Source organism: Polyodon spathula, chromosome 5 (assembly GCF_017654505.1).
Source record: "Polyodon spathula isolate WHYD16114869_AA chromosome 5, ASM1765450v1, whole genome shotgun sequence".
NCBI lineage: Eukaryota > Metazoa > Chordata > Actinopteri > Acipenseriformes > Polyodontidae > Polyodon > Polyodon spathula.
The window spans coordinates 76940221-77012309 of NC_054538.1; the positions used below are offsets into that span (position 1 = coordinate 76940221).

At 38.7% G+C, this 72089-nt stretch overlaps 3 protein-coding genes and 1 pseudogene across 4 annotated transcripts; 2 read left to right on the forward strand and 2 right to left on the reverse strand.

Moving 5' to 3' along the window:
• Positions 1-8077: 8077 nt before the first annotated feature.
• Positions 8078-17385, forward strand: LOC121316337 (annotated as a pseudogene).
• A 6273-nt stretch (positions 17386-23658) lies between these two features.
• On the reverse strand, positions 23659-26406 carry LOC121316338 (cysteine-rich PDZ-binding protein). Its single transcript, XM_041251397.1, has 5 exons — positions 26251-26406; positions 25583-25648; positions 25236-25290; positions 24833-24936; positions 23659-24722 (listed from the first exon to the last, which is right to left on the reverse strand). Exons 1-5 carry the CDS (start codon positions 26264-26266, stop codon positions 24658-24660), a joined length of 306 nt encoding a protein of 101 aa, XP_041107331.1. The 5' UTR covers positions 26267-26406; the 3' UTR covers positions 23659-24657.
• A 229-nt stretch (positions 26407-26635) lies between these two features.
• LOC121316340 (phosphatidylinositol-glycan biosynthesis class F protein-like) lies at positions 26636-36804 on the forward strand. 2 transcript variants are annotated; one of them, XM_041251401.1, is made up of 6 exons: positions 26636-26862; positions 27868-28116; positions 28486-28577; positions 29151-29267; positions 32617-32725; positions 36288-36804. In XM_041251401.1, exons 2-6 carry the CDS (start codon positions 27889-27891, stop codon positions 36399-36401), a joined length of 660 nt encoding a protein of 219 aa, XP_041107335.1. In that variant the 5' UTR covers positions 26636-26862; positions 27868-27888; the 3' UTR covers positions 36402-36804. The 2 variants fall into 2 exon arrangements, with proteins under 2 accessions (XP_041107335.1, XP_041107334.1); XM_041251400.1 differs by having other exon boundaries at positions 27871-28116.
• Positions 36805-36896: 92 nt separating this feature from the next.
• Positions 36897-58159, reverse strand: LOC121316339 (rho-related GTP-binding protein RhoQ). Its single transcript, XM_041251398.1, has 5 exons — positions 57572-58159; positions 57043-57101; positions 40985-41149; positions 39844-39939; positions 36897-37169 (listed from the first exon to the last, which is right to left on the reverse strand). The coding sequence occupies exons 1-5, from the start codon at positions 57786-57788 to the stop codon at positions 37014-37016; spliced, it is 693 nt and encodes a 230-aa protein (XP_041107332.1). The 5' UTR covers positions 57789-58159; the 3' UTR covers positions 36897-37013.
• Positions 58160-72089: the final 13930 nt, after the last annotated feature.

A 72089-nucleotide genomic window follows, 5' to 3' on the forward strand; every position in this document is an offset into this window, starting at 1 on the left:
TTTTCTTTAAAAGTTTCAGAAAAATAACATGAAGCACTTTAGAAAACAATGAAGAAACAGAAATTCAAGAGCTTCCAAAACTCTACCAAAAAAAGACTGTATTGTAAATTCTGTGTCTTTAATTCACAATTAATCTTTTCTAAAAAAATCAAAAAATCGTTTCCACAGCTGGGTGATAGTTAACAGAGGGGGCAGCTGCCAGCCTTGTTGAAAATGAAATGACAGGGTACTCTTCTCGGTATGTAATTATTGTTCTGATTCATGCTGTTTTCCCAGCGGCTAATCACAGCGCTGACGGAAGACGATAATGGTTCTGTCATTGGGGTCAGGAGTGAAAGCAGACGAGCTTGTGTGCAGACTCCAAACCTTCAACTGACGACGCAAGTCTCCGATGGGAACTTGTCCAGGTTAACTACGACAGATGGGACTAAAAGTGTCAGTGACCTTTTTTAATATTTATTTTTTTATCTGCCTCTTGTGACCACCCCAGGCAGAGTATTGAATTAAAGGCCATTTCTAACGGGAGCCCAGAACCAGAGTACAGATTAATTCGATTAGCAGGGACTGTGCCTCTGACAAGACTCTTTGGGAGGTAGCTTTTTTCAGGTCTTTAAAGGCAATGACGTGAATCAAAGCTAAACAGATAGACTGCAGCGTTTATGTGGGTTTTTGTAGATTTATAGGATGGATGAAGATGAATAGAAGTCAACGGACTGAGGCTGCAATCCCAGGTCTGTTAATGCACAGCTGATGTAATCCACAGAAAGACATACATTAGATGTACTGTATAATACAGATGTATTTCAGAGTGTTCCCCTTTGACACAACATCATCGTCACATGTACATAACATTAGGCAGGGCTGGAATCAGGTTTTTGTGGGCCCTGGGCAATGGACCTCCAGTGGGCTCCCCCACCTTCACCCCCAAATCAAAAAGGTTTTCATAATCAGTAGGCCCTCCTTAATCTGGATATGTCTGGAGACGTGAATGGTACAATTAAAAAAAAAAAAAAAAAACATTTTGTAATCTGTACAGTAGTCCTATACAGTAGTAAAATCAAATGAATACCTGTAGCTCACATTCTTTTTACTTTAGCCAACCAGTAACACAAAATAAACTATGCTACTGCATTTTACACATTACTGTACAGTGACAGTGTGAAAATAGTAAGATTATTTTTCATTAAAACTACATGATTTTTGCACATTTTCTTGAGACAAGTAAACATATATTTGGATACCTGTATAAACAATACCTTACTATAATGATCTAGGGTTTTACCACAATATCCTTCTGTATTGCCATCAAAACTACATTCATATCGAAGTGCAATCAAAAGCTAGACTGAAACATATGAATATATATTCTACAGAAATCATGGAATTCTGGCTATGAATATGATTCATTTGGTATATGATTTAAGGTTTAAACGATATTCAAATTTGATTCAATTCAATGTTATCATATATCAGTGCTTGTTTCAATATACAAAAACAAAATGACAAATCTTGTTGAAAGAAAATACCTTATTTTATTAAAGTTACAAAAATAATATTAAAAGTAAAATGCATTAGATTGTAATGATTAGGTTTCAAATATATAATCATGTATCACACTAAGTATGTTCAAGACAAATTAACCAAATATTCAGTTGTAATTCAGATTCTAAATATATTCAGCATTCAACAATACATTCATATTCAACCTTGTAATTCAACATAGATTAATATTACTCCATACTCATTTTAAACATAATCATAGAATTGATGTATGCCTGTGGCAAAGTGGTTAATAGTGTGCAGGTGCAGGTGATTAAAGAAAAGACAGACAATTGTAATCCAGGTGCAAAGGTTTGTTTGTTTATTTCTTTTGTGTCCAGTGCCTGACGGCAAAATAAACAGCAAATAATGATGCAGGTAAGTAATACAGCGGCATGTATTGCTTACATTATAATGCCTTGGTTGGTCCCGAAATATTAGTCCTGTTATTGTATCCCCACATTAAACACAAAAAACATACACAAGTCTGTTTAGTGTGTGAATTAGTGATTAGGGACAAATGCAGTTTATAGTGATACAAGTGAAGTGCTGTTCCAGGTTTGTGCTGGCCTCTGGCAACAACTCCGGAATGTGTTAGCTGTCTAGTGAATACAAGCAAACAAATAGACAGAACAAAACAAACACTCACAATTAGTCACAAAAACAAAAGTCCTTCCGGGTTACTTGTTAATACCCAAAAATGAAGGAACAGATAACATCACTTCGACCCCTATTTATACCGTCATTCATGACCCCTTGGTAAATGATTGCTGCCACTCCGCCAATCCGCGGCTGCCACATAATTTCCTTCTGTTTATGTTAGCATACTTTTAGATTTAGTGGAACAAAGTCTTTTTATTGATCTTTTGAATTAAGATTTGTTCTTCAAGAACTCGTTTTCAGCAGCTATGTTTTAGTTTTCGTAAAGTTAGAATGTTACAGTGATGTTGTCGAGTCTTGAGCATAGGTGTATTGCTCAGATTACTGCCATTCAAGTGGTCGACTCTGCTAATCATTCCATTGGTAAACTCTTCATCGGGTAATTTTATTGGATATTTTGAATGTAAGCAGATGACATCATAACTTCATCAAAAAGACACCTCCCCATTTGCATTTGAACAAAAAGTTGGAAGTGGCAGAATATGCAGTTAAAGTTATTCATTTGTACTTAACAATCACATGTTCCTGATGTGATTCCACACAACACAGTACCAAATGAAATCATACAAGTCAAATTAATTTTATTTTAATGAATGATAAATCACTTAATTTTAGTGATTTAATTAAGGTGTTTAATACCCCACCTTTTTCTTTTTATAACAGTTAATATATGTTATCAGCGAAGCCAATGTATTTTAATTACAAACAACCATATCCATTGTCCACCAAATTGACCTGATCTCTTGTGGAGTTCACATTTCTTTAGACACAATGTATGTAAGAACTTTACATGGTCCTGTTATCAGTTTCAAGATACAATAAATGATACTTTCTACATCACACAGAGGTTCGGCAGGTTTCATTTTTGATGGGTTAAAATTCTATAATTATAATATGGTTAAGATAATAATAGATGTTATGATAGTGAGGCTCGACAAAATGCTTGTCAAATGAAAGTTTTGATTGTTGGAAAGTAAATGTGCCAATTATAGAATGCCTTTAATTGGTGCATTTATATAATTGTATGTTGAGATCAGCCAATAGCTTTCGACTTTACAAAGAACTGGAGAGAATGAAAGCCAATAGCGAGTTAGAAGAGGCGGGACTAAGGGACAGGATGCAATAAAAAAGAAAAAGGGGCAAATCTGAAAAGTTTTGTTGCATTGCACACATACAGTTTAGTTTAGTTAAAACTAAACATGTCTAGCCCTAAAGGCAGCTTGAGTAGGATAACTGGCACAGAAATTGTAAATGTACTCATATTTGCAATTTTATTTCTATAAGTGTGCGAGCCCTCCTCTGGCGTCGGGGCTCTGTGCGCTTGCCCAGGTTACTAGGGTATTGACGTCGGTCCTGACATTAGGCTGGCTCTCACCTATGACCCGGTGTCTTTCTCATTGATATTGTTTAAAAGCTTGGTACCTCCTTATTGGAGTGCTCTGGTAAAAAGGACCAGCATTTGTTGTAGTTTACACTCTCTGGATTATGTTAATGTGGCTGTTCCAAGAGTTTGAACACATTTGGGAGAAATATTTTTTTCATATCAACTCCTGAAGATGTGGAATTGGTTCCATCATAGTATGAAAATGGAATTTGATAATCTTTCTTTCTCTGGTTTTAAAGATCGAATTTGGGAATTGCTTATAACCTCCTGCCAATGCTTCTCCCCCAGTTCACATTCACAAATAGATACATGTCTTATTTACTCTCTTATTTGATCTCTGTATGTCGCAGGTTAAGTTTGAACCACACATTTTATTGTGTTGTTGGTAGGGCTTCGAAGGTTCAGAACACATTACCGAAGGAAGGTTTGAACCTTCAATGATACTAATTTGCATAATTTACTGGTAATGTTTATATTTGATTAAAAATCCTTTATTTTACAGGTAATACATATAAATGGAACACAACATTCACATGTTGTTTAAAAATATGTTATATAGAACAGTAATCATGTTTTTTAATTTAAATACAAATAAAAATACACATTGTTTATTTGCACATAATTGATGCTGCTTGTGATATATGCAGTAAGCTTGCATTGCAGCAGCCTCTTACTGTTGCCAGTAAAGACAACTGCAACTGACTTAGGCAAAACAAAGCTTTAATTAACAGTCACCGTACCAAGCAGGTTATCAGTCACAGTCACATTTTACTACTACTAAAAATATTAATAATAATATAAACTAATGCTTGTCAAGTGACCCCAGAGATTGGGTATGCCTCCATGATACGAGTCGCACAGTTTGCATTCAACTTTTTGATATAAGCTGTCGCAGAAATGTTTGGCACGTTTAAGAGAAACGGTTCTGCCTTACAGTTATCTATTTTTATAATACAGTAAATATTTTGCACTGAGTTCAAGATCTATTTCTGCAGCCTGACCAACCCCATCCAATTATTTTTAAAGCAAAAAACATATGAACATTTATCAAAAAAATCCCAAACAGCAGAGGGGTTTTGAGACATTTCTTTCAATACAGCTTACGCTATACAACGCTTTGCTGTCAAGATGGCGAATGAAGAAATTAAAGGTTTGCCTCTGGATAACACGAGCTGGAGCAGGGAGGGGCCGACAGTGCTCAGTTTTCGAAATTAAAATTATTAGTGTTCGTGTATATTTAGTATGTTCAAACATATTCTACTATAGCACTTCTCTTACACTGTCTTGTACACTAGATATTCAGTGTTTTGGATACTATACCCTGCTCCATACATGGCAGCGGCACCATATAGAGCTGCTATGTTTAACGATTTGGTAGCAGATTTTAATACAACAACTTTTACTTATGTAATATGCATTATACAAATCAAAAGACTGAATTTTGCATGTGAGTGACATTTAATTTGTGATTTATAGTATTCGCACTTTGTCAGTTTCTGTTAATTGGAAAAAAAAAAAAAACATACAGTTTGTGAATGCAACTAGACGAACCTTCAAAGGTTTAAAACTGCCTTCTAATTCCTGGCTAGCGAACGAACCTTCGAACACAGCCCTAGTTGTTTGTGCATTGTAATTGTCTTTTTATAAATTCTAATTGTCTTTTTAGTTTTCCAGGACCCCCTTGTGATCAAGGCCTCGGTCTCAAGGGTAAATCTCCTGGTTAAATAAATAAATAAATAAAAGAAGTCTGCAGTTCGATAACTTTATTAAATAGTGCTTTAACTCTTGGGCCACAGCGCTATCTTGTCATAGGTGGTGTCAGAGTGGGAGTAAATGGGGGCCTCTTTCTGAAGGCCCAGAACCACCTCAGACAAAGGAGAAGGTGAGGGGAACACCTCCACCACAATCGCAACCAACACGTCTGCTAACCCACCGATAAGAATCGGAGGGAGAAAAAAGGACAAGTTAGGAGGAGGTTGGGGTTTAGAGGGGGGAGCTGGCCGGTGGCGGCCATGTGTGCTGCACACATGGGGGAAGGCGTGTGACAGGGCACAAGCCCTGCTTATGTAAATAAGTGTAAGGTTGGCAGGGATGAGGTTAAATCTGTCCCTGCCAACAGTAACAGGTGTAACTGTGACAGGACAGTGTCATGACCAAAGCAGTTACCGGCAGGAATAAGACTAAGACAGGAAAAGCTGCAGTTTAGGGTTGTAACATTTTTAATACACAAAAAGAACAAAACACAGGAACAAAACAAACAAGCACAATGGCCAAAATAAAACGTTAAACAAAACAATAATATGTAATGTAGGGTGGGTATTCATCGTCACTATAGGTACAAAAATACACATCAAAACACTCGCCTAACTCCCTTTCAACCCCCACAAATGATTTTGCCTTGCTTATATATCACCTCCTCCTCCTCTTGACAGCCTTCAACAAGAAAGTTGTTATGGAAATCCACTCCTTCAAAAGCACACATAATATATTCTGATATTCTGGAAGACGAGACTCCCTTTTCAAAGCGCTCTGCAGCACAGCCAATAGGCAGGGATGGGACGTTGAAAGGAATTGTGGGATATGTGGATTCGCGTCACAGAAGCAAAGATATATTTCAAGATTTTAAAACGACATTTCCCACAATTCTTTTCAACGTCCCATACCTGCCTATTGGCTGAGCGCCGCACAGCAGGCAGGGGCGGCACATTCAAATTTAAAACTACACAGATAGATACGGAGCACTTTTCGCTTAAATGTGTTTAAGCTACTGACTGTCTCTGTTGAACAGAATACTGTTTTGTTTTTAGCTTTATTTTTATTTTCATCGGTAGACGCGCTCTGGATGCAAGTACAGTGCTGACATGTCATTTCCTAAAATTATATTAAGCAAGGTTTCAGGTAAATATATAAAGAAAAAAGGTGATGCATATTTTAGTACTAGTACAAGAAGACCGTGTACGGAATTAAAATGAATGAAATATAGAATAGTCTTTTTTTAAAACAAGTTAATTGGTTTAAAAGCAAACAAGATTATCCATAAACTAACGTTCACAGAAAAGAAATATAAAAAGAGAATTTTGACAAAAGCTGCCGCGAAGCCCTGTCGCTGCTGATTGGTTGTTTCTACGCGCTTTGCGAAGGGAGTCTCGTCTTCCAGAATATCAGAATATATTCTGTGTGTTTTTAAATGCATGGATTTCCATAACAACTTTCTTGTTGAAGGCTGTCAAAATAGAAGTAGCGGGTGTATATACAGGCTTCCACTCCCCAATTAGCACTCAATTACCGAACTGGGCAGTGGCCGAACTTGTTACTGTTGGCAGGGGCAGATTTAACCCCATACCTGCCAACCTTACACTTATTTGCACAGGGTCAGACACAGCAAGTACAATATGGATGATTCCCTCAGACATGCACATTCCACAGATGATTTCCACATTTTTCCTTGAAGAACTGGACAGATGATTACGTTACTTCCTTTCCAAGCAAATATTTTTCTTTTTAAAATAGAGCACCATAATTCCCGTGAGTAAATTAAGCCACACAGTCTCTCTTTATAGTTTACTGCATGAAAGGAGTGCTTACCAAGGGTTACAAACCCATTTCTGCACTTTCAGTCAGTTTTCCAGACTTCATTTTGCCGCTGGAATGCAGAGAGAGAGAGAGAGAGAGAGAGAGAGAGAGAGAGAGAGAGAGATTCAATACATGAATGTTAACAGTGTATCATTTCAATTGTGCATCATCAAAGCAGAATCCTATATAAATAAAGACAATGAGGCCATTTGCAAAGATTATATTTAACTTCATTTGACCATTTTTTATGTTTGTATTAACTTATTTGCATAGTGTGTGTATTTAAATGCATTTAGACCAATAATATTTAAAAACATGAACATATACAGTATGAGATAAAACGGGATTCAAAAGCTTCCGTTGTGTATGTTAATTTATAATCACACATTCAAATATAAAAACACAAAATTGGGATTCGAACCAGTCAGCTGCTAAATGAAACTCTTCTGAAGCTAACCCTGCATACCCTGGGGCCAGTGGAGATCGAGTGCTACAAATTATAAGCCCTTTCTTGGATTTTTATTGATACTTTTGCAAGAAAATTCAAAGTAGTTGACATTAACATTTCTAGAAATGCGTTACACATCCTACAACATGCATGTCTGCTTGTGATCAGAACCTCCAAATCTAGCAGAGAATTGCACCCCAACCCCTCGAATCTTATGCTGACTGTAGCAAGCATCACGCATAAAGCTGGAGTTCGCATTACAGTCGTGTACTTCAGCTGGCATAAATCAACAATTGATAGTTTTTTTTTTGTTTGTTTTTTTTAATTATTATTATTTGTTATCAATGTGTCAGCTGAAACGCGGTCCGCTTCTCTGAGCGTGGAATGTATTGGTTGAATGAAAGTATGTTAATTTCAAAGGATCAGCGTGGAACTCCACTGACAGAGACATCTCTGACGTCACCGACAACGTGCGCTATCATGACGGGGTTCGCCACGGTTAATACTCTGCTGTATAAATAGAGCTAACGGGATGGAGAGCTGTCTGCAGACTGATCTAGGTGATATAATAAAACCACGACAGCTGTTGTAGCTAGCTAGCAACTACTACTACTACTGTTCCAGCTATATCAGGGATACATAAATACATAAAAAAAAAAAAAAGATAATTCAAAAATGGAATGTCAGAAGGCAGCTGCAGAAATGAACGGAGTTTGCAATGGGAACATTGTAACGGAATACAATTGCCACAACGGGTTCAGTGACCAAGCCATGATAGAGTCGAAGAAGGCGGCCGTGCAGAATAAACACGAGAAGTCCCGCAAGGAGAGCGAAGACGAGTCCACACTACCAGCCCTGGAAACAGCGTACAACGCCATCCTGAAGGGGCTCGGGGAGAACACAGACCGGCAGGGGCTGCTCCTGACACCCCGGAGAGCGGCCAAAGCCATGCAGTTTTTAACCAAAGGCTACCACGAAACCGTCTATGGTAAGTTAATAGACATTAATAAACCGTGCAGGTGTTTACCTTTCGCTAACGTGTGCGTACAAGGAATGGCTGTGTTTAATCCTGTGTACACACAGCTAGGCTGCCACCCTGACAAGGTCGGGTTATGAGGTACGGTTATACTGGATCAGCAGCGAAGACCCCGTACAGCAACAGTGTTTCTATAAAATGGTCTTCCTCTTTGTCCTTGTGAGCTGCCACGCTGTAGCCTGTAGTGTACAGTGCAACATGCTTTATCTGGCAGTTGCAAGTTATATAAATGGCATTGTTTTACTAAGGTTTCCAGGGAAAGCTCCGAGGGACCAGGCAAGCAGACATAAGGGCTGTGTCCTGGAGGGTCCTGTACCCTTGCAGTGCGCAGACCTGAGCTGTGTGCCTACACTCTGGACTGCTACACACACACACGTAGTGTTTCTAGTGCTCTCTCATGTCAGTCAGCACCATGCTGATACTGTGGCACCCAGTGTGAAAGGTGCCTTTCATTAGGAAAAGGCACCTGCACAGTGTGTTCCGAGTTTTCTGTTTTTATCTTTAAAAAAAAATCCTGGGAATTTTTCTAAGTTTATTTGACATACATTAAAATAAAATCGGTAAAAAAATAGTTTCTAATTGAAACATCGGTAAAAATCGGAGGAATAAAATCTCAGTATACACACTTTACATGTGGAATATGATGCGTAGCAGCTCTGGTTTCTGATTGGTTAAATGTCCCTGGCATGTATGATGAAGCAATCTGTGCAAGTCGAAGCCTCATTTTCTCAAGTTAACTGGTACAGGAGGTGTGAACATGACGTCAACACAAAACAAGCCAGGTTTATCACCTTGATATGATAAAAAGAAAACAAGACAGAACTGGGTGGTACAAGCCATCGGGAGACGCGTCAAAAATCACACTGGACATTTTTCCATCAATGCGTTCCATGTAAGTTTACCAACTAAAGCATCACCATTAATTGTAAATATTTTACCAAATATTTAGGAGTAAGGTTGTCGGCGACAGGCAGTGTTTTAGCTGATGGACAGACAGTACGAATTCACCGGTACATCCCTCTGCAATAAACAGTGGCTGTCCAGCAAAACACAGCGCTCTGACAAACTCATTAACACAGTAATTTTCTTTTATTAAAGCGTGTGTAAAAGCCTCAGAAATGGATTGCTTGTCTCTCAGTTCACTTTCTTGTTTTAGTTTAACGTGTCTTGTTTTTCAGTGTGTTCTTTTATTGTACCTCAATGCAGCAGTATTTGCAGCGCTATGCATTCCCTGTCTCATCCGACACACTGCTTATATTTGGCTTTCGTATACTTCGAAACATTCGTTTTCTTTTGAATAGTCATAAACTGACTTACGTTTTCTCCCCATTCCTCATCCACTAAATATATTTTCATGTATTTCAATTAATTTTTGATCAAGCTCGTTACTACGCCCAGCAATTGCCACAATAATCAGACTTTGATTGGCCAACATCAGGTGAAAGTGTGTTTGTGAAGTGACAGAGAACCACAGTTGAAGGTTTGAACCTGTGATGTCTAAACGTCTGCTATATCGGGCAAAGGGTGCGTTCACAGAGATCATTCTGCGCAGAATCTGAACAGTTTAGCCAATGATATTCTAAGAATCATCTCCGTGAACGCATCCATTGGCTAAATTGGTCCGATTCTGCGCAGAATGATCTCCTAGGAAATAGTACCGGGATAATATAGAATAAGACACAAATCAGGTATAAATCAGTAAAAACCGACGTTCAGTTAAAAAAATAAAAATAAATCATGTAATTTATCGGTAAAATTGAATAAACCGGAAACGGGGAGCACTAAGTATAACTCAAGAATTCACCTCTGAGTTAAGTGATGCAGTTCAGACATTAATGCAGTCTTTGTTTTATATAACACAGTAGAATTGCATTTTTTGTCCCAGAATTGTATTACTGTCCACACTGGTAGTACATACTGTATACAAAACTAGACAAAAGCCCAGTAAGCCTGTATGAATCACAAGCCTCTTTGCTTATCTGTTTTAAGAAGCCTAACGCTAAGTCTGTCACAAGTATGAAGGAGTGCAGATTTGAAAAGGGTGTGATTCACTTCCAGTCCTGATGTAGTTGCCATGCCAATACAAGGCCATGACAACAGCAGATCTGCCTTTTAACTGAATGTTGTAATGCCTGTTGTAATTTTTTTTTTTTTCTTTTTTTTTTTTTTTGCTTAATTGGAAAATAGGTTGTGTAGCCCAAATATTGTCGTCAGGACCGGGGACAAGGAGTGTAGTGTTCAAATCCAGTTTGGCCTTTTTTTTTCTTTTTTTGTGGGGGGGGGGGGGGGGGGGATTAGGGGGTTATAAGTTTTGCATTAGTTAAGTGTTTGGTTTGTTTGTTGTAGATGTCCTCAATGATGCCATCTTCGATGAAGACCATGATGAGATGGTGATTGTGAAGGACATTGATATGTTTTCCTTGTGTGAGCATCACCTGGTGAGCATCACCTGGTGCCGTTCTTCGGCAAGGTACTGTGCTAGTTTCCTTTGCATCTTGACTTGAGCTCCAGTCCTCTGCTTCTCCACCAGGGTAACCCTTGCATTAGGACTGGAGGTTCAAGTTTAACTGTATTTGTAAACTTCAATGCTTCTATTGGACATCCACCTCTGCAGGTCTGAGTGGTTTGCAATGAAAAATCAAATACAATTACAGTAGTAAAAAAACAATCTTCCAAGCTTTCCAAATATACTGCTTCGTTAATGCTTCTTGGGGTAAAACTTTCATTTAGTGTCATAATGTAATCGATTGGCAGTAATTAACATGATATTATAGACCAAAGACAGCTGTCTGATCCCCTATTGTGATCTCCTGTTAAATCTGCAGGTTCACATAGGATATCTCCCAAACAAAAGAGTTGTTGGACTGAGCAAGCTGGCAAGGTAAGGTGTACACAGTGTGCAAGCTATTCAGGTGCAATACAGAACCATTCTCAGTTAGTATTGTGTAGTGTCTCTAGTGTAATAGATTCCATTTCAAGATGTATGGGCCAGAGAGGATTACACAGTTCGGATAGCTCACTGTGTGAAACAATGTCTCTTATGATAGGACACCTTACACACAACGTATGAACATCTGAACAACAAAAAAAATGTACCCAGGAACTACTATTTTTTGCTTTTTTACCTTTGGGATTTTTTTTTGCACGGAATGACATCTGTAGACAAGATGGAATTTTCATATTGGTTGATTGCCCATACATGATGTGTAATATTAGTTAATAGTAATAGGTAAAAGATGCAACTCATAATTGCATTTGCACAGACAAAGTGCAACTTGCATGCACTGTACACAAAACAATATATATATATATATATATATATATATATATATATATATATATATATATATATATATATAATACGTTAATATATATATATATATATATATATACAAGATAGGTGACTGGGGATAATACATTTAGTTGATTTCACTTAAGCATTTTTGAGAAGATTCAATTCATAACATTTATAACAATGCCTTCCGTTTTTCTGCATCATATAAAATTTGTAGCAGAAACAGAGCAAATGTTCTTCCCATGGTAAACTAGACTGGGCTGCTTTTTAAACTTTGATTGCCTGGGGCTTGAGCACGGCCAGGGTTTGAACAGTTGACTTGATTCATGAGAATTGAAGACTGCATTTACTGTTATGTACGAGTGGCTGCGTTCTTCTGTTATCATAGACAGTGAGCTTAGCAGCTGAGCAATCGGGTCGCCGCTTGTTTCTTTGCTAATCCACACAAGACACAGCCTGGGACAATAAGGATTGTCACTTCCAGTTTGTGGTAGCAAAACCTCCCTGGCCAGCCTTTTCAACTGGTTTTGATAGCGTCGACAGCATTCCCTTCAGCCCTGAGTGTGTTTGTCATAAAAATGAAAGTAAATGACATTTGTGGTAACTCTATTTAGTTGTCACCCCCTGGAAGGGTGCCTAGAATGTTGCTGACAGTGCAGCAGTAGACATCGTTTAGAATAACATGCGATACCCATGCGAATACAGGCATGCATTTACCTTCTCCTTGACTCCATAAGGATTAAAGTGCCTTTACAGTTCTATTACCATGTGAACTTTTTCATCTCATACCATTTGCAGCAGAAACATTAGAGCTGATCCCTGCAGCCAGGTTCCTGTAACTATTACTGTGCATGCTGCCTCAGTGTACCCTATTCATTTGTAAGTTCTATATATTATAGAAAGTAAATTATTTTAATACCGTGATTGTGGCATGCGCTAAATCATGAGCCGTAACGTTTAATATTAATTACATTTTAGAAATCAACCCATCACTGTCAAACTTCCACTACAACTTGTGTATAGAGGTCGTCCTGTGAACATGTGTCCCAATTCTAAAGTTAAGAAAAACAAAGTTGTTTTTCTATGTTTTATTGTAGTTTATGAGTACAATCTTCATTCTTGAAATTTATAGTTAGTTATTATGTCAGGTGTAGGGTGTATCTTATAACATAAAACATTTTGCACAGTTTGAGCAGACAGAAGTCGCCCAAACTGCACAAGGTAACTGTTAGAACAATGAGACACTTGAAACATAGTGCAGTAACATGACCTCACGCCCAGGCTGAATCTTCTCTTACCCACCTTCCTAATGAGGATTCTTTGAAATCAGTTTGTACTAGCTTGAGTCTACGATATGATGTAGCATTGATGTAACTCTGTCATAAACGAGTTCTGTAATGTTCTGCCTAGTTCAAAAAATGCTACCAATGCAGGCACAAAGTGATGTAGCAGTACTAAGGCCCATGTGGAACAGGGCAAAGAACATTATTCTTGCATAATAGATTCTCTAAAAGAAATGAATCATTTACATGGACAGTGCTTTTCAAAGTTCACTAGGGCATTGTACACTCGGAGACCTCAGTTTGCAAGGAGATTGAGTGTCAGATGCTCTGTCCAATATTAACCCCCAATGCTGTTTATTAAAAGCGTCCTCTTTTCCTTTCTTTTATCTTCTAGGATTGTTGAAATCTTCAGCCGCAGACTTCAAGGTAAAGATGTTGAAATATCGGTGTTCTGGTAGTGACTAGAAACTAATAAGACATATACTGGAATAGAATTATCTGAAAGCACTTTGGAATCAGTCCTGTTTACTTCCATCACAGCAGCAGATCTCAAGATGACATGAGGCTCTGTCAGCCCAGTTAGGACTGCAGCTCCCTGGCAGAAAGGGGTTTCTCCATCTCACAATGATGGTGCAAGTGGCTGTATGAGCCTCGAATACCAAAGACAGGAAAACATGTTGGCAGAAAAGCACTGTCAATGAATTAGACCAAGTTTAACTGACTACTTTAATTGTGATCATGGAAACTTCATAGATTTCAAAACAAAGGCTAGTACACAGCCACGCAGGAAAGACATTACAAGCCAAACATATTTTGGCAGACACTGTTAATTGTATTATCAACTTACTATGTGTATAGGTGCATGTTGTACACTTGGTTTTGTGGCTATTAGTATAGGTTGTAAATAGGTTTTTGGTTTTAATCAATAAAAGTAATAAATGAATAAACACCTGAAAAACACTAGAAACAGTTACTCAATTCATTCAATTTAATTTCCAATTAAAATAAAAAAAAAAAAAACACAAAAAAAAACAAACTACCTTTCCCAATGCAATTGGGCAATATCTCTCCTTCCTGACTTGTATCTATCATTGATTCGTTCTGAATACTTTAAACCCACCCCAACTACTGAGCAAAGTCCTACATTTCTATTGGCGATTCTGCTTGCAAGATTTAAAATGAGATTACAGTTAGAAGGCTTGTTCACAGCCTTTAAAGCTATATTACAGTTAGACAGGGAGAATTTAAAACAAAATTACAAATTGTGGCAAAATGGAAAACCTCAGAAGAATGTGCCCGTGACCATAAGGATTTTATTGTGGAAGACAGCAAAGGTGTCTTTAAGTTAACAACTTAAGCGTGCAAATAATGTCGAGTTACTACTATACATATTGCAACAGAAAAAAATGCCCAAGCATTTTGGAAAGTAACTGAAAACAATCATTTCATACAGTATATGAAAAGTGAAAATGTAATAAAACTCAAATAGCTAAAAATAGGCACTGAAAATTGACATTACTAAAAACTGAAGCCCTAGTTATAGATCCTGTTTAATCTTACTAAAGCTTTGCAAGGGTTGAGTTAATTTTACATTGTATTTCAAGGATGGAAATAAGACTCCTGTTGCATAGCAATTTCACCCCTTCCAGGTTTTCATACAAACTTGATCAGCCCCAGCATACAGGTAACAAGCTCAGGTGTGTCTGATTAAACTTGATATAACCGTGAATGGATCACTGGAGCAACCGGGGTCTTAGTTCCACCTCTGTATTAACAGTGTGTAATATTGACATGTCTGTGTTTGTTGCAGTCCAAGAACGACTAACGAAGCAGATTGCGTTAGCGATCACAGAGGCTCTGAACCCAGCAGGAGTAGCGGTAGTTATTGAGGCTGCGTAAGTATTTTTAGGTAATTAACCATTAATAACACACTAATAACATGTTTACTCATTTGTTTTACTGTTGACCTGTAAATGATTTTCTAGTCAAGTGCAGCCCCACTTCGATTAAAGTTAGTCAACTCTGAGTTGATCCTGTCAGTGAAAAGGTGTCCAAGCCGTTTGAAAGAGAACTGTGCTTTTTAAGAGTATAAGTAGTTTGACTCATCATTTAGAAACAATTCATAATTTTGTTACATTTTTGTTGGTGACTGTTAATAAAAAAATTGTGACCAAAACGTGACCAAGTAAACAAAAAGATGAACTGTGTAACCCTAAAGCTTTTTTTTACTATTAGTTTAAAATATTTTACCAGGTAAAAAAAAATCTGTTTTAAAACTGCATTTTGCATTGCTATGGCCAAAAGTTTTGCATCACCCTATAGACTTAACTAATTTGAATGTCGAATGAAAGTTGAATGAAACCTGCTGAATAATGTTACATTAACATACTGAATTACATACCGCTTTGTAGCTTTCCATATACTTAGCAAAACACTGACAGAAATAGAAATTTTTACATTTTGAAATAACATGAAATACTTTACTACTATGGCTTCCAGTAGACTTTTGCAATATATTTTTGCAGTTTCTTTGATTTACATGATGTTAAATAAGAAGATCTATATATATATATATATATATATATATATATATATATATATATATATATATATATATATAAAATTTTTTTTTTTTAATTTTGTCCTAAAATTCTGTGAGCAAAACTTTTGGCCATAGCTGTATAAACATGCATTTTATAGCTGCTTTTGCAGGGATCCAGAAATTAGAATAATAAATGCCCTTAACGCGTTCTCAAAATGCATTGGCAGTGTAATTCTAGAACTGCAGAAAGGGGTCCTGAAGGAGTTGGTTGGGGAGGATCCCATGCTGTAAGAAGGGTGACTCACTCCCATCTCTATCCCTTGTGCCTCAGTCACATGTGCATGGTGATGAGGGGCGTGCAGAAGATGAACAGCCGGACCATTACCAGTACCATGCTGGGGGTGTTCAGAGAGGACCCCAAGACTCGGGAAGAGTTCCTCTCGCTGGTGAGGAGCTGAGCCGCCCCTACTCTCTCTCGAACCAGGACCCCCGGAGAACTCAGGAAACTGGAGCCCTTTCTGCGCAGGCGCCACAGGGAGAGTCCTCTCCCCTCTCTCGCCATCTCTTTTTACAGATCTGCTTTTAACATAGTTACTGGGTAACATTTTTTTACCTCTGACAAGCACTGGCGGGAGGGAGGGCATGTTTCTACTGCATGAGTGGCAGAAAATATTAGTAACTATTTTTTATTAAAATAAAAAAAAAAAAAACTAAACAACAATAACATTATGAATCATTGAAAATACCCCCCACATTTACACGGCTTCATTCCAAAGGCCAAAAATGGGGAACATGTTTTTTTTCACGTCACAAGAACTAATTTTAAGAAGCCTTATTCACCATTCCAGTTCCAATCGGATTACTTTGTGCTGTTTAGCAAATCTCTTTAATAGTGTTACTACTTATTGATGCAGGTGTGCCTCTGCTTTCTTACACAGAGGATGTTCTTTGGAGAAACGCTGCAGTCACTAGTACAGAAACAGATTTTCTCAATGACCTGTGCCTTGAAAAGGTTGTAATTTGTCAATACGTGTAACCCACATTTTAAAAGCAGGTTTTACCCCCGAGTGTTCGGAAATAGCTGTAAGGGTATTTTCCACACTCGGTGAATTGTCTGTGTGAGTATTCTTGTGGCCTTGCAGACCCTTGGTGGTATTGAGGTACATCTTTTATATTGTAACATTGCGTTTAGTCAGCTCTCTGATCTCCTGTTTGAAATGCTTGATGTAACTCTTAACCGTAAACGCTGCCTTTTATGTAACCCTCATCTTCACGTTTACTGCAAATGTTTTTAAATACTATATTATGCTCTCTTTCCCTAATAAATATTCAACTTTGTGCCATAACGTTGTACTGTGGTCTGATCAACTGTGCTAAATGGAGTCCCTGTACTTCTGTATACAAAGTCTAATGTGGTGTTTTTCTACCCAGAACAAACTGAGGTATTGAAATTGTTTGAAGGATTTGCTCATACTGTTGTACCGGTAATTAGGAAGTGTAGTTCCTGAAGTTCAGATGTCCATGATTCCAATGCCAGTGATGCCAGTGTTTGACTTTTAAACATTCATTTTTATCTACGTATTGCCTGGTCACTGAAGCAATCAATTTCACAGCATGTATGAGAGCTTACCAACACATGTGTCTGTCTAAAAGGGTTTGGATAGGGAACACAAAATGAAAGGAAAGGTACCTTTTTTTGAATGGCAGACCCTGGTGCTACAGTTAATGTCACAGGTAATTTAGGGGAAATCAATTGATCGGTCACTAAGCAGATGGAAATGCAAGTCTGAAAATAAATATTTTTGCATGAAACCAACATTATAATGTTGGACTTTATGCAGGCCAGAATTGTAGTGACAAAATTAAGCTGACAAATGATTAAAAAACACTCTATATACAAGAAAGGTATACCTGCAATACAATCATATAAGCAAAAGATTTAGATTGGCTTTGGGCCAGGCCTCAGCACAGCTCAGTGCATACGTTTGTATCAGAAAGCACAGATATCCACTGAGTCAATTCCAAAGAGATGAAAATACTGACAAAACAACTATAAAAGCACATTCACACACATTTTAAACAAATACACCAACAGCCTTAGTAACACAGTCTCAGGTTAGGGTTAACGGATGACAACCCATTGGGATTTATTAGGCTTCCATTTATTAGAACATAAGAACATAAAGTTTACAAACGAGAGGAGGCCATTCGGCCCATCTTGCTCGTTTGGTTGTTAGTAGCTTATTGATCCCAAAATCTCATCAAGCAGCTTCTTGAAGGATCCCAGGCTGTCAGCTTCAACAACATTACTGGGGAGTTGATTCCAGACCCTCACAATTCTCTGTGTAAAAAAGTGCCTCCTATTTTCTGTTCTGAATGCCCCTTTGTCTAAACTCCATTTGTGGCCCCTGGTCCTTGTTTCTTTTTTCAGGCTGAAAAAGTCCCTTGGGTCGACACTGTCAATACCTTTTAGAATTTTGAATGCTTGAATTAGGTCGCCACGTAGTCTTCTTTGTTCAAGACTGAACAGATTCAATTCTTTTAGCCTGTCTGCATATGACATGCCTTTTAAGCCCGGAATAATTCTGGTCGCTCTTCTTTGCACTCTTTCTAGAGCAGCAATATATTTTTTATAGCGAGGTGACCAGAACTGCACACAATATTCAAGATGAGGTCTTACTAGTGCATTGTACAGTTTTAACATTACTTCCCTTGATTTAAATTCAACATTTTTCACAATGTATCCGAGCATCTTGTTAGCCTTTTTTATAGCTTCCCCACATTGCCTAGATGAAGACATTTCTGAGTCAACAAAAACTCCTAGGTCTTTTTCATAGATTCCTTCTCCAATTTCAATATCTCCCATATGATATTTATAATGTACATTTTTATTTCCTGCGTGCAGTACCTTACACTTTTCTCTATTAAATGTCATTTGCCATGTGTCTGCCCAGTTCTGAATCTTGTCTAGATCATTTTGAATGACCTTTGCTGCTGCAACAGTGTTTGCCACTCCTCCTACTTTTGTGTCGTCTGCAAATTTAACAAGTTTGCTTACTATACCAGAATCTAAATCATTAATGTAGATTAGGAATAGCAGAGGACCTAATACTGATCCCTGTGGTACACCGCTGGTTACCACACTCCATTCTGAGGTTTTTCCTCTAATCAGTACTTTCTGTTTTCTACATGTTAACCACTCCCTAATCCATGTACATGCGTTTCCTTGAATCCCAACTGCGTTCAGTTTGAGAATTAATCTTTTGTGCGGGACTTTGTCAAAAGCTTTCTGGAAATCTAAATAAACCATGTCATATGCTTTGCAATTATCCATTATCGATGTTGCATCCTCAAAAAAATCAAGCAAGTTAGTTAGACACGATCTCCCTTTCCTAAAACCATGTTGACTGTCTCCCAGGACCCTGTTACCATATAGGTAATTTTCCATTTTGGATCTTATTATAGTTTCCATAAGTTTGCATATAATAGAAGTCAGGCTTACTGGTCTGTAGTTACCTGGTTCAGTTTTGTTTCCCTTTTTGTGGATCGGTATTACGTTTGCAATTTTCCAGTCTGTCGGTACCACCCCTGTGTCAAGAGACTGCTGCATGATCTTGATTAGCGGTTTGTAAATTACGTTTTTCATTTCTTTGAGTACTACTGGGAGGATCTCATCCGGCCCAGGGGATTTGTTTATTTTAAGAGCTCCTAGTCCCTTTAACACTTCTGCCTCAGTTATGCTAAAGTTATTTAAAACTGGATAGGAACTGGATGACATGTGGGGCATGTTGTCAGTATCTTCCTTTGTAAAAACTTGTGAAAAGTAATCATTTAATATATTTGCTATTTTTTTTTCTTCATCTACGATTTTGCCATTTGTATCTCTTAAACATTTAATCTCCTCTTTGAATGTTCGCTTGCTGTTGTAATATTGGAAAAACATTTTGGAATTGGTTTTAGCTCCCTTAGCAATGTTCATTTCTATTTCTCTCTTGGCCTTTCTAACTTCCTTTTTGACTTGCGTTTGCAGTTCTGTGTACTCTTTCTGTGTACTTTCTTTTTGGTCCTTTTTTAATGCTCTGTAAAGTGCCTTTTTTCGCTGAATATTTTTTTTTAATTGATCTATTAAACCATTTTGGCAATTTAGTTTTACATTTAGATTTGTCTACTTTAGGGATATAATTGTTTTGCGCCTCTAGTGCTACATTTTTGAAGAACAACCATCCTTTTTCTAAGGGTGTTTTCTCTATTTTACTCCAATCTACTTCTGTTAGTCTCTGTTTCATACCTTCACAGTTTGCTTTTCTAAAATTGTAAACCTTAGCTTTAGTCATTACTTTTGGAGATTTAAAAAACACTTCAAATGAGACCATGTTGTGGTCTGAGTTTGCCAGTGGTTCTCTGACCTCTGTTTTAGTTATTCTGTCTTCGTTATTTGAAAAGACTAAATCAAGGCATGCCTCCCCTCTAGTCGGTGCCTTGACAAATTGTGTTAGGAAGCAGTCATTTGTCATTTCCACCATTTCTATTTCATCCTTCGCGCTACCCACCGGGTTTTCCCATTTTATTTGGGGGAAGTTGAAATCCCCCATTAGTATGGCTTCTCCTTTGCTACACGCATTTCTAGTGTCATTGTATAACAGATTATTGTGCTCGCCGTCTGAATCTGGCGGTCTATAGCATGCTCCTATTATTATGCCCTTTAAATTTTTGTCCGTTATTCTGACCCATATTGATTCGGTTTTATTTTCTTTGTCCAGGTTTAACACCTGGGCTTCAAGACTGTTTCTTATGTATAGCACTACCCCTCCTCCTCTTCTGTCCTGCCTGTCTTTCCTATACAGTGTATACCCACAAATATTATATTCCATATTATATTTGGTTTTCTCCTGTTCGTTCTAGGAGCCTGTCCACGTTCTCAGTGATGTGCTTGACTGAGGCTCCCGGAAGGCAGCACACTGTTGTAGTAAGGGGGTCCAAACTGCGACTTGAACTTGCTGTGTTTCTCAATATGGAGTCCCCAACAATCATGACCTCCCTTCTTTTTGCTGTCTGGTCACCACTGTCAATGGGATCCTGGATGTTGTTCCTTTCATTCTCTTGTTGTTGGTTCTGCTCATCAAAATTCTGAAGTGTTGTTGGTTGTTTTGATTTCTGGTGGTTGTGTTTGACGAAGTTTCTTTTTTTCCCTGCTTCTGCCTACCTGAACCCAGCTGTTCTGACCTTCTATCTCCCTGGTGGCTTTCAGTCTGTTAGGGGTGATGCAGACTTCCATGAATTGTGGGTGTGCCAGTTCCTCAAGATCCTGTTGCTGTCTCACTTCTTCCAGCTCCATTTCTAGCATACTTACTAGTTTATGCATATCTGATTTCAGTGGCGATACAGGTTTTCTGCACCTCACAATGCTTTGGAAATGAATCAGCAGCCTGCGTGCAGTTCTGTTGCACAACACTTCTCTTTACAGATACCCCCATTATTCAGACGTTGGCTGTGACCTTATTAAAAAGCGACTCCTATCTTTTCAAGGGCTATAGACCAGTTTGTAATGCTAACACAATGATTGCTTTTGCTGTTATATGTTCATGACTAATGCATCCCAGCAACACACTCTACAGACTACACTGCCTGTCTGTATTGGGGGGGGGGAGGTAGCAAAAACAGCCATTACTGTGGCAAAAACCTGTAACCGCCACTGTGTGCTGTACAGTTAAACCACAGTGGCGGTTACCGCAATTACCGAGACTAGCAGTGCTTTCCTCTGAATGAGAACAAATACAATCAATAAACTATAAAAAAAGAAGCCCTTTTACCTTAAACAACATTATAATTCGTTGACTTGGGTTTTCAAGCGTCATGCTCTATAAAACAGGGTCTCGTCATGTCGGAGACTTCCGAGTACCTATTGCAATGCTCAATTATCTTTTGGTTCATGCAATAATTATGCTGCTGAGAAGCTTTCAGCCAATCACAGTGGGAGTTTTGCGCGCAGTAAGACGCATCATAAACAAACCTCAACTACAACACATGAAGTGATCAGGTACCAGGAAGAAAATGCATCTTCTCATCTATAGAACTACTGATATGCTAAAATTATGTGAGATAATGGATCTTAAAACCTTGGTGATACCTGCATCAGCCTACATTTAATAAAGCTGTACATGTTCAGTTCTCTGATTACAGCTTTTCAAAACAAATTATTTTACACAAGATCACTACAGAAGACGCATATATATATATATATATATATATATATATATATATATATATATATATATATATATATATAAAATAATCTTAACTTAGGCCACTTCTGCTTTAAATGAACACATTGATCCTAATTATCTCTCTGGACGCACTGGGTTATTATTGTGTGAGTCGCTGTGTTGTCCTTAGCTGCACTGATCATGACCCCAGCACTACACTGTGTAACCTCGTTACCAGAATCACCTCCTATGCCATCCACTGAAGCTGTGTTACTGAAGAGTGATAACATGCAGTTATCACAGACATCTAGAAAACAGAAAGCAAGAGGTGTTGTTGTATTGTAGTCAGCACAGAAACAGCTAGTAGCAATCACAATATAGTACCAGTAATAAAGGACTGTGACAGGATGGTCAAGTTGTGATGTCACAGACCAGAGTGGTCAAGTTGTGACGTCACAGACCAGTGTGGTCGAGTGGTGACGTCACAGGCCAGGGTGGTCGAGTGGTGACGTCACAGACCAGGGTGGTCGAGTGGTGACGTCACAGACCAGGGTGGTCGAGTGGTGACGTCACAGACCAGGGTGGTCGAGTGGTGACGTCACAGACCAGGGTGGTCGAGTGGTGACGTCACAGGCCAGGGTGGTCGAGTGGTGACGTCACAGGCCAGGGTGGTCGAGTGGTGACGTCACAGGCCAGGGTGGTCGAGTGGTGACGTCACAGGCCAGGGTGGTCGAGTGGTGACGTCACAGACCAGGGTGGTCTAGTGGTGACGTCACAGACCAGGGTGGTTGAGTGGTGACGTCACAGACCAGTGTGGTCGAGTGCTGACGTCACAGGCCAGGGTGGTCGAGTGCTGACGTCACAGACCAGGAAGTTGACACACACAAGCTTCGACAGGCTGAGTCGCAAATACGCTCTTTATTTTATTAATCAAAATAAAATAATGAAACAAATACAAACAAAACAGCACAGTGGCGAAAATAAACAGACTATAATTAAACAAGTATCAAGCCAGCATGAGTAGCAATTGTTTTGAGTTTATAAATCTTACTGTCTCTCCGTCTTCTTTTCTCCAATGACTCTCATCAACCCAACAGGAGCGGCTGCTTCACTTTTACATATGTGGCCATCTCCCAATTGGTAATCATCACTTGATTAATTTGGAGATGGCCACATTACGCACAAGTTTAGCAGAAATGTATAACAGATCTAACAGTAAAGATCAAGTTCAAGGCTTATCAAAACAGTATTTAATATTCAGGTTTAAGTTTTGCTTTGGGGCAAACATGGTATTTAAAAGTCAATGATGGCATGATTCACAAAGCTAGGTTGACCTTATCTACACACATTTTTTTCTAACATTAAAACTTGTACTAATGCAAGTAATGTGAATGTACATACAACATGCCACCTAGTGGCCTTAAAACGCATATCAAATTTATTTATTTTGTTAAATTGTTGTTCAGAACTTACATATTTGGGAATACACAATGGTGTGCACATTTATCAGAACACTGCATTGCTTCTGCTGTTTTGATGTTGTGCATATGAAATCAACGCACTGCAATTAATTTAAAATAGTAAGAGAAAAAGAACACAGCCACCAACGGTAAAATGCATGAGACTTGTTAGAAGTTGTTTTAAGATGCCTAATTAAAGCACAAAGTGGTCTAACATTTTCATATGAGTGTTTCTATATCACTGATTACTGACTGAAAATTTAAATTATCACACCCTGAGGTTTTCATGCAGGTAGGTATATAAAGGATACAAATGACCATATCTTGAGGCATTCTAATGCATTTGCACACTACTGAACATGTTGTAAAATGTATTCTTAAAACATGATGACACACACTACATCACTGTGGGACTCAGTAAAACTTAAAACATATTTTGAAAATAAAACAGTTGAAACTGAACACAAGGACCTTAGGTGTAGGTTGCAATTTGCAGGGGCAATGAGTACTACAGTACAGCATCTATCCTATCTCATATAAACATTACTAACTATTTTGGTGTATTTCAGATGTATGAACTTCCTTCTGCCATCTAGCAAGGAAGCCCTGCTAAACACAACATGTGCACCTCTTCAAATGATTATATATTTGAAAGGAGGTGTAACTGCAATGCACAAAAATGGACCACTTTCAGAAGCAAATTTGAATGTGACTTTGTAGAAAAAGAAATTGAGAAATTACATCTTACAACTTGTCATTTTTCCAGATGGATCAACCTGATAAATCACGCATAAGGCTAGTTAACACATATTCAAATGTTACTCAAACCTTTTACATATAGGCCCATTTAACAGAATATTAATTTTATAGAAACTCAGCTGCAAAAATAATATACAATCTCTGCCTAATTCAATCCGACATCATAAACACAGGGTTCATACAGTATTTCTGATACAAATTTCAATGACTTTTCAAGGACCATTTTGACAAATTTCATACAACTGCACAGCACATAGCAAAAAAATTGGAATAATCGCATGGGAGATTTCAATCACACTAAATACAGCTGTCGATGTATCTGTGATATCTGCTTTCGTGTGGCATGGTGCATGTACAGGAGTAATCCAAAAACACAAACAAAAGGACCTATAATTGAGCTTGTCTTCATCATCTAGAAAAGCAGGACTGAAGTTCAGGAACCCACATCACATGCCTCTCCGTTCTAGGGTTTTTTTTACACTGATGTTTGCTTGTAGTTTTTGGTTTCCAAAACTTTTTTGCCACACATAGCACATATGCCTAGAAAAAGAAAATAAAAAACTAAGAATTAAACAAAAGTACCGTTCCTCTCGAGTCAGGCCCCTGAAACGATTCTTTCGTTCATTCCGCTCAATGCTGTTATTGCTCACCTTTTTTGTAAGCGCAGCCTTGGCAGTAGTGGGAACCAGCTTGGTGCACTGAACTTTTACAGATTCTACAAGTTGCAAATCTGGCTTTTCCATATGGGTCAAACCTACATAAACATAGAAATAAGATGTGCATTGCAAAGGGGTTAAGAACAGTTCTCACACCGAAGCACTGCAAACTGCCAAGTTGTAACACTGTCATTTTGTTAGAATTTTGAGCAATTAGTAGATTTTTTTTTGTATTTGTTTCTTTTTTTAAACATGCGACTCACTTTAAAGATGCAGACAGTTCTCCTATAATGGAAGGCATAAGCGTAATGAACTTTCCTAAGACAGAGCCACTGCGCAGACTGACTTGATTGCATTTTGGAATGGTTCAGAGAACTGACAAATGCAAGCTACTCACCTCGCTTTCTTTGATGTCAGCATCTTGTTTTCATTCAGCTTGCGGCCTCCGCTTTCTGTGACACAGAGTGAAAACAAAGTGATTGGTTTATGAAGTGTGGCCATAAAATTAATTAACAACGCTACTTTGTGGAGCATGTTTAATCTATCTACCTGTTATTTACATTGTGTCTTTAACTATGATGTTAGGACAGTTTACTCTAATTTTATTAACAGCAAAGGTTAAGAATCAAATTACATACACAGCTTGTGTGGTTATGTTTAAAAGGAAGATGCATCGCTGGTATCATAGCAGTCCCTCAGCTGAAATCACACCCTCCTCCCTATGGGAACAAGACTCAGCTGTACCTGTTGTGTTTCTGGCTCCATCTTTCCACGTGTCCGGAGTGATGACTTTGCCCAGTTTTTTTTCGCCTGTTAATACGATGCAATATATTAGTACATTAATCTTGTTACACAGTTTTCTGCCATTCCATCTTGATAACATTGTTTTATATTATGCCTTACTTGTGATGCCTAAACCTGTGTTGCAACGCATAATTTATACGAAAGCTTGACGTTTCTGCAAAGTCAGCGGCATTTACTCTTTCAGTTCAGTGTCTCTATAGGTACAGTAGGTGAATGACCAAAATCACAGCATTACCCAGCCATTTTAAAGAATGCAACTGCATTGACGCGAGAGTGCGACTTAAACTTAGATGTATTTCGTAAAAAATAAAAAAAAACACATAAAATAAGACTGAAGAAAGTATGCTGTTTGGTGGGGGTCGAGGGACAGCCCGTTTGTTTTTTATGTTTTGTTTAGATTAGGACACGAGAAGTACCGTACAGTACACCACCTAGATTGGTCTACCAAGCAAACACACATAAACAACAATAAATAGTAGCTATCCACATTAGTGACATTAATTTCATTTATTTTGAGTACACCGAATCAAACATGAATTTATTTTCGCACGCTGTACAGTGCTAACATACTATTGCGATATACATATCGGTTCAAAACTGACACTTACAATTGTCGCAGACCATCTTGCTTTTGTTAAAAGTTTGGCGAAAATAAAATTAAACGACAAAATGCAAATGAACAGTCTTTAAATAATAACAAAAAGGTTCGTACTGCAATGTTTTTATCTGACCTAACTTCCTGTGACTCGCCAAACAGCTTCCGTTCTAAACAGCGTCGCAGTTGCGTTTGAGAAACTGCGCTTCTGAGTTCGCCATCTTGGCTCCATTTATGCCTTGTTTTTACAAGATGACGCGTACTCGAGGAAGCCGAAATGGCGTCAGTTTTACAATTTTCCTCGATTGTCTTAGGCGACTTGCCTTCCAGACTGCCGATTGGGTCGTTGGAACAGTTTTACAATCTGGTTGGTCGTAGTTGACTTCAATCAACACGCCCTTTCATTAAACCGTGGAACAGGAACGGTGGTGGCTTTCTGATAAAAAGCTTCAAATGGGTTGTGGAGGCGTGTATAAATCCAACACAGTAGCAGCATTCCATTAAGCAATAAAAATAAGAAATTACAAAGGGAGAATAACTGCATATTTAGAGTAGTGGATTCGTGTTTGTTTGTTTATCGTGCAGTAACCCTAACAACTACTCGTACGACATCTCTACGATTTAGGTATGCTGTTTAGAATTGTTTTATGTCTGTACTTTTTTATACGTGGATACCTATTGCGATCTGTAAAGTCAACATGCTGTATGTTTTTTGCATTGCTTATTTTTGCAGTGTTTTACAATCCAATACCTCTTCTGTCTTTCCTGTAAACGGTATTTATACTACAGACAGGTTCGGGGTTTATAATCTAAATGTGCAGAAATTTGTGACTGCTGCCTTGGCAAATTTCTGTTTTATAACAGTCTAGTTAGCCTAAATATTTCCTTTTTCTAGTACAGTGGTTTTGAGAAAACTCAACTCTAATAAGGTGAATTTTATTTTTTATTTTTTCTAAACCCCTGCGAGTGGTGGTCAAATAATGGGAAGTGTCGATTTATGTATGTCCCCTTTGCGCTAACATGGTGATTTGAGACATATATACTGTTCAAGTTCCCGTAAGAGGAGAGGAATAGTTTACTATCGGTAATGTGATCTGGTAGAGCGGTCTTTCACAACCTACCTGATTTAAATACCAGCACATACTATTCTTCATCAGTACACTAAAAAGGGTTTATAGCTGAAGTGTTTGTCTACATGACCTCATATAAGTTTTAAGAATTCTGTGTTTTGAAGTTAGGGATAATTTTTCCATAAAACTCCTGTAAAATTGATATCAAGCCCAGTGTTTTATTGGTTTATGCTGATATTTTTGATACATGTTATAATGTACCACATGTACCATTTAAGCCAGTCCCAAGTTTTATGAGTTAATTGTACACATTTCTTAACTACACACAGTGGCTAAATTAAAAACAGTAATGGATTTGTTTTGCTGTGTAATTACTGGCTTATTTCCATCCCTGTTTTTCTTTTTTACATTTTAAAGAAGTGCGACTTCAATTGTCCTAACAGTGTCCTTTAAACCTTTCTTCTGCCAGTTCTTGAATGTTCTATCCTCACTTTATTCCCTCTACTAATACCAGGGGGCGCTGTTAGGTTGGTCAGAGGAATTGATTCATTATTTCCCAGCAGGTAAAAGAAAAGGTCGCCATGAAGGACATAGAGATAAAGGGCATGGTCTCGGCCCACTGCATCATCGCTTTGTCCATCGTCATGGCAACGATTGTTCCTGCAGTGCTGCTGGATGACTTCTCTGTGTATGGCACTCACCTGGTGTGGCTGTATATCTGCACTGCGGGAGTGGCTGCTGTCAACATAGCTGTCTACACACTGCTGGGGGTCAGCCCTCCAGCCAAGAAGAATACACTGAGTCACAAGGTCAGCACTTGGGACTGCGTCTGCTTCCACTCATAACTGACCCAACTGCACAGCTTTATATTGAAATCTTTTTATTGAAGATGCATGTTCAAATTAACAAGATGCAGTTTAAAAGCATAACCTGGCCACTCCTTTACTTTGATACATAGTTCCTGTAACGTGATCCAACGGTGGTGTCTGGACTTGCATTCAGTTTTTTGAAGGAAGGTCATTTCAGCGTTTACCTTTCCTCCGACCCTTGGGGTGGAGCAGTTTATGGATCACCTGCAGTACAGTATGTCAGTACACTGAGCGCATTTTGTTGAACTACTTTTCTAATGTTTTATAGAAATTTGTTACTATGTATATTTTTTTTCTCATTTGTTTTAGGTGGCTAAAGTCTCCAAATCTTGTCTGTATTTTATGTTTTCCTGCCTGCTTTTCCACGGGATTGTTGTCTTGTATGGAGCCCCGTTGCTTGAGTAAGTACGTCTCGGGTCTGGGAGCCTTTTGGTCTGTCTGGATTCATGTTGAAAGGTGTATGAAATTAAAGAGCAAGTAGCTTTAAGTGCCAGTTGAATTTCTTTTGTCTAGATTGCCCTTGCTGTTTTATGATGGTATCATTCTGATTGGTTCTGTTGCTCGGATATGGGAGAGTAGTAGTGTCCAGCAGTGTTTAAATGAATCAGTACATTCTCATTGGCACATGGTTTGAGTAGAATGGGGAAGGCTGTTCATTCACAGCACTTATGGATTCTCCAGACAAGCGTAAAGCAAAGTAACGGCAGAGTTAGAGAAGAACGATAATATCTCACTATGGGAACAACATAACCCAGAACCCCTCCGAATGATTTTAACATAATAAAGCACAAGGGGAATGTGAAATATAAAGAGAAAGAAATGGCATCTGTAAGGAAATGTAGAGTATATAAATTATCTCTTTAAAGGGTCATAAATGAGATTACGAACACCCAGCATCCCTTTAAATGAGCTTGTTGTTGGGGTAATTGCATGCAGAAGGATCCCTCGAGCGGACATATGTTTTGTTTTTTCAGGTCGGCTTCGGAGACATTTTCCTTTGCTGTTTTGCTGTCCACCTTCACAACTCTGCGCTGCCTGTGTATACTGGGTCCCAACGTTCAGGCTTGGATTCGGGTGTTCAGCAGAAATGGGTATGTTCTTCTGTTCTTCTTGTACAGCTTTCAGCAGGAGTGTTCAACCAGGAAGCTTCTGTACAGCACAGACTGAAAACACTCCCATGCAGCCCGGTAAAACCCCTGCAGTCCAAAACATAGGGAACAAATGTGATGCTTTCCCAATCATCACTCGGAAGGCATGCTTGTGCACTGCCTGCATTTCTAACTGGTATTTCCTAAATGTTAAATGCAATTCCTGCCACTTGGAAACCAGCTCTCCCTCATGCACAAAAACTAAAGTGCAGTAATAAGGCAAATTCATTGGCTTTATGCAGAGTTGGGAGCCCATTTCCTCTGGGAGTTTGGACAAACCTGTGGCTTGTTCCTGCATCAAAAAAAAAAAAAAGATATTCACCAATATTTAACATTAGTAACTATCCCCAGTTGAGATGCATGTCCCTTGTGCTGGGGATATAGTGAAAGCGTCTGTCCATCTCTACATCACACGGTTATTTTGCTATTAAGTGTTTGACTTTCATTAAACTTTTAGATTTTTAGCCAGTTTTTTTTTTTTGGACCGGCTATCTATTTTATTCATAAAATAGACACACAAAAAACCCTGTTTAAATAAGTAATGATTTAAAAGAATCCTTATATTTTGGTTACCATGGTTATCAAAGCAAAGATGAACCAAGTGATTTCTTTCTTTTTTTTTTTTCTTAAACTGAGGGCAAAACACTTTGTTTTTTTTAAGAAATGAGTTCTGAATGTTTCACTTTGTCCTTCTTCAGCAGCACTGTGTGTCAGAGGTCAGAGCAAGCTGCCTTCTACAGTGCATGTTGACAGTTCTTAATTTATATTGCATAGCAGCTGGAATTCCTATAGAAGTGTTTCAGCAAATTGATCTGATCTTTGTTTTTGAATCTGTACAAGTGAAACTGTCTGCTGAAACACAAAAATCATTACATTTGTTTCAAGTGCTTTTATTTTCATTACAAAGGGTTCAGTAAGAGTTCTTGTTCCGTCCTACGTATGAATTACATTGTTTTTATTTATTTATGCATGCATGCTGAGGAACATTGAGGAACAAGTACAATACTGGTTATAGTATCGTACTTGGCTTGATTCATGGGTTTGCAGCATTCCTGAATTTCTTAAAAATTACCATTACATGAGAGTAGGTGTTAAAACTTCATGCTGATATTGGACTCAGCTCTTGCCAAGTTAAACACCAACTAAGACTTAGCTTCTTTTACTGTAAACTGATGTGATCCATCTGCCTTTCCTTCCATCTGATGTAGATATCCTTCTCCCTGGTGTTGATGGCTGAAGTGTAATGCTGTCTCCAGGGATTAGCCTATTTTGCCTCCCTGGTGCATCAGCACACACAACGGATACAATGCTGGCTCTAGGGATCAACCACAGTGCAGCTTCCCTAGCACCTCAAGGACTTCTCTGTACTTTGTTCCATTCATTTTCCCTTCTATCCTGACAAATGCCACAGTCTCTGCTGATGAGAAACATCCCCATAACATGATTCTGCTACCACCATGCTTCACAGTAGGGATGGATTCAAGGTGGGCTTTCTTGAGTAATGGCTTCCTTCTTGCTACCCTACCATACAGGCCAGATGTATGGAGTGCTTGAGATATTGTTGTCACGCACACTTTTACCAGTCTTGGCCATAAAAGCCTGTAGCTCTTGCAAAGTTGCCATTGGCCTCTTGGTAGCCTCTCTGATCAGTCTCCTTCTTGCTCGGTCATCCAGTTTGGAGGGACTGCCTGATCTAGACAGGGTCTTGGTGGTGCCATACACCTTCCACTTCTTAATAATTGTCTTGACCATGCTCCAAGGCCTTTTTTATAACCATCCCCTGATATGTGCCTTTCAACAACTTTGTCCCGGAGTTCTTTTGAAAGCGCCCTGGTGTTCATGGTTGAGTCTTTGCTTTGAAATGCACTATTCAGCAGAGGGAACCTACAGGAACTGCTGAATTTAACCTGAAATCATGTGAATCTCTACAGTTTAACACAGGTGGAGGCCACTTGGTGTGTGATTTTGAAGGCGATTGGTTACACCTGAGCTAATTTAGGATTGCTAATACAATTATTTCAGTTTTTATTTTTAATTCGTTTTCTGCAAATGTGTAGAATATAGTTTTCACTTGGAAATTGTGGGGTAGGATGTGTAGATAAATGAAATAAAAAACTATTTTAATGCATTTTAATTCCAGACTATAAGGCAACAAAAGGTGAACGTTTTGAAAGGGGTTGTAGACTTTCTATAGGCATTGTGTGTGTGTGTGTCTATATATATATATATATATATATATATATATATATATATATATATATATATATATATATATATATATATTACACACACACACACACACACACACATACATACATACATACTGTCATTTCTGTCTAAAAAGGACGTATATAATCTGAGTTGGACATTTTGAATCCCTATTTTGTTCACAGTCTTCTTTGGCTCCACTGTATTTGGTGCAGTTGCTGTGCACTGGTGAGCACAGGAGTCCTCTCTCTGTGCTGCAGGGACACTGCAGTGTTGCAGAACAGTGCCACTGCAGACTGGAAAACAAGGACATCACTCAAACCTGAGACTTTCAAATATTGCACTGATTAGGACTGAGTTTTAGTTTAAGCTAAATCCCTTGGCAGCACAGTCCAGTACAGTGTGGGTTTCTCAAGCACCTTTGAGACATCCCAGGAAACTGAAAATAGTAACGTACTGTACCAGAGCAATCCTAAGTAGGTCAGGGAAAATAAATAGTCTAGACTCTCTTAGATTCCCAAGTATCTCCTGGAAGCAGAAACTCTCTGAGGTACTGGGGCAATATGCATGACAATCTGTCTCCCTGCAACTTCAATTACAGTTCAGCTTCAAGCTGCAGCCTGAGATTAATGTGACCTGATCATAAACCGCTGACACTTGTATGTACATACAATATACTGTACACATGTCACACGTTAGAGTTTCTCACTTACAAAACAAAAAATGTCCCAAAAAGATGAAAAATAACAAATAAATAACAACTGCCTTGTTCCATCAAAACAGTTTACTGCAAGGTGTGATGTAGGCAACAAGTGAGCTGAACTTCAGTCTCTCTCTTCACTAAACTTCACTGTTTCTCACTAGATTTGTTTTTATTATCGCACAGATGGGACAAACGGAGCTGTATTCAGTGTGAATACACCTCTAACCCTGTGTTCAGTGAATACACCTCTAACCCTGTGTTCAGTGAATACACCTCTAACCCTGTGTTCAGTGTGAATACACCTCTAACCCTGTGTTCAGTGTGAATACACCTCTAACCCTGTGTTCAGTGTGAATAAACTGTATTGCTTTGTGATTGCAGGGCAATGTCGATCTGGGATACCAGTCTACAGATCACCACAGCCAGCAGTGTAACTGGAGCCTGGCTGGGAGCATTTCCAATCCCCCTGGACTGGGAGCGACCCTGGCAGGTAACACACACACTCACTCACACTCACTCACACTCTCACATGCGCACACACACTCGCACATACACTCACTCTCACACACATACACACTTGCACACTCTCACTGTCACTCGCACACTCACACTCACACTCACAGCTGAAATAAAGGAACTGAAGCGGAGTTCATCTTGACTGGCAGGTATGAACTTGACTAGAGTGGTGTTTCTACCAGGGGCTCTGTACAGCTTGCTGCGAATCCTAGGAAACATAATTTGGCTGTAATTGTACCACATCATTCATCAATTACAGTTCAGTTATGCATTTATTTGTCATCCAATCATTATTCTTGTTTTGTCAACCCCTAATGATGACCCATGATAACATTTTAAATTCCACTGATCGGACTTGGCAGGGGCTGGGCAGTGTTCAGGGGTCACATACCATGCCTGGCACTGAATGTACTGCTAGGCCAGCCAGCTCTGTAGGGGCAGGACAGGGGATTAGAGAGATAATCCGCTGCTAAGCTGCACCTGTGAAATGATCACATTTACCAGCTGGCTCTTCTCTCCCACAACAGAGAAAATCACTTCATAGCAGAACCACAGGGATGGTCTCACTGGATGTTGTTTGCTTTGAAGTCCTTGAGTAGATATGGGCTAAGAAAAAAGAACTAGACTCAGGAACTGTCAGTGAGCAAATCTTCCTCGTGGCCACATAGCAATCAGTCAATGAGCACAGACACTGTGGAAGAAAATTGCTGCCTACAGCACACCGTATATCAAATAAAATCCACTCCCTCCCATTTCAATATCAGGAATTACTATACTGCCTGATTGTTCAAGCAACTGTTTGTGAGATCTTTTGTCTATTTGGATTCAGTATATTGGAAGACATTGGTTTCAAATTAAGTTAGGGACGTGGAGGGTAGTCATGGCAACAGAGGTTTGTGTATGCTGCAGTTGGCTGGTGCATTCATCTTTTATCCACATAGATTTTAATAAAACTTTGAGATGGGGAAGATAGAAAGAAGAAAACACTGAAGCACACATTCTGAGTTACAAAAAATAGACCAAGTAATACAGACCAAGTTATTGCTTTCCTTTGTTCCAAAACGTTATATACAGTAGTTGTTGTACTAATGCATAAGTGCCTGTGCCTTCCCGTTTATGGACATCTAATAACAGGACATGTATTTCGAATCTGTGATTGTCACTGGTCTCTACTCAGCCATTCAAACTGAATTACATCACGTCTGACCTCTAGGTTATTGCAGTATATGGCATTTGCAAAGCTGATGCGTTTGTTGTAGAACTTATGGATATGAATCAACGCTCATATAGACATTTGTGTTGTTTTGAGTGTTGCTCTGTTTCTGTCTAAACTAGCCAAACATGTAAAAGAAACATTAGCTTCAATGTGTGCCATGGGAATGAGAGCGATTCTGTTGGTTCCTGTCGGTAATGTCAGCTTTTAGAAAATATATATATATTTTTTTTTAGATGAACTGTGCCAAACTCTGTAGGTTGTCAGAAAGTGGATTTCTGTTCAGTGCAACTGTGCAGTACTGTCGTTTTTGGGTTTTAAAAACAATACCCTAAGCATTCTAATTAAAACAGCCCCTTGATTAGCACATAACTCGTTCCTGTCTTTGAACTCAAGAACCAATATGGCAAGGTTATGATCGTTTCTGACAGCGCAGATTGTGATCTATGGAGGTTTGGACTGTTCTGTGCTCCCCTGCTCTGTGCCTTGCACTTTAATGAGCACTTAACGAGCAATAAAACACAGTGCCTGAACAGAAGGGTCAAAAGAAAAGCCTCAGCAGGGAACCAGTGTGCGGTCTTGGCATGATGTTTTCATTTCTTGTGGGGGTAGAGAAAGAGGAAATAAGATAACGAAGGCGCCTGGTTGCAGCAAGAGACGAATTGCATCACTTTCACTTTAATAAGGTTCCAATGTATGTAAAGCGCTAACAGGAGCGTAGCTTTAAAGGAGCACTGTTCACTTCATCACTAATTTATAGCACTGCAAACAGTTGTCGTTTTATGGCGCTAGTGAGCAGAGGAAAATGAGAGTCGGAGTTTCTGTTGCTGCGGCGGCTGCTGAATGCTCTGCCTTCGAGGGGGGGGGGCGGGAGCAAAACAGGTCCTGGATATTGCTGCAGGGGGGTTCAGTCTTGTTTGGGGTTAATTGGGTAACCCTTGGGCAGCATCATATAGGAGGACTACCAGGATCAATACAATTAGGTATAATAAGCATAATATTAAACATTACAGTAAATGTATATCTTTGCCTACAATGTTAACCAGCATCTTAACAGGGTAAATATCAGGGCTGTAGCGTAAAGCCTTATGTCTTTATTCGGATAGTTGAGGCTTTAAAGTCCACTCTGTAACCTGGAGAAAATAGAAGTTTGTGTCAATTGTGTTTCAGTGCAAAAGCCAGAGTGTTTTGAGGTATGAACAGAACAGATGGAGAGCTATTAAATAACAATAAACGAACCATTTCTGGTTATTTACATTTTCGCAGGACTGTTTTGGTAGGTCTCCTAATCGGGTGATGATGTTCTGTCAAGTCTGGAGATTTTTTTTTTTTTGTACAACTGGAGGACAAGAATGCGAGAGACATGTGTGAGAGCTTTTATTACAGCACACTGCAGCTACACTGGATTACAGCTCCCTGCAGCTACACTGGATTACAGCTCCCTGCAGCTACACTGAATTACAGCTCCCTGCAGCTACACTGGATTACAGCACACTGCAGCTACATTGAATTACAGCGCACTGAATTCAGTGTGGGAGCTGGTGTTTCCTGTATGAATGAAACCCTCCCACATGGCTAAAGGAAATGAAATACTGGCTGCTGACCTCTTTGTATAACAAAGACAGTAACAATGTAAATGACCTTTTACTGTAGTGTGACCTTTGCCTTGTGTCTGAACTTCAACATTAAAAGTGGAGATACCAGGGGCTGCAACAAACAGTGTTTCAGAATCCTTCTGAATTACCTAATCATCGCAGGGCTCCAGTGGGGGGAAAAAAAACAAAACAAAACACAAGTAATAAAATAGGATATGCCTTTTATTAGGAATTGTACACTTCCTAGGAAAAAAGACAAAAGGTCAGCTCATTTATCTGTGCAGCTCAAATCGTGTAACCACTCCAAAACAGGTAATTACATTTAAATGTGCATCAAAAAACAAACTGTACAGCAATTAGTGTTGCCATGGTTACTCTGTCGTCATTTTATTAGCAGGTGCATTTTATTGAGAAGGCAGATAGCATTTCAACTCTTCTCCCCCTTGGAACCTGCTGCAATTCAGTCTCGTCATGTACAAGTGGCTCTTTCAAGCCTCTAAAGGGAGGGGGAGGGAGAAACTGCTTCACAGAGCTGTTGAAAATAACAGGTTGATACACAAGTCATTGAAATTGTCATTAAGCGTTGCTACACGGCAACATCAAATATTACTTAAGGATAAAAAGCAACAGTGGATTATAATAGACAAGAAAGCTTGTTAAAGGCTAAAATAAAAAGTTGTGCTCATCTCACAATATATCTGTATCTGCCTATTCTTCTGTTCACACAGGTCTGGCCTATTTCTTGTACGCTCGGAGCAACTCTTGGCTTTGTGGCCGGACTCTTCATCGCTCCGCTTTGGATACATTGGCACAGGAAGCAGCTGACGTACAAAAGCAAGTAAACACGGCAAGGAGGCGGCTGATCAGAGATGCTGGGGGTCCCAATACCTGCAGCCCGGGCCACGTTGCTGTCTGATTTTAAGAGTGCGAAGCCAAGTGATCGTGTTCGTCAGTCCTTCCTCTCCACAGTAGCAGCAATGGACCAAACACAACCTACTGTTTTAGTTTTACAAGCAGCACAGCATTCTGGAGGTTATCATTTGTAGCAGTGCCTTGGTGACGATAAAGCGGTTTTATTATTTATAGTGAAAGCAAGTCCCTACCGGTCAATAGGATCGGTTTCAATTCCAGTAATGCGGATGGCTTGCCTACATACATAACTTGCTTGTGTCTGCTTTACTGGAAATAAAAACAGAGCCTGTGGTGTACTCGGAGAGGAAATAAATGTCGTATGTATTAACCCTAGCATCTTACTCTGTTGTTTTGTCTGTGTTGGGTTCCTGGGCTTTTAATGATATTTGTACAAATTCTTGTGTAAAAGTTGTACTGAACACATCGGTATTCCTGCAGCTCCATTCACTGATACCACAGGAGGCCTTCCACAATGACCCTGTTTGGCACATCCAGTCTCCTCATGCCCTCCTCAGTCTGTCTGTGTTTTGTCTTTTCATTCCTCACGTAATCAAGCAGCAGTTTATGCATGTGGAGCCCAGTCTCTTTTTCAGAGCGTTCTTCTTTGGGGTCAGGATAGCGATGATGGCTTCGTCGAATACAGTCTTCAAGCCTTTCTGTGTTAAAGCTGAGCACTCCATGTAGCAGCAGGCTCCAACCTGCAAATGAGGAGAATAGGGTTAGGGTTAGGAAGCACCTCCACATGCGATCCACAACCACGCTGCTCTTTAACCACACCCTCTGGTTCTTACAGCTCGGGATTACAACTGCTAGTTATACAGGATAAACTGCTTCACACATTATTTGTGTTAATAAATAGTTTAGTGGAAGTGCTGTTTTTAAGGACTGTGTCAGCATATAACTGTGATATTTCAGTACTTCTTGTATCACTCCCTGAACTTCTACAACTGTTAAAAATATGGAACTTAAAAAAAATTAAAAAGGTAATGATCTGACTTCATGCTCCTGGCAAATTTTTTATAAAACAGATTGTTAGATTCAACACTTCCCTTCCTGGGCAGTAGGCACAGTTTGGACTCAAACAAAGAAACACCCTGCATGTGGTTAAAGACAAGCTCAGCATCTCCCTGCACAGCACTCATTAAACACTCAGAGAATCCCATTCTCCATGTCAAGGGCCACTGTCTTTCGTACAGTCAGAATTCAATGATGAGGATACTGCCAGTGACTTTTTCATTTGCTGCTGGTCTCCCATAGGAGAATATTACTTTTACTAGAAAGTGCTTGCTTCTAGCCAATAGGGCTGGGTTTGAAAGCAATGCAGTGGGGAGTATCCAGTACTAACCCTTACTGCCTGGGACACCACACCTGCTGTGGAACAGAGGAGATGAACCAATCTGCTTTGCTGTGAGCAATGTGGCCCACAAGTATGGAAACAAAGTTTAAGGTAACTGTAATAATACTGTAAACTTTATGTGTACTTAATGTTTCCAGGTTAGTCTCCATATTGGAAGGTAATGTAAAGGAATATTCAACGCATGTAAAAACTACTAGTTTCTCCGCCACAAAGAAAGGATTGAGAGGCTACATCGCAGGTAACTTTCCATACCCATTTGCGGAAAAAAAGTACTGTATGTGTATGTAGAGGGATAAATCTTCCATTGAACTGTTATTTCTCACTTACTGAATTTGAAACATAGACTGTAATATCAGTTATCTTTTTAGAGTCCCTCTTGACAATGTGTTGATGACCTATTACGAATTCATGGGCTCTTTCATGCTTCCATAGTTGTACTTTTAATGATTAAATAACACTGTAACAAATTTTTTCTTTTTTTTTGTTCCTGGGTAGTAAGTGTTATTTCCTAATTGTTTATGCCTCAAAAGTATAGAAAATGGCTATTATTCCCCACAAACTTTGCTTTTGTGACCAGGACAGTGATATTTCAAAATATCACTATTTCCAATGGGAAAACAGGCAAATGTGTGTCTTTTTGTTCACATAAAGTCAGAAAGAAACAACATATGAATTCAAATTAACATGTATTTATACTAAAGTAATACAAAAATGACTACAAAAGATTTAGAAGTGAGTAGTTTTTCGAGATTTATGATTATAGTGTAAATACAGTATAATCGTAAATCTCGAGAAACTACTCACTTCTAAATCTTTTGTAATACCAGTCTGCAAACTAGTGGGCTCCAGTTTGTCTTTTACTCAACATGGTTGATGACTAAATGGAGACTACTTTTATTTTATATATATGTGTGTGTGTGTGTGTGTGTAAAAAAATGTAGTCTAGTGATAGTCCTAATATGTATATAAATACATACGCGCGCGCACGCACACACACACACAGTTTAAAATATCTAAAATTATACCGCTGATGGAGGTGTGTAATTGAAATTGGGGCCATTTTAATGTGTGTGTGTGTGTGTGTGTGTGTGTGTGTGTGCGCGCGCGCATGTATTTATATACATATTAGGACTATCACTAGACTACATTTTTTTATCGGTTAATTTACAGGCATTAGTTGATTAATCGGTAGATAAAAATCGTCGATTAATCCGTGCACATTTTTAGTTAACAATCTTATTGCGACTGTCCTGCATAGTAATACTAAAAAAAATCTACAGAATTAAAAAAAATGCCCTATGAGAATTTGGTCTTTTTAAAAGCATTTTTATTATTTTATTACAGCTGCGTACTTGGCTTCCTGTACTTCTGCTTTTAATCATTATGAATCTTGTTAGAGGTTCCCTAGAATACTCTGGCTATTGGCAAGCGATTGGTTAACATGCTGTCGTAGTCAGAAATCAGAGAAAGGAATTCCACATAATTACCTCTATTTGAGGAATTGGTGCCTTCGTTGTGCCCTCTGAATGCCAATTAGTGAATGCCAAGGTAAACAACAGAATCAAGTGTTTAAGAACCTCATAATTTTTTCAGAATATTGTTTAATATCACGCTAACATTAGCATACCTATGTCCCACCTCTACAGACTAATGAATGGATAGCTGCAAAACCAGGGGAGATATTTCACTTTCCCATTGGTTAACCTCACAAGACCGTCAACTGAAAAGTAGAATATCTTCAGCTGTTTATGCCTGCCTCCGCTCACTTATGATTGGACTGCCATGGAAAAATTCAGATCTTCTATTGGCTGATTTTATTTAATATGTGAAAAAAAATAATTCTGCACAATTTAAATTGTAAAATAAAATGAATCTTTGATCAACTCTTTGGTTGATTAATCGGTCAGATATAATCCCTTATTATATATATATGGAAAGTCGGTGACGAGTCTTTGAATACCTGTTAATTAGCGATATCTGGTTGGGTTCCATACAAGTTAAAATTCTGGACGTACCTCCTTGGCCAGTTTCTGCCCTTGCTCCATGCCTATGGGCTTCTCTTTCATATCGTTCAGTTTTGCTATTGTTTTGGGGTCATCACGGAGGTCAATCTAAAAGTAAAGAAAAAAGACAACATGAAGGACAGAACACAGACACAGCTATTTACTCTTTTGTCTTTCGCAGGTGCTGCAAAACTCTGTTTGAATTACAATACAAGTCAATAATGCAGGCCTGGCTGTGACAAAACTAGTCTTGACTGCTGCAATCCTCTGAAATTACATTCAGGGATAAAAAAAGAAGCTGCATCACTGTTGAGCTACCCTCTACAAATAGTAAAAATACAAGAAGCTCTGTCTTCATAACATGCACTTATAAATGAGCAAATGCAGGCCTACAGTATATGCATACTGGACAGTACACATCTTCAGGCAGGGCTCTTCAGCATTTGTGCTTACAGAGCTTTTAACCTCATCTCCTCTCACTGACAGGTCAGAATCTGTAACGGCAGTGAATCACACCCTACCTGTTACAAACAGAAGCATCACACTGCCTCTAGGGGTAATCTGTGATGTTGAAACCGGAGTGTCACACATACCAGCCCATCATCCAGCCAAGTGCAATTAAACCCCCCTGGTGACAATCCAGGAGTGACATTCAGCCTGATCAAGCTGCAGCCAGCAGGGAGCCGAGACCCAGTGTCCATAACCTTGTCTATTATTATCAGTGACTTTCCAGTCATCACCTCTTTGTAATTAACACTTTAAACACTAAAGAACTACACACCAGAAGTCCTTCTCGACCTCCGTCAAATAATTTGAAACATTTCTTTAACCTTGAGCGTTATTTGCTTTACATGATACCATGAATACATACAATATTTGGGACCCCCGAAATATTGATCGTTCAGTATTCTCAACGTCTCTACCCAAGGGCTCTATGGCTGATGGTAGCGCAGGCAATTTAAAATTTAAAAATGTTCGGTATACTGAACAAAAGGGCCAAGAAGGTTACAAATTCTAAACTGGACAACTTAATATTATTCGGTAACACGTTCTACCTTGAAGAAGCTTGGGAGGCAGTTATCTGACATTATATATGTGGGACAGCTCAATCCTAATGCATTACTGCATGACAGAGAATGGTTCTCTGCCTTACCTGAGTTCCAATCAAAAGGAAGGGGACGTTGGGCGCGTACTCCTTCAGCTCTGGCACCCACTCCTCCCTGACATTCTGGAACGAGGCCGGATTCACCACCGAGAAGCAGATAAGGAACACGTCCGTCATGGGGTAGGAGAGAGGCCTCAGGCGGTCATAGTCCTCCTGAGAGACAGTGGCGGGATTAATCAACACGCCCTTTCCAGCAGTGAAAAGAGACATCTCTCTTTTTTTTACTGTAAACACACTTGCTGTAGCCTTTTGAACTGGCGCTGTCCACATGACTGACGTTGATGAAACTTTGATCAGGGCAGGCAAGCAGTCAGGGTGGATGTGACATTTTATAACGTGAAAAAAACAAACTCTGCTTGATTAAATTGTGAAAAAATTTACCTCCAATCAATTCATTAGTTGATTAATCGGCCCGATAAATCTGTTAATCGGAGCAGCCCTAATTTTCATATATATATAAGTACATTTAATTGCATAGTATACTGCTTTAATCATTGTAGATCTAACTTTATGCAATCAACACGCATTTAAATCGAATGAATGAAAAATAATTAATTAATATTGCAAGTATGATTAGTGCAGTTTGGTTTACTGTTTACTGTGGGTGTGTAAATAAAATAATTTTTTGTAGCCGGTAAATGTATGCTTTATTGACCTGATTATGGGACCACTAGGGTTTGACTGGAACTCTGCAAAAGAAAGATGGGATGAGGGGTTCATGGGCAGAACTTATGTGCACGTTTTACTGCACAGACACACACACACTAGAAAAATCCTGCCATTTTTTGCGGATATCTGTGCCCTCTCTTGGAGGGCCAGTATTTGAGGTGTTCATTTTCTGAGCAATATTTGTCCACTTGTTGATTTTTGTTTGATTTATAACACTGTTATTCACACTTTTATTCTTTTGGCTTTTCGTTTTCAAAAGCGAACAATCGTTTAAACCACTTATATGTATTTCAAACGTGCCTACACCCAGCTTAAGTGTGAATCAGACCCCACCAAACGATGCGCTTCAAGATCGCTAGTTAAGTTGTAGTTTCACGTGGGGTTTTGTGAAACACACGTGAAAATCTATCAAAAGCAGCTGAGTGAATCATAAGAATCATCTTCAAACACCAAGAGCTAATGTGATCAAAAAATGGCCCCCTGATTTTATTTTGCTTGACTGTAAACTGCAGAGAAGAGACATGAGAGTGGAATACTATAACCTTAAGTTATTCAAACTTGGATAATAAAGTGGCTAGTGGCCAGCATACACTAGAACACATTTTTGACAGCACTGTCTTGCAGCTGTCACTTGCTGGAAGGGATGTAAAGGTACCCCAATGTCATGATACAAGGTGTATCACAATATACAGGTCATGATACTATAGGGTTCATGATGCATGTTACAGACCAGGTGAATTCTTTGTATAATGAGTATGTGATTATTATAAATGGTTGTATATTTAGTTTAAATGTCATTACATGATCATTCAGTCATGCAGTCTACAAGCAGTAGCTATATGGCACTTTTGGGCAAGTACCAGGTGTGGAATCTAAAAGCTAACCAGGCTAAATAAGCTGAAATTTGAGAGAGAACCAGAACCAGGGTTGGAAGAGCGATTAACCAGAGTTAGTTTATTATTGAACAAAGGTTAGTTCTGAGATTGTATATCCCACCACAGTTTTCATGCACTGTGTTGTATGTGCTCCGTGCGCTACCATTGCTGGTAGTGTCACGTGAGCTGTTCAGTGTGTAAATAAATCCTGTTCACCTGTGTAGCATATCAACTTCAACCTGTCTCAATCTCTGGCATTTTTACACACACCCTTATGTGCTGTTTGTTTTTTTGTTGTTGTTTTAACATATATTTGGATTAACTAATTCTGGCAGAAGAAATAAGCGTCTCACAGTTTTACTTACATATGTAATTTTATTAATCAATGTTGGGGAAAAAAAATCACACTTTTATGCCTCAATTGAGGTCTTCAGAATAAATAGCCTTTTCAGAGATGAAAGATTATTGAAGCTAAAGTATTGAGTGCATGCATTCCCAGATGAGAGATTACACAAAAAAAGAGTGAAGGGCTCCATTTAAAGTCTAATTGAAATCAGATATTATCAAAATAATTAATACTGCATTTAATTTTCTTCTAGGTTCTTCAATGAAGTGATTCCTGATAATGATTCTGATGGGAGATTCAAGTATTGGGACACAAGTGGAAACAACAATGGAACAGCTGATCATACAGAACATTTCACTCTCAGACAACGGGACCATCGAAACTGCTGTTGCCTGACTACGAGATCACCCAACATGGACTTTTTTTTAAAAATAATGTGACATTTGAATAATTCACTGTAGTGTTGAATATGTCTAAAATGAATGAAGGGACATGAAATTGTCTAAAATGAATGAAGGGACATGTTATTTGTAATAATGAGTTAGCAATAGAAGTGGTATGCAAAACAGGTACATCTGTGGGGGCAATGCATGGAGAATATCACAAGATGTGATGGAGGTTTGTATAACTAAATAAGCAGAAAAGGAACAGTTGTTTACTAATGTGTTACAGCTAGATAGTTAAATATTCACACGCTATTTTTGTTCAATGCATAGTGATCATTTTTTAAGTAGGTTCTAGTTTTTAATCAATCTTATGTGCATTATAAGGTTGAGATAGTCTAGAATATTGGTATATCAATACAGGTCAATCAATATGGCATATTCTGAACAATCACACAGAATTTTTATATAGTAATATTAAGTGTAAGTCACCCCCTGGTTTTTATTTCACACCAATTCTCTCTGTTCAGATGGGAAACATTTATTTACCTGCCCTTGAAGCCAGTGGATTTGAGATTGCGGCCTGGTCGTACGACAACTACATGGCACCTGAATGAAATGTGTTCACAGGTATCCACTCTCAAGTGAACCAAACTGGCAGAGCACGAGTCACAGCTCCGCAAAGCCAAAATGGAGGTGAACTTGGATCAAGCAGAAGCCAGAATACTGTAGAGCTTTGGCTGGTCTGGTGAAGTGGCGAATGACACTTTTTGGGATTGGGTATTTCTGGCAGTTAAGGTAGTAATTGTTCTCTGGAATCTAGTGTACTGTTTTTGGCTGCGCAGACAAAAAATACAGTTGGGGAAGATAACTGACAGCTTTGAAACTATGCGACTGCTCAGAAATCAGCTTTAGATTATTTTTCTTTTTTTTCTCTTATTTCTTTCTTTTAGTTTAAGCGATGAAACAGGTAGAGATATAAAGTGTTATGTTTATGAAGGAAAGAGGAGAGAATCTTTTAAAATATTTTGAAAAGGGAATGTTGGAGAAACATGGACAGGTGAAATGAAGCAATTGTCCTGACAGCAGGACCGGAGGTTGTCTGTCTACCTTCAGTCCTCCTGAACGGTATGAGGGGTTGCTGCAGTGAGTGAAAACGCTTTTAAGATATCCATATAAGACCTAAAGCTTTGTTTTGAGGTTTGGTGTGTGTGTGGGTGGGTGGGTTGTGGGGGGGTTAATTTAGGGTGTAGAGATGGGAGTAAATTTTGGTGACAATCTCAATGAGTACAATTCCTGGTTAAATAAACACATTTTAAAATATTTTATTTACAGTTAATAATAATAATAATAAATAATAATAATAATAATAATAATAATAATAAATTTAAATTAGATGGATGTAATAATTGTATTCATTGAATATGCGATTAAAAATGAGATTAACTAAGATTCATTTTATTAATTGCTTGACAGTCCTAACTAACAGATGCATAAAAACATCTTCCCCCATCAACAATGACTGCTGTTGCCACAGAAACACACTGGCAACCTTGGGGATGCATTCCTCCTCTGCCTAACAAAGTACAGGTTAAACATTTAGTGCAATTGGACCGGCTAAGGAGAGAACGCTTTCTGTCTCAAGCTCTGTATTGAATTATGTTCTGGGAGAAACTGTCTGGAACGGTTTCTTTGTAATGAAAGAAACTTGTACTGTATCGCTACCGGGAGACCCTGGATCAGGGCCACACAGTGCTGTACAAACTTCATTCTAAGTGCGGACGCAGTGTTGCACTGGGGTCCACTTTGTAAAACTATAGAGGTGAGATCAGCGTGCACAAAGAAAAACAAAAAGGTAACAGACAAACTGTGACATTCCCATCTGTTTCAACCAGGAAAACAAGCATGTCATGTTTGCTCCGAGAAATTTGAAAATGCCAAGCAAATGGATTGGAACAAATGAATGCTTTAATACAAGAACGTGTTGCCTTCCTCCATTACAGAAAACAGCAGCTTTTTATGATTCTTGTGCCCTATTTAATCTTTCCGTTGTGTAGTGTATGCAAATAACTCTACCACAGAGCTTGAGATAAACTGATGCATCCTGGTACCTTTGCTGTAGGTCACATGGTCTGAATGGAGCTATACCATTGGAGGGTGCTTGAACGAGAACACATGAAGACACCAGGAAGCAGCTGCAACTTTTCAACAATAGCGTTGTCTTTGAGATATCTGCATATTCCAAACTGATGTGCAAATCAAAGCAACAAACCTACATATCTTCAACTGATGAAAATGGGGACCCAAACAGTGCTGAAAAAACACTGTGGTCAGCACTCTATTAAGACCACTTACTGCACGTGTTCCTTTGTGTTGTGGTTCAAATTCTTAGAATTGCAAAATTAATTCTGTCATTGTCATTATCAATGGTTATCAATCATGTATAATTAAGACTCAAATGACTCATAATTGAAACATAACCAGATTACAGTGATTTGATTACAAAGCACAAACTCACATGTATTAAACTTCCAATCCATTGAGTTATGTAAGACGGTCAACTAGCATCAAACAGCAGATTTAAAGATAACGGCCAAGTGAGCCGACTCTGCTGGGAGGCATCGGACTCCTTCAGGGGTGGAGAGGAGATCTGGAGGCGTTAGAATCCTCTCAGTATAGGATTCCTTCAGTGATGGATAGGAGATCTGGAGGTGTTGGAATCGTCTCAGTATAGGATTCCTTCAGTGATGGATAGGAGATCTGGAGGTGTTGGAATCGTCTCAGTATAGAATTCCTTCAGTGATGGATAGGAGATCTGGAGGTGTGGGAATCCTCTTGGTATAGGACTCTTTCATAGGGTGCAGAGGAGATCTGGAGGGGTTGGAATCCTCTCAGTATAGGACTCCTTCAGGGGTGGAGAGGAGATCTGGAGGTGTTGGAATCCTCTCAGTATAGGACTCCTTCAGGGGTGCAGAGGAGATCTAGAGGAGTTGGAATCGTCTCAGTATAGGACTCTTTCATGGGGTGAATAGGAGATCTGGAGGGGTTGGAATCCTCTCAGTATAGGACTCCTTCAGGGGTGGAGAGGAGATCTGGAGGTGTTGCAATCCTCTCAGTATAGGACTCCTTCAGGGGGTGGAGAGGAGATCTGGAGGGGTTCGAATCGTCTTGGGGCGTCTCATAAATATACTTAAATTTATACTGAAAACATAGTTTAAAATAAGATGGGCCCTTAACTATTCCGTTTTATTCCTTCTTATAATTTGTCCATAAACCTTATATATATACCACCTTACAATATATACCACAGGTTATATAGAGGTCAGTACATATATATTCTCTTGCCAAAGCTTGATATAATACATCTGTCGAAGCCATGTCTTTGAACTTCTCTTCCGTACACTTACTTTTTATACATAGTTCATAGAGCATGAAATTGAAACTTCCACTTATTACTAATTATTCTCCACTCGGAGCTATAAAATGATTGCTCCACTTGCTGGTCCATTTGGTGTACATGATCCCCACATTTTCTACAATTACAAGGCTATGTTTAGCCAGTTAGGTCATTGAATTTGTATGTGGCCTCTGGTATGATTTTACTTCACACATGCTTCTGTACCAAGTAAAGATTTGATACATTCTTTATTACCTTCTTACTGAACACATGAAAGCATGCTGACAGAAACTCACAGAATTATGTTCCACTGTAGCAAGAGTTATCTCTCACACCTTACACTGCCATTGCCCTTGCAATATTAAAATCATATTACCATTTTATTTTTGTCTCATGAGACAGAATTCTGATGCCGTAGGTTATGAAAAAATACATCAAATGTTCATGGAATACATAGATAATTAATTTACTTTTGAAATCCAAAAAAACTTGAGGTCTAAATGAGTTTAAAAGTCACCTTTTCCTTTCTGAATGAGAGCTCTTTGTGCCCAGAGACCCACACAGATAAGAAAAGCTTGGCAGATTAATGCAGCCTCATTAATGAAACACTAATCATGCATTTCAGAGCAATCCACCAACACACTTTAGCACATGCTTCACATTTTTCTGCCAACTTTACTCTGCCAACCTAAGCGTAGCTTTTGTTGTTCAAGGAGATTTTAACCCGCTCTAAACAGGGAACTGAATGCGTTCAACACATTAAGAATATGCCCAATATGTGGGTGGCCCACATCTCCATGGTAACATTAAAAACAATGGGCCCTATTCACATAACTTCAGCCCTGTTTTAAAGAATGTTTTATTAAGCCCTTTAAAATAAGCTATATTAACATAGCTATGTATGATTTCACATATGTCCTAATATTGTTTTCATATGAATAAGGCATTGATTTGGAGTACACTCAACACTTACACATAGTAGTAGCTTTTGTTCACAGATAATTATATTTTAATTACATTACCTTTTTGCAAAGTTTAAAACCCAATTTTGTAACGTCACAAACACACCCCACCTCCAACTAAGTTAGTTCTTGCAGATATACATTTTTTCTCCCCTAAGACAGAATAGGGTCAAACCTTGCAGTAGTTTAAAACTCAACCTTGTGAGTCACACTTTACCTGTCTTTTTTCAGTTAATAGCCCAGACAATGTGATATAAACGGAGGGAGCAGCCAGAGAGCTTCAACACAAACTTACAATGGAGGCACAAACTACACTAGACTGGAGTAAAATGGAAGTTGACAACTACAGGTTTGTGAGCGCTGAATAATTGACCACCTGTTGCCTTTGAATGTCCACTGAACCGGGTTTCTGAAGGAACTGAGCACAGCAGCAGCAGCAGCCTAGCCGCCCCACTGTAGAAGGACGAGCGCTCTGTAGAGGAGAGGCATGGGGCCACAAGAGACAGAGGGCATCGCAAGGGCTTTCACTTTCCCTGCAAGACTCTGCTGTCCTAAAGCCCTTGGAAAAATGTACCAGAGAAATTTCTGCACTATTCCAATGCTTTTCCTTTATTTACCATGATTTACTGTGCATTTTTAATATGCTTGATCATACCTCTCTAGTGTTTGAAAATGATGTTGCCCGACATGCCTGCGCCATGTTAAAATTTCGGTTGGGCATATAAAAACATATTTCTAATGCTTGAGTCAGGCATCCAATTTTTTTTTCATGTCATAAAAGCAAAACAAGCTATTCATGAAATGAATTAGATGATTAGCTTGCTTTGCTTTTATGCCGCTCGCCATGTCGCCACAAGATAACGTTTTTTTCTGTGTGGCTAAATTAATTTTCACTTTGTTCGCCACAGTGGCAAAAATTAAAACCGAATGTAAATCAGACCAGCCAGCAAGATTTCTATTAAATTATGCATTCGGCCAGATTGCCCAATGAATTTCCTATAACTTGCTCCTCACGTAACACATAACCATAATAATGCTGTATGGGAGGCGTGTAAATAACTATCATGGCGTCGAAACGGTGAAAATTACAGAAATATTTTTAAAACAGAAAATAAAGCAGACAGCTTCACGAAACACACAGCTTAATTTTTTCTGTTTGACAGTCAGTAGGTCCCTATCTCTGTTGTTTGATCAGAGGCAGGGGGTGACCGGAGGATTAATATGGTTGAAGAGTGATTATAGACAGTACACCCTCGGCAGCTTACCAGGGATCCAAGAGAAAGATCAAAACAAACAATAAGTTAAGCTAGTGCAGTAGTAAGCTGTGAAGTCGCCTTGGATAAAGGCATTAGCTAAATGTATTAATAGGCCTAAAATTATGACAAGCCCTGTTTTTATTCTCCATATGACGCAACAGATAAAAAATAACACCAAAACTTTTGTTTTGATAGCACACGCTGCAGGCTTAAAATAAAATATGCATTTTGTCTTGCGGAAACAAACATATTAAAACCTATTCATATTGTTAAGTATGAACACTTTCTACCGTGGAAACAAACGTCTTTACAATTCATGTAGTACAATTGTTATTGTTTTAGCCCTGTGAACTTACTTGTAAAGGGCAGACAAGTTCAGTACCCATTCTACCAGTGACAGTATTTTTGTTCACTGAACAAATGGTAAGAAAATAGAAAAATGTACCATTGTACAAATGGTTATAACTCTGTTGTTTTTTTTTACCCAAAATGTACCATTTTTTTCCACAAGTTCAGTTTCAATAGTACTTCAATGCCATTTAGTCAGATCAAAAATTCATATGTAATTTTGTAAATGTAATGTAAAGATGTAAAATGTAAAATGTAATGTAATTTAACATTTAAAGAGTAACAATCATAAAATGTATATATATTATATTATATATGGATCAGATAAATATATCAAACCTATATTTATGAGCTTTATGTTAAAAAGACCAAAAAAAATATATATAAAATAGATTATAATCATATATGTTATGTTACACTTTTTGTATAATATAATGCGGTAGTTGAAATAGCAAAAAAAAAAATATATATATATATTTGCTAAAATGTGATGGCGTAATATAATATGTTTGATTATGTAGCTATGTTTCTACTCAATCTTTGAGCTGTCTACTATAATTTCATGTCACACATGCTTGTATCACTTATAATTCTGATGCTACATGCATGTAAGGTTATTTTTTACTTAACTTGGGGGTGTAAAAAGTTGGAACTACATGCCTGACCGAGCATGTTAAAATTTCTAAAATGTTCTAACCCTGCTCTCTGGTCTTTAAAATGCTTCCCTGTGCTCTACCATGCTGTCACTATGGTTTGCTATGATTTTACTACAGTATGGGAATTTTTTATAAGGCCCGAATGCAGAGTAAAAGACCTCATACTCTTCAGGAATAGTAACAGAAACAACATTTGAAGACGCTTGTCTTTGAGAAGTTTTAGTGTTATGATCGTGTGTGAAGTTTCAGGTCAACTGCCTCTCACCTTCGTCCTCTTTGCTCAGGCTGTATCACCATGCAGCCAAACCTTTCATGGCTCTCCAAACCCCCAGGTCCTGTTTACTGTACGGTACACACTTCCCTACTTCCCTAGGTTTAGTCGTACAATAAAACATGCTGCTGTGTGTTTGTATAAATTGAAAAGGATTTACAGCAGATTACAAGGAGACAGACTCTGGAAGCAGAGTTAAGAGGATTAAAAGACACTGACATCATTGTTGTACTCAACACTGGAGGATGTACTGATTATAACAGCATCACGGTTTGCTGCGAACTGTTTGCATAAGCCTTAAAGAGTAAGCCACTTCAAATAAAATGTTCTTTTCTTATTTTTTCTGCTGTACCTATTTAATAACATAAGAAAGTTTACAAATGAGAGGATTCCATTCGGCCCATCTTGCTCGTTTGGTTGTTAGTGGCTTACTGATCCCAGAATCTCATCAAGCAGCTTCTTGAAGAATGCCAGGGTGTCACCTTCAACAACATTACCCTCACAATTCTCTGTGTAAAAAAGTGCCTCCTATTTTCTGTTCTGAATGCCCCTTTGAATACTCTCCACTTGTGACCCATGGTCCTGGTTTCTTTTTTCAGGTCATATAAGTCCCTTGGGTCAACATTGTCAATACCTTTTAGAATTTTGAATCCTTGAATCAGATCACCGCATAGTCTTCTTTGTTCAAGACTGAATAGATTCAATTCTTTTAGCCTGTCTGCATATGAAATGCCTTTTAAACCCAGAATAATTCTGGTCGCTCTTCTTTGCACTCTTTCTAGAGCAGCAATATCTCTTTTTGTAGCGAGGTGACCAAAACTGAACACAATATTCAAGATGAGGTCTTATTAATGCATTGTAGAGTTTGAACATTACTTCCCTTAAATATAACACTTTTCACAATGTATCCAAGCATCGTGTTGGCCTTTTTTTTATAGCTTCTCCACATTGTCAGTATCTCCCATATGATATTTATAATGCATATTTTTATTTCCTGCGTGCAGTACCTTACACTTTTCTCTATTAAATGTCATTTGTTATGGGTCTGCCCAGTTCCTGCCCAGACCGTTAATGCTGCATCAGTGTTTGCCACTCCTCCTATTTTTGTGTCAACTGCAGATTTAACAAGTTTGCTTACTATACCAGAATCTAAGTCATTAATGTATATTAGGAATAGCAGAGGACCTAATTCTGATCGCTGTGATACTCCACTGGTTACCTCAGTACGTTGTTTTCTACATGTTAACCACTCCCTAATCCATGTACATGCATTTCCTTGAATCCCTACTGCATTCAGTTTGAGAATTAATCTTTTGTGCGGGACTTTGTCAAAAGCTTTCTGGAAATCTAAATCAACCATGTCATATGCTTTGAAATTATCCATTGTCGATGTTGCATCCTCAAAAAAATCAAGCAGGTTAGTTAGACACAATCTCCCTTTCCTAAAACCATGTTGACTGTCTCCCAGGATACTGTTACCATATAGGTAATTTTCCATTTTGGATCTTATTATAGTTTCCATAAGTTTACATATAATAGAAGCCAGGCTTATTGGTCTGTAGTTACCTGGTTCGGTTTTGTTCCCTATTTTGTGGATCAGTATTACGTTTGCAATTCTCCAGTCTGTCGGACTCCTGCGCGATCTTGGTTAGCGGTTTGTAAATAACTTCTTTCATTTCTTTGAGTACTACTGGGAGGATCTCATCCAGCCCAGGGGATTTGTTTATTTTAAGAGCTCCTAGTCCCTTTGACACTTCTGCCTTGGTTATGCTAAAGTTATTTAAAACTGGATAGGAACAGGTTGACATGTGGGGCATGTTCTCCGTATCCTCCTTTGTAAAAACTTGTGAAAAGTAATCATTTAATATATTTGCTATTTTTTTTATTCGTCTATGATTTTGCCATTTGTATCTCTTAGACATTTATGATTTTTGCACTTATTCGGAGGGGTTATGATTGCAATGACTCAAACAGTGCTTTCTGTAAGATGTTTTTTTTTATCATTCTGGAGTTACTCTCCAATTCTAGTTGCTTGCCAAAGCTTTGGCCAGATTAGCCAAAGTTTCCTGCTATTCGTAATTCGTAATGCATCTAGTGCATTTTCAAGAAAGCAAACTTGATCGAAAGTGTCAGATCACTAGATGGCCCTATCTCTTACTTCTGCAAAGACACTTTAGCTGGTCTGGTAGAGGGTTTCCCAGTCCTGGTCCTGGGGACCCCCTGTATCTGCTGGTTTTCGTTCCAACTGAGCTCTCAATTACTTAATTAAACGCTTAATTGAACTGATAACTTACTAAATTTGTACTTGTTTTCAGCACTCAAACAGTTGCAGATTTCCTGTTAGCTTTAACATTTTATAAGTAACTTGAACTCTGCAACTGTTTACGAGATGAAAAGAATTACAAAGGTCTAATTAAGCACATTATCAGTTCAATGAAGGGTCTAGTTAAGTAATTGAGAGCTCAGTTGGCATGAAAACCAGCGACACAGGGGGCCCCCAGGACCAGGACTGGGAAACCCTGATCTAGTACATATATCTATGAAAGGCAACTAGAACAGAAGAGCAGCTCCTGAACTCAAGTGGAATCCCCATAACACAGACACAGATGCAAAGAATTGTATCAGAGTACTATAGCATGTATATAATTGCATTAAAAACAACTCTGGATCATTGCAAACACAATGAAAAAAACACTAAGAAAATGAAATCTCTGTAACCTTACAGAGAGCCAGTGAGGAAATGCTGACATGCATGACATAAAGGGTTAACGCAAACGCCTTAACTGGAATCTAAGAGAGTGATTCCCAAAGACCATTTTAAAAGCATTTGAAATAAACTTAAAACAGACTCTGGAGATGGCTTGAAATGCCTGTAGCAAAAGAGCTCCACTTACTCCATTGTGAGCTCTCTCTCTCAAACATAAACAGCTTGCTGCAAAATACAAACCCCATGCTCCCCGGCTGGATTACCCCTTTATTAATCTGTGCTGAAAATACCCTTTCATTACAGTTCAATATCCGAACTTAAGAGACATGCAACAAGCAAATGAAAGAAATGAAAAGGTGCAATTCCAGGGAGTGTGATTACAGGCTTACTTGACTTAACTAAATTAAATGTGTCATAAGGCATTAATGCCCAGCACAATAGCCCCCTGACCAGTTCCTCAGTCTGCACATCCCTCCTTACTATAAGAACCCTGCAGCACAATCTGAGGGTTAAATATACAACGAATACAGCACTTCCTTGCCATTGGCAAAAGCACTTAAAAACATCTAACCACCGCCTCCCTTAGAAGGTTGAAATTCAAATGCTGCCTTCACTAATGTATAAATAGAAAAGCGCCCCACTCCTCTCCCTCAGCAGACACAGAGAAGCCAAGGAAGTTCAAGATGTCTGTGACAGTGCCATTGTTTGTTAATATCACGCGTTCCAATATTTGAAAAAGTAAAGCTGTTTAAAACAACTGCAGCATCCCATCCCCCATGCACGACAACCTCAATAAAGATGGAGCATAAACAAGACTAGCTGACAATGTCAAATAACTTCCAAGATAATTTGACAGGAGTAACATCAAAAGAGCTTGGCGGAACTAAATGCAACCCTCCATTAAATACCTAAAGGAATTTCCATCACACCAAATGCTCATGTATGAGATATAATGACTGTATTTAACAGTTTCTGTACCGTAGTTAATGTGAGTTACTGCTTTACCCCGACCCACACCACACACACACACATTTTCTGCGTACACATTTTCAAGACAACAGAACTTTGTCAGTTTATAAATTAAAAAAAAAAATTGTTAACATTTGTGAAAAGCAGCCATTAAAACAAAGCAGAACCAATAGTATTTCCTTGAACTCTGCAGATTGCTGCTGACTCACTGCTGTTGCAGATTAATGTGTGCAGGCTTGTCACTCACACAGACTGCTTTAATGTTTTCTTGCACGGACGACTGAATGTTAGTTTCTGATAAAGCTCTTCTAACTTTCTAACAGATTGTTGGATTGATTCGAAAACATACCCCTTCATAACGGTGGGGAGATGGAACCCACACACACACAACTGCAGTTTGTTTTAATAAAAGCGTTCCCCGAGAAACCCACCACTTGCCTATTAATAGATCTGAGCATATCGTTTGGGAGCGCAGACTGGGGTGACTCGTCGTGTTAGTCATCCACCCTTCTAGTTACGTGTATGAATTTGCACATTCAGATCCATGTAGTAACTGCTTAAAAAGTCCTCGATTTCCCCTGCCATCAGTATTAATTAAAGTTTATTATACATCATAAAACATATAATATTGCAGCCTTCTACTTAGCTGCAGTGAACAATTCCATAAGTGTGAACTGAGCTGCATGCAGGTGAGGCTTGTTTCTGAACAATTCCATCAGTGTGAACTCAGCTGCATGCAGGTTAGGCTTGTTTGTTTTCAAAAGACGAAATTGCTTTAGCCAATCATCTGTTATTAATGTGTAAATGGATCGCTACCAGTCTACCTCAGTGGCCTTGCGCTGAATGCACAAAGCGAGATTGCGTGTTCTGAATTTCAGATTGAGGGTATGCATCAAACCTTGCAGAAGTGCACTTTCAGAATGTGCTGCAATGCCACCCACGTGGCATTCTCTACCACAGTCCTGGACAGTTCAAGAGCTTGAGGCTCTACTGTTTGATGGGATTAAATCTGTGTAACTGCGTGTACAGTGCTGACCATGCAAGCTTTGTATGCTCCTTTCTCATGTCTCTCTTACTCTGCTTCTCAATGCCAATACAAATGAAAGCAAAACCCTTGCTCTCTTCCTCTTCTTTACCAATCGACAGGGTATATTTAACATTTAAAGAATGGTAAAATGTTGCTGCTGCTTTTTGGCTTATTTATCTCCACTTTCCATTGCACAGCTGGTTAAGCCATTCTAGGCTTTAGTATGAGATCATCAGACTTCACATCAGACTTTAAACCCACTTCTGTTGACCTCTATAAATTCACAGTCGGTCATGGTTCAACAAAGACTGTGAGGTTCAAACATACTTTAACAATGAAAACAAGTTGGACATTATTTAGCTGTGGTACAATACTGTATAGCATGTTCTGGTCTTTAGGAAATCTCAACTCAACAGTAACAACATGTAAACTCACAAATCAGACATAAAACAGACAAAATAGCAAATATTCGTCATGAAGAATCCCTGCAAGGATTACTATATACATAGCAGTTTTTTTTATAGCAAGAAATGCAAACAGTGGGAACATTGCACTGAAGCAAAAGCTCAGCACGTCTGGCACAGAGACTCGGACTGTCACAGATTTACAACCATGAAGTAAATATACCAAGCATCCAGAAGCCTCCAATGCGCAGGGTTAGCAGTGGTTATTTCCAGACCAGCTTGTGAGGCCTAACCCTGAAGGGAGGTTTACACCCCATTTCTTGTAATTTCACTGGCTTTGATCTGCCCTTGGGTTAACCGCATGCCATGCTCTGGCACTCAGTGTGATTGATCTGTTGAGGGCCCTTGTGCTCCCTCCCATGCTCCCCTGACAAACACAGCTGACAACGCGACCAACGCCCGTACCGGGAACACGAGGGAGGAGTACGATGGGACTGTTTCGACAGGCTCAAACTCTGTGCCGTCGGCCCCCCTTTATCTTCTATTCATAACCGCTGTTATTTGGTGAGGATGAACAATGCCAGTGTTAATACTCGGGGGGTGGGGTTCTTTATTGGTTTAACCTTCCTCCAGGTCCACAGTAATCGGGGGTGCTTGGGGGCACACCCGATGGAGTTTCCAGTTGAAAGTGGAAGGCAGCTTGGCTGAAGCTGGTTTCCCTGGGTGTCAACAGAACAGGGGAGTCAGCAGGACAGCAAAATGTCACATGACTCATCACTGAAGAGAAGGAACTTTTATTTCCTGATCCGCTGAAATTGTATCAAAGCTCCCAGTAAAAGCTTCTTGTCAACTTCTCCATAATTATTAAGTGCCAGGAAGACGGGTGCTTTCCAGTGTGCCGCTTCAAAGACATATTGGCAACAGCTGACAATTAGCTTCATGGCTTTCCACCTAGGTCACCGCCGGTTTATTTATTGTTTTTATATATCACAGTTGGAAAAGGTTTTTTTTTTTTTTTACAGTTTGCACTGCACTCTTAAGAGCTAAAATAAAACTGAGATTGCTTTTAGAGTTTTCAGTATGAGAATAGCAACACATTGAGAAACACTCTACTGCACTTACTGTAAGTGCCAGAGCAGGAGATGCATGTATGCAAGGAAAGCGTGACTATGATACCAAAAGTGCTCTGGGATAGGGGTACTGTAGCACAGAACGGTGGACTACTCAGATAGAAAAGTGCCAGACGACCTCAGAACCTGGTATTCCACTAATCGCAGTCAGATGATTGTTAAAGGATTGTAAAGAACAGTTTCAGATGGACAGAAATGCAGTTAAGTTTGCAGTCCATTCATTCATTTAAAGGTTACATTTTTGAACATATAGTCCAGTTCCAAGCAGCTTTAAATTATAGTGTAAAAAGACTACTGAAAGTCTCAATATGGTGTGGATGTACTTGACCACAACTGATCCAGGTTTGCATTTAAAATACAGCATGCCATTCCAAATAATTTCTTGTTGAAAGCAACCTTGTACCAAATCATCCATGAATGAAAACAGAACCGATTGAAGGCTGATAATAGAATCATTGGTAAAACTTTACAACAATGCCCAAAAAATGAATCTGAATTCCACTAGAACTGCTATTGTGTATCCAATCCTCTAGTATCCAAGATGACTTTGCTGTCACATTTTAGTGTTACAAATTGATTCATTATTCTCTCCTATGGTACAGAAATAGAATGGAATTATGTTGACAATTAGAACTGGTTGACGTACCTGTCCCGCTGTGTCATAAAGTCCTAAAAGATATTGCTTTCCTCCAACTGTGACGCTGACTGCAAAACAGGAACAACAAGGGTTACGTGCAACGGCCATCACCAGCAACAGCCATCACCAAAGACAAGTTAATTCCAAAGAACAGGTCTGGAAATTAAAATGGTGAAAACTTAAAAAAAAATCACGTCTTCACAAACTTTTTTATTTTTTTTATTTTGACATGATGAAACACTGTTTTCATATAAATACGCCTATTTTATATGGATTTACTTTAATAATTAACGCAACAAACGTGTTTTTGTAATAATGGGTATACATATTAAAGCAGTTATTAATTTTCTACATCAATAACATTTCAAGACTGACAAACCATTATTACTCTACATTCCACACTAATTGGATCACATTTTTATCCAACTTGTATAACTGGACAAGTTTCAACATTAGGTCTATATTTATGAAACGGTGCGCTGTTTTTTGTTCTGCTTCTACATGCTTCATAAATAAAACGCGCTGTTTGTTACTTTACCTGCATAATGATCAAACACGGTGGGTACGTACTCCTCGGGAAAGGCGTCGTTGGCATAGCTCATCAGCAGGCAAGTTTTGCCCACAGCGCCGTCCCCGACAACCACACACTTCAGCATTACTGTGCCTGTTCCATTTGCCATAATGTGCAGAGAATCAACATTATAACCGCTCACTTTCCACCGAGCAGACGATGTAATCCTCCCCCAGCGGCGCATCAACACCACCAGACCGCTCTGCCTGCGCTCCCTTCCAAAATAACAGCAACTGGCATGTCCTGTCTAGTTACCAAATTTGGCAGTCAAACCGCTTTGCTTCCTCTTCCCCATCCATAAATACAGTACAGACAGTGCACACAGACTTGAAACTAAATGCAGCGTGTGCACCAACGTGTGTGTATGTGTGTTTTAAATAAAGACTGACTGTAAAAAAAAAAGTTCCAATCGGTAGTCCATCACCTGTAGTTCAACAGCACCCACCCAAACAAATGCCCCCCTACCTCACGTAACAGTATTACTCCACTGTTACGCAACTGTTACACTTATCTTACTCCCTCCGTACATCAGTCTCAGTTCCACAAGCCCCAGTGCCAACTCAAGCTTGCGATGGAGGCGGAGCGTCGATTCCAAGCTAAGGCACTCGCTCAAATGTGCGGGAAAAATAATTCAACGTATACAATTTCGGCACAATTTTGCGTTAGGACCAATTCCCCTATTCTGTCAGCAATTTAAAGAAACACCACCCTGGGATAACAAGCTCAGTACGGTACTTCCAGTGTCTCTTTTCCAAAAAAAAAAAAAAAAGTTTTTAGACATGGAAACGTTGTTCCATTCAACCAATATATTGTTGCTTAAAGAAATTCTATCTAATAAAATATTTCCTTCAATGGTATCTTCTAGTGCTTTCTTCTTCCTGAACTGAAGTTAAAGCCTACATTAAGCACAGTTGCTATTGGGGCAGCAAGTATAGTTACATCTCCCAAAACTGATTTAGGGTTTTGACAGTAGAAGGTACTTTGGATTAATTTGCTACAGGGATTGCCTATGGAGAGATGTGTACAGGCTGTCAGTGATCCGCAGTGGGATGTTGCCAGGTAAACTCATTGCCCTCAGAACACTGGGGCTGGCAGGTTGCCATGGAGACAGCTGGTGAAGAGCTGGCCAGACTGACCACAGGGAGGGAGGCAGTAATGAGGAGACAGATGAGAGAGCAGAGTGAAGCCAACACCTGGAAATAGCAAGTGACTCTGGGAAACTTGCAAGTCATGGTAACTGAGTTCTACTGCTCAGATATGCAAAGACAGGCAGGTCGTTGCTTTTTTTTAAGGCAACATTTTCCATCTGTAACAAACAAAAAATAATACATATACAGATACTAACTGAAACTATATTGCAAACATTTGTTATTCTAAAGTCTTGAATGTATACACAGTTTTCAGTGCTAGATTTCGCGTTGGAATTGGCAGTGGTTTTCCACTGTGAGAAACCCCACAAAAGAACTGCCTCATGCTAAGCTGTGAGCTGGCACTAGAGTGAGTGGAATGGCAGATGCCACATCGAACTTTTTTCAGTTTAAGCCACAATAGGCCTTGGCTTTATGCGTGAAGCCATTTGCCCAGTCATTAAACAAACTAACTAACAGATAATTGTGCAATTTAACCTCTCCCTTACCAAGTTTCTGAATACCCAACCCAACACAGCAAGCCACCTTCTTTTTATTCTTATTCTTCTACAAATAGAAATAAGTCTTCTTTTTGTATTTTTTCTTTTTCATTTCATGAAAACTTTGTTGATGAGCCCTTAGTGTCTCATAGCAAACCAATCAGCTGAGGCTGGGCATGGCTATCCTTGGCAGGTCTGCACTCTTATGTTTTAGTAATTTTATCACTTTTGACAGATGCTGCAGCGGTCATGTGATTTAACAATGACCTCATAGTTTTCGGTACCTGCTGAGGACAGCGCTGAGATTTAAAATCCCTGGCTGGAATTAAAACACAGTAGGGGAAACATCGGGCATTGAAAGAAGAGCGGCATAGCACCACTGAACTAACAATACAGACTGTACTGCATGCACAGGAAACACAAATTGCACCACACACTCCAGACCTGAACATTACATAAATATGGAGAAGCAAGGGCAGGGCGTTAGCCAGTAACCTGACAGTTCAGAGATGGACATCTTAACATTCAACTAAAGCCTGAGTATCATGTTATCAGTATAATTAACTCACCAGCCGCATGGAGCTCCATTACATACTGAGATACAAAGTTCAGCTTCCTCAAATCCTCTTCTGCCATTCGATACCTTTTCAATGCAAAAGTCTTCTTGATTGTGTAAATGCCATGTATTTTAAAAAGAAACAATGGGCTGCAGAATTACATTAAATTAATTCCGGTGGGTAATGGAATTCCAGAACCCCCAGGTGGAATTCTTGTATTGTAATTCACTGCAGCCCATCTGCTAATCTGCTATTGTGGTAAAAAGCACTAGATGATTCCTGAAAATAGCTGAGCATATTGATTTGTCTCACATAATCTCTGTAGGACACAGGTCTATGGTTTTCTATGTCTCTTATGTCCCATGTACTGTTACTATTATATCCCAATCCCTATCACATGAGCTGGGGAGCCATTCTAGGTCTTTATCAGACACCCATATCTCATCTCTCCATATACTCTGTAACTAAAAGCTTGAGACCTGTGATGCAGTCCACCTTTCTGAAATTATATTTGTACTGAGCTGTTCTGCAGATGGAAGCTCGTCAGTCGGGTTTCGTTTAGTCTCAGAGAAACTCAGAGGCAATGGACATAAAAAGAAAGTCTTGCCTCCAGAGGGCGGTAACTGGAGTTGCTGGGGTCACAGCTAAACAAGTTCAAAAGAGCTAAATAAATCTGTGCAGCATGCCGGGGAAGAGTCTCACAGCGTCGGGGCTGGACCTTGAGCAGAGAAATAGTTAGGATCTTTACCCTTTCCATAAACTGCATTGTGAAAACATTGTTTATCCAGATCAATAACCCTGCAAGTAATTATAACGATTCTAAATAACATTTACACTGCAGTTATAGGGCTTCAAAACTGATTTAAAATGCGAAAAATAAAAATGCATATAATACATAAACTATAGTTACCTAACACCTTTACATCATAACCTATTACAAAAACCCCAAAGAGTTTAACCACATTAGTGCTTTACAGACACCCAGTGGAAGCAACACCTATCATTGAGATATGCATATTCATTTGCCCAGTGCAATAGACAAACACACTTTTACTTCCAGTTCTGTGACCAAGCTTGGTTTCTCAGTTTCTAATTTTAATTCTGTGCTGCAGTAAACGGAAGCTGCAGAGCTAATGCAGCTGTTGAAGAGTGTGTGGTTAGTGTATCAGTGGCCTGGACTCCAATTACAATGTAAATCAAATGCTGCCCCCTAGCTGATCAGCATTGTACAAAACTTAGATGTAGAAACCTCAGTGATGAACACAGTTAAATCTTTGTAGATCAATATAACCCCTCTGAAAGGTGCTGGTCCCTCAATTAAAGCATCATCTACTATGCTGCTAGTGGGTGAGTAACTGGATTGAAACCACAGACACATGACTTACCCTGCTCTCCAGTGACTGTGCTGCTAGTGGGTGAGTAACAGGATTGAAACCACATGCACATGACTTACCCTGCTCTCCAGCAACTGTGCTGTTACTGGCTGAGTAACTGGATTGAAACCACAGACACATGACTTGCCCTGTACTCCAACGATTATGAAATCAACTGAGTAAAGGATTGAAACCACATGCACATGACTTACCCTGCTCTCCATATGACTGTAAAAATGTGGGTGGCATTTTTTATTAGAGACAACAATTCTTGTTCAATTAAAACAAGAATTCAGAGCACTTCAGATTACAGGGCACAGATAACCCATCTAATTACATTGTACTAACTGGTATTTACTAATATTCGTGTTCTTATTTACTGCTGTGCAAATACACAGAGATGGTCTTGTGACCATGTTTCTGTTAGCTCATGTAATTACACAGAGATGATCTTGTGAACATGTTTCTAGCTCATGTAATTACACAGAGATGGTCTTGTGAACATGTTTCTGTTAGCTCATGTAATTACACAGAGATGATCTTGTGAACATGTTTCTGTTAGCTCATGTAATTACACAGAGATGGTCTTGTGAACATGTTTCTGTTAGCTCATGTAATTACACAGAGATGGTCTTGTGAACATGTTTCTGTTAGCTCATGTAATTACACTGAGATGGTCTTGTGAACATGTTTCTGTTAGCTCATGTAATTACACTGAGATGATCTTGTGATCATGTTTCTGTTAGCTCATATAATTACACAGAGATGATCTTGTGAACATGTTTCTGTTAGCTCATGTAATTACACAGAGATGATCTTGTGAACATGTTTCTGTTAGCTCATGTAATTACACAGAGATGATCTTGTGAACATGTTTCTGTTAGCTCATGTAATTACACAGAGAGATGATCTTGTGAACATGTTTCAGAGATGTTAGCTCATGTAATTACACAGAGATGGTCTTGTGAACATGTTTCTGTTAGCTCATGTAATTACACAGAGATGGTCTTGTGAACATGTTTCTGTTAGCTCATGTAATTACACAGAGATGGTCATGTGTGGTCTTGTGAACATGTTAGCTCATGTAATTACACAGAGATGGTCTTGTGAACATGTTTCTGTTAGCTCATGTAATTACACAGAGATGGTCTTGTGAACATGTTTCTGTTAGCTCATGTAATTACACAGAGATGGTCTTGTGAACATGTGTTAGCTCACATTAGCTCATGTAATTACACAGAGATGGTCTTGTGAACACGTTTCTGTTAGCTCATGTAATTACACAGAGATGGTCTTGTGAACATGTTTCTGTTAGCTCATGTAATTACACAGAGATGGTCTTGTGAACATGTTTCTGTTAGCTCATGTAATTACACAGAGATGGTCTTGTGAACATGTTTCTGTTAGCTCATGTAATTACACAGAGATGGTCTTGTGAACATGTTTCTGTTAGCTCATGTAATTACACAGAGATGGTCTTGTGAACATGTTTCTGTTAGCTCATGTAATTACACAGAGATGGTCTTGTGAACATGTTTCTGTTAGCTCATGTAATTACACAGAGATGGTCTTGTGAACATGTTTCATGTTAGCTCATGTAATTACACAGAGATGGTCTTGTGAACATGTTTCTGTTAGCTCATGTAATTACACAGAGATGGTCTTGTGAACATGTTTCTGTTAGCTCATGTAATTACACAGAGATGGTCTTGTGAACATGTTTCTGTTAGCTCATGTAATTACACAGAGATGGTCTTGTGAACATGTTTCTGTTAGCTCATGTAATTACACAGAGATGGTCTTGTGAACATGTTTCTGTTAGCTCATGTAATTACACAGAGATGGTCTTGTGAACATGTTTCTGTTAGCTCATGTAATTACACAGAGATGGTCTTGTGAACATGTTTCTGTTAGCTCATGTAATTACACAGAGATGGTCTTGTGAACATGTTTCTGTTAGCTCATGTAATTACACAGAGATGGTCTTGTGAACATGTTTCTGTTAGCTCATGTAATTACACAGAGATGGTCTTGTGAACATGTTTCTGTTAGCTCATGTAATTACACAGAGATGGTCTTGTGAACATGTTTCTGTTAGCTCATGTAATTACACAGAGATGGTCTTGTGAACATGTTTCTGTTAGCTCATGTAATTACACAGAGATGGTCTTGTGAACATGTTTCTGTTAGCTCATGTAATTACACAGAGATGGTCTTGTGAACATGTTTCTGTTAGCTCATGTAATTACACAGAGATGGTCTTGTGAACATGTTTCTGTTAGCTCATGTAATTACACAGAGATGGTCTTGTGAACATGTTTCTGTTAGCTCATGTAATTACACAGAGATGGTCTTGTGAACATGTTTCTGTTAGCTCATGTAATTACACAGAGATGGTCTTGTGAACATGTTTCTGTTAGCTCATGTAATTACACAGAGATGGTCTTGTGAACATGTTTCTGTTAGCTCATGTAATTACACAGAGATGGTCTTGTGAACATGTTTCTGTTAGCTCATGTAATTACACAGAGATGGTCTTGTGAACATGTTTCTGTTAGCTCATGTAATTACACAGAGATGGTCTTGTGAACATGTTTGAACTGTTAGCTCATGTAATTACACAGAGATGGTCTTGTGAACATGTTTCTGTTAGCTCATGTAATTACACAGAGATGGTCTTGTGAACATGTTTCTGTTAGCTCATGTAATTACACAGAGATGGTCTTGTGAACATGTTTCTGTTAGCTCATGTAATTACACAGAGATGGTCTTGTGAACATGTTTCTGTTAGCTCATGTAATTACACAGAGATGGTCTTGTGAACATGTTTCTGTTAGCTCATGTAATTACACAGAGATGGTCTTGTGAACATGTTTCTGTTAGCTCATGTAATTACACAGAGATGGTCTTGTGAACATGTTTCTGTTAGCTCATGTAATTACACAGAGATGGTCTTGTGAACATGTTTCTGTTAGCTCATGTAATTACACAGAGATGGTCTTGTGAACATGTTTCTGTTAGCTCATGTAATTACACAGAGATGGTCTTGTGAACATGTTTCTGTTAGCTCATGTAATTACACAGAGATGGTCTTGTGAACATGTTTCTGTTAGCTCATGTAATTACACAGAGATGGTCTTGTGAACATGTTTCTGTTAGCTCATGTAATTACACAGAGATGGTCTTGTGAACATGTTTCTGTTAGCTCATGTAATTACACAGAGATGGTCTTGTGAACATGTTTCTGTTAGCTCATGTAATTACACAGAGATGGTCTTGTGAACATGTTTCTGTTAGCTCATGTAATTACACAGAGATGGTCTTGTGAACATGTTTCTGTTAGCTCATGTAATTACACAGAGATGGTCTTGTGAACATGTTTCTGTTAGCTCATGTAGCTCATGTAATTACACAGAGATGGTCTTGTGATCATGTTTCTGTTAGCTCATGTAATTACACAGAGATGGTCTTGTGATCATGTTTCTGTTAGCTCATGTAATTACACAGAGATGGTCTTGTGAACATGTTTCTGTTAGCTCATGTAATTACACAGAGATGGTCTTGTGAACATGTTTCTGTTAGCTCATGTAATTACACAGAGATGGTCTTGTGAACATGTTTCTGTTAGCTCATGTAATTACACAGAGATGGTCTTGTGAACATGTTTCTGTTAGCTCATGTAATTACACAGAGATGGTCTTGTGAACATGTTTCTGTTAGCTCATGTAATTACACAGAGATGGTCTTGTGAACATGTTTCTGTTAGCTCATGTAATTACACTGAGATGGTCTTGTGAACATGTTTCTGTTAGCTCATGTAATTACACAGAGATGGTCTTGTGAACATGTTTCTGTTAGCTCATGTAATTACACAGAGATGGTCTTGTGAACATGTTTCTGTTAGCTCATGTAATTACACAGAGATGGTCTTGTGAACATGTTTCTGTTAGCTCAGTAATTACACAGAGATGGTCTTGTGAACATGTTTCTGTTAGCTCATGTAATTACACAGAGATGGTCTTGTGAACATGTTTCTGTTAGCTCATGTAATTACACAGAGATGGTCTTGTGAACATGTTTCTGTTAGCTCATGTAATTACACAGAGATGGTCTTGTGAACATGTCTTGTTGCTCAACATGTTTCTGTTAGCTCATGTAATTACACAGAGATGTCTTGTCTTGTAATTGAACATGATCTTTGAACTGTTAGCTCATGTAATTACACAGAGATGGTCTTGTGTTAGCTCATGTTTCTGTTAGCTCATGTAATTACACAGAGATGGTCTTGTGATCATGTTTCTGTTAGCTCATGTAATTACACAGAGATGGTCTTGTGAACATGTTTCTGTTAGCTCATGTAATTACACGGAGAGATGGTCTTGTGATCATGTTTCTGTTAGCTCATGTAATTACACAGAGATGGTCTTGTGATCATGTTTCTGTTAGCTCATGTAATTACACAGAGATGGTCTTGTGATTTTGTTTCTGTTAGCTCATGTAATTACATGGAGAGAGTCTTGTGAATATGTTTCTGTTGCCTCAATTGCCTTAATGACCAAAATACATCTCTGCTCAAACACAATGCCCTAATTAAACAATAAGGGACATTATTATACAGCTATTGATATAATTATATTCATTAGCTTGAGTTTTCATACACACTTTTTTCGTAATGAAGTTTCTAAATAACTGTAAACAGGAGCATTAATTTAGGTAAGTGGGCGATAGCTGTCAATAGCCGAGCTAGCGAGACAGCACCGATTAAAGATTCCCATGGAGTCATTATATTGGCTAATTACCACCAACACCATATACATTAATTACTCATTCACCAATCAGACCTGCAGTCCAGACACAGCAGGCACACAGCTCGGTCGGGCCCAAGCTCCAGGTAATACAACTAGAAGCAGCTGGTATTTCATAAAGAGAGTCATTTATTTGTTACTGGTGCAGTATTTTTAATAAAAGCAAGGGATTTGAAATATTAAAGGAATAGTTCCACTCTGAATCCTCATAGAGCAATCCTGGAGCTGAAGCAGATCTAGTATTGCACACCCTGCTTCTACTTCCTGCTACCTACAGTATGAAACGGGATTATCACAAATGGTGTTATATTAAGCTATTCTTAAAGTTGACAGGAGGGTACAAGTATACAGTGGGTTAGCAGTTCGGAAAATAAGATGTACTGGACTATTATGCTATAATAGAACTAGCATCCCCAAAACTCTATACATTCTGTACATCTATACATCTTTTGGTCTGTAGTATCTTACTGTGCTGTCTACTGGCAACTACAGTGCAATGGTACGGTAAGGGGATGTCTCTGTCCCTAATACTCTAGTGAAATGAATGAGTCTTTAGGGAGAGTGCTGTCCTGGGCACTCCCCTAAAGGATCTCTGCAGGTCACATGACAGGCAGGACTCATTAACCTGTGTAATTAGCAGCACGAGACCCTGATAAACCAACCATATTAATGATCTGGTTTCCTGCTCTATTGACTGAACCACAGACATGTCGGGGAGTAGAAAAGCGATTGTGTGATGACACCAGTCCCTGTGTTGCATTAAAGATGTGGGGGAGTAAAGAGAGAAACAATAACCATACTATTGAAATAATATACATCGGTACTGACGCCCAGTTTGCTCTCTGAACATTAATGTTACTCGGTATTTAATCCTGGTATATATAGGTGCATGTTTCACTCACTCGGGGTTGTGTGTTCAGGAGTGGAAAACGGGAGAGACAGAAGGAGAAAATACAAGCAAAAACAAACACTCCTCATCTCGCACGATACTTGTTTTGGGGTTTGTCCACCGTTTGTTTCTCTGTATTTGTTTTGGCCACTGCACCGTGTTTTATGTTTTTTTAAACCTTTTTATTTATTTTAACTCGCAAACAAGCGCATTCACATTTCATTTCATTAGCAGTGCTGTGTGTTTCTTTTGGGTCTGACCTCAACGCTCAGGCCGTCTTGCTACAGCAACACTTACAATTCACTTAAAATAGTAAGAGGAAAGGAGCACATAGCCACACATGTTAAAATGCTTGAGACTTTTCACAAGCTGTTTAAGATGCTTAATTAAAGCATAAAATAGTCTAACATTTTCTTCTCACAAGAGAAAATGCAATTCTCACACCCAGATGTTTTCATGCAGGTAGGTGTGTGTGTATATGTATATATATATATATATATGATATATTATATATTATATATATATAATATATTATGTAGTATATATATATATATATATATATATATATATATATATATATATATATATAATAAAAACATTATGCTGACTGACTAGAAGCCCCCGTGGTTTTTATGTTTTTGTTTTTAAACCTTTGTATTTATTTAAACCTCCTCAAACTACTCAGTCCCATTTCATTGGCATTATCAGGTGCTGTGGTGTTTTCTTTTGGTGTCCTGGACCTCAACGCTCCGGCCGTCTGCTCAGCACACTTACAATTCACTTAAAACTAGTAAGAGGAAAGAGCACATAGCCACGCATGTTAAATAATTGCTTGAGACTTTTCACAAGCCGTTTAAGATGCTTAATTAAACAATAAAAATAGTCTAACTTTTGCTTCTCACAAAGAAATGCAATTCCACAACCCAGATGTTTTCAATGGCAGGTAGGTGTGTGTGGATATGTATGTATTATATAGATATATATCTCTGTAATTACACTGAGATGGTCTTGTGATCATGTTTATGTCCTCCCAGAAGACATACAAATTCATCACAAGTGCCAAAGATCCTTCTCATGGCACTAATATACAAAGGAACATCCCTTGTTAGCTGTTGTATTTAAATTGGTTATGACCAGCACAGCTGTTCTAATAAATGTTAATATGTCAGTCATATTATATCTGCGACAAAAAAATGTTGTGTGCAAAAGTGCACAGAGCTAGTGAAAGTGGAGTCAATTTTAATGCTCTTAATAAAGAAACATGCAAATATATTCACTGGCAAAGTGACAAGTCTCTGCTATATTAGTGATTTGAAATGAATAGTTGTGCAGATCTCCTGGTTTGGTTGTGTTGGTTCAGAAAAGAGTGAGTTAGAAGTGTTCACGGCTTTTAGGAATTATGAATAAGTACACATGTATTTACTAAGTACCTACTATGTAAATAATCAGCAAATAGAGAAACATAATGTAAAGTGTTACCTAAAATCATTACTTGGTATTTTAGTAAGTAGGCTGACAAAACTCACAGACCCAGAGTTTGCAATATGCTACACACAGCACAGCACCTGCTTGAAAGTATTAGTAGGTCGTGCCAGTCAAAAAACATTCTCGGTGGGAATGCAAGCTCTCTCTCTCTCTCTCTCTCTCTCTCTCTCTCTCTCTCTCTCTCTCTCTCTCTCTCTCTCTCTCTCTCTCTCTCTCTCTCTCTTTCTCTCTCTCATAATCAGAACATAAGAAAGTTTACAAACGAGAGGAAGCCATTCAGCCCATCTTGCTCGTTTGATTGTTAGTAGCTTATTGATCCCTGAATCTCATCAAGCAGCTTCTTGAAGGATCCCAGGGTGTCAACTTCACATACCCCATTGCTATAGAAACTGACACTGTTAATTGCAGGCGATCATTCTGTATTTATCTACAAGTGTGTGTTCACCATTTCAAATCCTGTGACTGATTAATGGGATTAACATTTCCGGTAAAGTACAATGGCAGAAACTGTAGTTTACAGTAACTACAGTAAGAAATACATGTGTGTCACAAAATAAAATAATATTAATAACAACAAAAACAATACTATTGCTACTACAACTACTGTTACTAATAATAATAATAATAATAATAATAATAATAATAATAATAATAATAATAATAATAATCTATCCATTAAGTATTGAAAAGACCTTGCTGTACATCAGGTCTGTTAAGTCTGCTTTGCTTTGTTATTCCTCTAATGTATTATCTTCTATTAACTTCATTTTTACAAACCCTGTTACACTAAGATTACACTAATATGACAGCATTGTAGTCTACAGGTCATTTTTTATGTAAAACTTGCAAAATAAAAACAATTCAACTGATAACCTGAGTTTGTATAAACCAATGAAAAAATAAATAAAAACAAAACAGCCCTGCCTTTCTTTAAAAGGTAATAGTACCAGGATCTAGCAGTTCACCACAGTCAAAGCATTGCAAGGTGTAAAGCATGAAAGCATGATAAAGCATAGGGGAGCATTGTAAAGCACAGGGAAGTGGGAAAGGCATTGAAAAACTGCAAGCTGACTGTGGTAAATGTTATATGGGATAACCTTAATAATACTGTATAAGTATGCAGCGGTCATTACATGTGGAAGTGCTGATATGCAACAGTTAAGAGGCTGGGCTTGAGACCATGCACACCGCTCTGAGAGCACCTTAACCACCAAGCTGGTTTGAGGAGCAGTTACAGAGCCTAGCCGAGCCTCACTAGCAGTGATCAGAAACTATAATGCCAGTGCATAAAAATAAATAAATAAATAAATAAATAACACTGTCTGTTTATGTTCCAATGATCTAAACAGTGGCCACTTGCACACATTTCTAAACGTGATTTATTGTGGATTATTTTTTACTACCTACAGCAATGTTAATAACAATATTATACACCAGCAGGATTCATACTCAGTATGTCATGGATTTCCAGATAGCCGCTATTAATATCCGCCACAGAGTAGATCATTGCGCAGACCCACTGTACCATACATCTACAGTGCGCAGTGCACAAACATGTTTCATACCATTCTTTACTCCAAACATATAGAGCTTTTATTAACATCAAACGTATGAAGAGGGATGTTAACCCATTTACTGAGTGCTGTTGAACTTTTTTGAACTTTAACTTTTTTTGTGACTAGGACAATTTAAAATGACTCATGCTTAAATGTCATGAAAGTGACAAAAGTGGCTACTGTAGCTACGTGCTCTTTGTGCACCAGTGCAAGTATTACTAAGTGGTCTGACTGATGTATTTGACCTCACCCAGCGTCCTGCTTTGGGGCACGTAAGCCTTTCTGTACGACTAATGGTTGCTAGGAGCGCACAGGCACGCATGTCGACACACACAATTACCGTAATCCATATGCATACAGTTTGTTGTAATACGGCACGTAACCTGTGGTTTAGGACTACTATTCTATTGGTTGGGAGGTCATTAGTTGGCGTGGCTATGGGTTTTGAAGACTCGTGTAGTTGATACTGTGAATTCAATGTTGTTGCCAGCGCACTCTTGCAGACAGAAGGAATAACAAAACAAGAGCTTGTCTTCACTTCTAACTAAAAAAGTAAGGGTTGGTTCTCCTGTCCTTTTGTTTTCCTGGAAATGCTGAGCGAGTCAAGAAGGTAGGACAAAGTAAAGTTATTTCTGTTTGTAATTCTCTGTGTTTATATTCTGAACTCTTATGTAGGCATGAGTCTAAAGTCAGTTTGCGTTTGAAACTTCCCACACGATAAAAACGATTTGGCTGCATGCATGCAATCATTTCTGAGTGATTGTGTTTATGGGCAGCAGTGAATAGAAGATCATATTTGTACAGTGTTATGTTTTTTTGTATGACACGTTGCTTGCCCTGATGTAAATCCCAGCACTGCTGTATACTGGTCACAGTGGGTTCATGATGGTTTTGAGCTGGTCTTGCTGGTCCAAAACTGCCCATTTCAGATCCTGTACATCGACAGTGCTGAAGCGTTTGTTTTCTACATTCAGTTTGCTGTAAAACTTTTTTTTGTATGTACATCTCCATATCAATGTTGAAGATATGAGCTTGTTAAGCACTTCTTGTAAGATACTATTATTTTTGTTTGTATTTATATTTTGAGATAAACTCGAGCTTCATTCATCCCCTCAGCTGCTGCAGGTAGTAGCTGGAGCATGGCTAATTAATTCAAGGAGAGAGGAAGCTTCTGTGCCTGTAGCTAAAACTACTGTAGGTAATGTAAACAAACTGACAAGCCAGCAATGCCTGGTTTCTGCTGAAGCAGAGCACGCCGAAGGCTAAACTATGAGAGAATGCTGGAAACGTTTACCTGTGGGTCATGTTGTAGTGTACAGTGTAACCAGGTTGTGGGGAAGTTGAAGCTTTGTTTGTTAAGTTTCTATTCCAGCAGTGTATCAGTTGCTGCTTTTGTTCAGTCCACTTGATAAGCACTTAAAGGATTTGTTGGAGTTTGCCTAGCTTCACTGTCTTGTAGCAGTTTTGACCCTGTAGAGATTCTTTATAAAGAAAATGGGAGATTTACTGATTGCAGCCATCTTCTCGTTAACCATTTAATCTCCCTGACAATCTCCTCTACGTTACATCTAGTGCATCAACAGTTGCAGCAGCAACTTTTTCATTAAAGAAAACATAATATAAAAGGACTTTTTGATAAAAGGACTTGCTGGTGCTGTAAAGTTCCATTCAGGAGTGGCTGGTCCGGGTGTGGTATAGTATATCAATTCTTAGTTTCTGCTGTTTATGGTCAGAAAGAATATTACTTCCAGCTTGGTTGTGTTGACGCCTCGAGCAAGTTATCAGGAATTACAAATTGTTTTTCAGCCAAACATCTTTTTTCTGGCAATTGACGTACTGTATATAATTACCAACATCCCATGCAGCTGCAGACAACGTCTGCTGAGTCAGAGAGGGAGAGCCAAAAAAAAAAAACAGTCCTGCGCCAGCTGCTAATGCATTAACGCAGTCCATCTTTAGACTTGAGCTAAAAAACTATTTGACATCCAGATTTTGTGCTCTGCAAAAAATGCAGTTTAGCAATGATTACTGTTCCCAGGACTTTCAATGTGATACCAGTCTGGCAGTCTGGCCATTGCAAATATATATATATATATATATATATATATATATATATATATATATATATATATATATATATATATATATATAGTGCCTATAGAAAGTCTACACCCCCTTGAACTTTTTTTCACA

Bases quoted from the DNA above. Each gene is read 5' to 3' on its own strand.
- LOC121316338 (XM_041251397.1), bottom strand. The intron at 24,937-25,235 runs GTGAGTAGCTTG...ATGTTTATGTAG, and splicing joins CTGACATCAAAGAAAGCGAG to GTTTGACCCATATGGAAAAG. The intron at 24,723-24,832 runs GTGAGCAATAAC...TTCTTTTTCTAG, and splicing joins AGGCTGCGCTTACAAAAAAG to GCATATGTGCTATGTGTGGC.
- LOC121316340 (XM_041251401.1), top strand. From the start codon at position 27,889: ATGAAGGACATAGAGATAAAGGGCATGGTCTCGGCCCACTGCATCATC. The intron at 28,578-29,150 runs GTAAGTACGTCT...TTGTTTTTTCAG, and splicing joins TATGGAGCCCCGTTGCTTGA to GTCGGCTTCGGAGACATTTT. The intron at 29,268-32,616 runs GTATGTTCTTCT...TTGTGATTGCAG, and splicing joins CGGGTGTTCAGCAGAAATGG to GGCAATGTCGATCTGGGATA.
- LOC121316339 (XM_041251398.1), bottom strand. From the start codon at position 57,788: ATGCGCCGCTGGGGGAGGATTACATCGTCTGCTCGGTGGAAAGTGAGC. The intron at 39,940-40,984 runs GTAAGGCAGAGA...CTTTACTTTTAG, and splicing joins TCCTTTTGATTGGAACTCAG to ATTGACCTCCGTGATGACCC. The intron at 37,170-39,843 runs GTACGTCCAGAA...CCTCATTTGCAG, and splicing joins GGCAGAAACTGGCCAAGGAG to GTTGGAGCCTGCTGCTACAT.